At 36.9% G+C, this 72,089-nt stretch overlaps 1 pseudogene; it reads left to right on the forward strand.

The window, feature by feature from the left end:
• Window positions 1-12,459: 12,459 nt before the first annotated feature.
• On the forward strand, window positions 12,460-49,165 carry LOC143401882 (translation machinery-associated protein 16-like; annotated as a pseudogene).
• The last annotated feature ends 22,924 nt before the right edge of the window (window positions 49,166-72,089 follow it).

Genomic DNA, 72,089 nt, shown 5'->3' on the forward strand with positions numbered 1-72,089 from the left:
AGAACCCTAACAGTGGGTATATTTCTTGACTCATCCCCACTTATCCAAAATAAAAATACTTGACTAACTTTTCTATAAAATTACTTCATTGTAAGATAAAATCAGAATCCTGTGTGTTCTCCTCCATATTAGGTAATATAAATGTCACAGATATTTATTTATAAATCAATAGGAAATGTTGCCAGCATAAAACAAAAAAAGTGTGATTCAATAACAGAAGAGAGGAGAATATTGAACATTTTGGGTCTTCACTGATATGGCAGATCAATGACTGCCATTTGTACTGCTCACCTATGCCATGAGTAGGCATCGTTTTTATTTGTAATAAATTTTTTTTTCTGAATATAAGACAAGATAAAAAAGGAGGTCACTGTTCATACCCCTCTAATGACAAAAAAAAAAAAAAAACCCAAAACTTTCAGGTACAAGTAACAGAGGACCCCAATGTATGAGGAGGATTTATTGGCTCCTATAAAGCTCAGGGGTAAAGCCAATTTTTAGGTACAGCTGGACAATATTTACAGATGGAAGTTTCTATTTATAACTTGGCTAAACTCTACTCTCCTTTGTGAGTTGGACAATTTTTCAGCTGTGTTCTGTGACAACAAGGCTGGTGAAAAGATTCTGAACCAAGCCTACCTAGACATATAGTTGTTTTCTTTCTTCCTTGACCTAACTTGTGACTTTACACTATGCCTGCTCAGAGTGTGTCACTCCCAGTCTTATGTAAGTGGAATCCTGAACTGTTTCCTATGGACTAATATATTTTATTGCTTTTTGGACATCAATATGATGTTCTCTGCACACCAAATGCATGGGTCTTTAATTCCTCATGGATCTGTGGATCTTGATCTTACTTGTATAATTGAATTGAGTATCCAAGGATCATGTAAGAATACCATTGTGTGTAGGGCCCACCCCAGAGTAAATAAACTACCCCAGAATTGGTATATTTATTAGCTTCCTAATGACTCTAGTGTCCAGCTTTATTCAGTGGGTAGAGCATAGGTAGAAGGATGCCCTGATTTGTAGTACTTGCTGATTTCCATGATTAGAATACTTAGACTGTGCCAATTCAAGCTGTGTCCATGACACCACAGAATGTAGGAAGCTGGTGTCATCTGTCACTAGCATACACTATACACTGGCAGAATAATAGGTTTGGCTTATTACCTGATACTTCTATGCAGCATTTAACACTGTTGACCAATCCCTCTTTCCCAAAAATCTATTTCCTCTTGGTTTCCATGATGTAATATTTTCCTAATTCTTCTCTTATTTGTTTGGATGTTCTTTTCCCAATCCACTTTTCAGACCTATATTCTTTTAACCAAACTTTACATGTTGGATCTTCTTAATACTTGCTCCTAATCTCTATTTTATTGCTCTAAGCTCTCTCTTTACCCCTATTGTTCTTCACATAATTATTGTCTCTGAAAATCATGGCAGACCCTAATAGCCAACTGTCCTCTCCACATCTTTATATGGCTGCCTCATATGCACCTCAAATTAAATGCTATAATTGCACATCAGAAGCCTACACCTCATTCCATTCTAGCATTCTGTATCTCAGTGAGTAGTACCATCATTTACACTGTTGGACAAGCCAGAATCCAGGGAATCTCTGTTGACACCTGCTTACCCTCACACCTTGCATCTAACAATCACTACCTCCTGCTGATGCCTATCTCCTCAAATAGCTCTTGAAAACATTCATGTTCTGCCCCCTCCTCATGATCAATGCTGAAATAGACATATGAGAAGAGAGAAGCTAACTGGTCAGAGAAGGGCATATGAACTGACACTTGAAGGGTGAATAGGAAATTGCTGAAGAAGGGAAGGAAGATATTCTGAGCTAAGCAAGCAGCAAACTGATTCTTAACACAGCAGATGCCAGATGCCATTTTTGACATCTTTACGTACCTGTCCACTAGGCATCTCAAACTTAGCACAGGTAAATCAGAACCATGATTTTGCCCATCTTTCTTTATTTTGAATCAATCTTCCCTAGCTTAGGAAATGGTACAACTATCCCTTGTTGTTTAATGCAAATACCAGGCATCACCATTTATCTTTCACTTTTTCTCACCTCCACATCTAGTTCCTTGGCAAATTTTGTCTGCCCTATCTAAGCATATTTTCTGAATTTGTTCACTTATCCCTTTCTGTATTGGTATTTCCCTTATCTAAGAAATCTGCATTTTTGTTGTTGTTTTCTTAAATCCCAGCTATGCATACCTTAGTAGCCCTAAAATTCCCTTATTTTCAGTATAGCAAGCAAAGTGATCTTTATAGAAAATAATCAGCTCATCCTTTTCTCCCTTGCTTAAATTCTTCCAATGCTTCCCAGTACACATAGAATAAATTCAACTCCTTGCCTTGGCAAATACCTTTCCATGTGAACTGTTTGCTGAATATCTTTCTCACTGCATTCCCCACTGACCTCACTTCATATCTCTACCATCACTGGCTTTCTTTTTGCTTTATAAATACATTTAGATCACTACCCCCATCAGTATGTCCCCTTATCTCACATCTTAGGATATTTTCATACTTGCGTTCTTCTCCTATAATGATCTGACTTCAGATCTTCTTTTCAGGAAGGCCTCCCTGTCCATACAGACTTATGAAGCCACAAGCACACCCACTCCTGCCTCAGAATATCACATCTTTCTGTTCCATTTTCTTTATAGCACATCTCATTCATTATCTCATCAATTTATCTGTTTGCTTCTCACCCTTGTATAAGAACACCCCTTCTCCTCTCCACCTAGCCTACATGGAAGGTCTATACAAGGGCAAGGATCTTGTCTCTTATTTATCTTTATTTTCCTGGCATCTAAAACCATGCCTTCTTTGTAGTAAGTGCATACTGTTGACAAAAACTTACTCTCAAAAATGTTTTCACAGACTAGTCTGCCATGGGCAAGGATAAAGGAACTATTTATATATGTCGTGTTAAAATAACGTATATGACTGTAAACAATCAATTATATCCATTCTTTATTTGTTTCCTTACTATGCAAAATACAAATAATAATAGGGAAGAGCAGTAGGATCTGCTGTGGCCTGGAGGACCTGTGCATGCAATAGTGGGGCCCAGGACTGCAAATCAATTTTTTTTTGGAAAAGAATTACTGTGGCTTATGAATTTTTTAGCATTTCCAAGAGATGACAATAAAGACTTAATTTGTTTTTCAATTAATTTTTTGGCTCTAAGTTGTTTTCTATACTGCAAACTCGCAGCCCCTTTCTAGGCCTGGCCTCAGAGAGAGGATCAGTGGGCCTGGCTTTGTGAGGGCTATAAACGGAAATGTGAGTGTCATCAGCCAACATCTGACCATCTTCCATGTGACATTTCCATATTCTTAAGTGGGGCATTGCATGCCAATGCAGCAACTTGCATGTTGAAAGAAGAAGACAGAACCAAAGAACTCTAGTCACATTTTCTAATGTGGAAGGCACTGGGATAGGAGTTTGGAGAAGTTTGTTAACAAGGTTATACCCCAAGCCAGAATTTTCCTAGCCCCAGAAAAGCCTTCTGACACAGCATCTTCTGGCAATTGATAAAGTAGAACTCTGGTTTTCTTGGAAAACCCACTTGGAAAGTGGGCAATGGACTTTGGCTATTACCAGCCACTCAACTTTGGGAATGTCACAAAACCATATCCTCATTTCTAGAATGAAAAGTTGAACCAGGTCAGTGGCTTCCAGACGCCAGTCTGAGAGCCTGTGTCCGTCTATGAGGAAGTTTTCACTGGTCAGTGGCCAATTAAAAAAATGGAAAAGATAATGTTACATCTAACATCATTATATATTTATTACTGGAAGATTGCTAAGTGGCCTTTCTTGGAAAAGATGTTCTCTTTTTATTGTAAAAATAAACTTGGCTTTATGATATCATAATATATGGATAGTAGTTATTTTTGAAGGAAAAAAATTGTCTTGGCTTATCATAAAAAGTTCACAACCTTTGTTGGTCCACCAAAATCTGTGAATTAATTGAATTATATTATTCTCAATGTCCTTGCTAGTTTTAAAAGTTTTGACAAGAGGAGAGTTGCAAACTTAAATGTTTGAAGTGTTTGGTCAAGTACGTCAATATTGAGTAAAACGGGGGGCAAGACTCCAAGCTTTTTATATCAATCAACCTAACATTTACTAATAGCAGTGCCATTTAAAATACACTGCTCACTTCAAATAGAAATCAAGTAAAGGTATGAATGTCCAGCATGTGGCTGCTGGCCTCTGTTTTGTCAACTCTGCTTTATTATTTTCTGATAGTTTTCTTGCAGTTCTAACAGTCTAGCTTTCTGTTTTTAATCACCACCAAAATATTGTAGCACATGATTATTTTTGTAATTTTAGCCATTAGTTATTATGGCAATAAAGTCATATTTGTGATGTGGCTTATAAGTTTCATATCATTATGGAGATTAACAAACATAGTACTTATGTATTAAATGCTATTAAAATGTAGGGTTTTGCTTGGGTCAAAAATGTGGAGTAAAACCCTATTTAAAGTATATGAAAAAACATGTTGGACTTGTGTATTGATTGTGTCACAGCATGTGTTTCAACAGCAGAATTTCTACTAGGTCTCATTCTTTAAATTTTTATTGTATTGTTAATTGATGAATATGTGCTTGTGTTCCCACAAAATTAGAGAAATAAGCAGTTTGCCCGTCAGCTGCATTATAAAACCTCAAATGCAAACACTGGTGCTAATATTACAATTTTCTAAGTCAAGGAATAGCAAGTGCAGACTTTTTAGTATTTTTCCAAAATTTCTATTTTTGTGGATTTTTCAACTTTATGAACTATTGGAAAGTATCTTCCTTCTCCAATGTAACTTTAATCCATCTTCTTTACTCAGGGGAAAGAAGAGAAGCAGCTAAAAAAGAAGTCATCTCCTGGAGGTATGTAGAATGAGAAGGCACATCATCAATCTACCTAAATCTTTGTTTTGATATATGATTGTAGATGGGCTACAAAGCAGAGCTTCCAGACATGATAAGCATTCAATGCCCTTCGTGTTGATTCCCACAAAATTCTAATAAGGCAGAAAAAGAAGTGTGATAAGTTTGAGTATGAGTTATTCTTTTTATGTTTTATTATTGAATTATAGTTTTACATAATTGTGGGTTCATTTTGACATATTTCTGAATGCATGTAACATAATTTGCTTCATTTAATTCCCCAGAACTGCCCTCTTCTCTCCCTCCTCCCTCCTCCTGGATCCTCTTCCTCTACTCCACTATTCTCCCTTCTATTTTCATGAGACTTTCTCTTTTAAAAAATTCCTTCTTTCTTTCTAGCTTCTGCAATTAAGAGAAGACACTAGACCCTCAACTTTCTGTGTCTGGCTTACTTCACTTTGTATGATGTTCTCCAGTCCCATCCATTTACCAGCAAATGACATAATTTCATTCTTCTTTATGGCTGAGTAAAACTGCATTGTGTGTGTGTGTGTGTGTGTGTGTGTGTGTGTGTGTACATTTTCTTTACCAATTTACCTGTTGACAGGAACACAGCTGGTTCCATACCTTGACTATTGTGAATTGTGCTGCTATAAACATTGTTTTGCATATATCATTATAGTATGTTTATTTTAGTTCTTTGGGATAGATTTCAAAGAGTGGGATAGCTGGGTCAAATAGTGTGTTCATTCCTAGTCTCTTGAGGAATCTCCACACTACTTTCCAAAGAGGTGGTATTAATTTGCAATCCCACCAACATAAAGGTACATGAGAGTAGCTTCTTTATTTTTTTTCACATCCTCACTAGCATTTATTATTATTTGTATTCTTGATGATTGCCATTCTAGCCAGAGTGAGATGAAATCTTAGTATTAATTTGCAATTCTCTGATTTCTAAGGGTGTTGAACAAATTTTTTATTTATTTATTGTTGATCATTTTAGTTTCTTCTTTTGAGAAATATCTGTTTAGCTCTTTTTCCCATTTATTGATTGGGTTATTTGGTTTTTTTGGTGTTAAGAGTTTTAAGTTCTTTATATATTCTGGATATTACTTTTCTGCCAGAGGAGTAGCTGGTAAATATCTTGTCCCATTCTGTAAGCCCTCTTTTTATGTTCTTAATTGTTTCCCTTCCTTGTAGAAGCTTTTTAAATTGATGTCATCCCACTTATTGATTCTTAGTTTTGTGTTTCTTGAGCTTTGGAAATCTTATTAAGGAAGTTGGTACCTGTGCTAATATATTGGAGCATTGGCCTATGTCTTCTTCTAGAATTTGCAGTGTTTCTTATCTAATTCCCAGGACATTGATCGACTTTGTACAAGGTTCAAGATAAGGATCTATTTTCATTCTTCTACATATGGATAGACAGTTTTTCTCAGGATCATGTATTAAAAAGACTGTCTTTTCTCCAATATAGTTTTTGGCACCTTTGTTGAAGATCAGATGACTATATCTATGTGAATTTGTCTCTGTGTCTTTTATTCCATTGATCTCCATGTCACAATATCATGGCTGTTTTTATTACTATAACTCTGTAGTATAATTTGAGATCAGATATTGTGATGCCTTCTGTATCACTCTTCTTGTTCAGTATTGTATTGAAATTCTAGGTTTTTTTCCACATAAATTTTAGGACTGTTTTTTTCTAGTTCTGTGAAGAGTGTCATTGGTTTTTTAACAGGGATTTCATTTCATCTGAGTGCGAGGTGAAGTAACATTGGGAATCAAGAACAAGAAGCTCAGAGATAAAGGACACTATCTCTCTTGTTTAGAGGTGTGGCCCTAATTGGACAGGGGACCCTTGGAGACCCCACAGATGGCTAGTAACAGAACCAATATGAGAGCACACATCTCTCTACTATTCCAGGTTAATCAACAAACAACAGTTTTTCTTAACCATGGCTTCAAACTTTGATTTCTTTTGGTTCTTAAGTGTCCATTATTATAATATCATCCTTAAAATTCTTGGTCCTAGGCCCATCTAAAAGTGACCTCCAAGGAGAAGCTTGTGTGGTCCTGAGAGTTTCCCTCTCCCTGCCTGTGCATTGCCACAGTTTGCAGTATCCATTGAATGACATACAGAAGTGACCCCTCTTCCATAGTTTCACTTTTTACAGTTCCTGTTACAAGCAGTCAACCAGAGACTAGAAATATTAAATGGAAAATTCCAGATTAACTCACAGTTTTAAAATTGTGTGTCATTCTGAATGGTGTGATGAAATCTTTTGCCATCCTGCTCCAGCCTGGCTGGGACACAAATCATGCCTTTGTTTAGTTTTTCCATGCAGTTACTCTAACCATTCATTAGTCATTTAGTATCAGTCTCCGTTATCAGATCAATTGTTGTACTTATACTATGCTTGTATACAAGTAATCCTTATTTTTAAAAATAATGGCCCCTAAACATGAAGGTAATAATGCTAGAATTTTATTATAGTATGTTATTCAAATTTCTCTATTTTGCTATTAGTTATTGTTAATCGCTTACTGTGCTTAATTTGTAAATAAACTTTATCATAGATATACCTGTTGAGGAAAAAGCACAGTGTATATACGTGTAGATACACATACATACATACATATATGTATGTGTGTGTGTGTGTATCTATCTAGTGTGTGTGTATCTATCTATATAGATAGATAGATACACACACAAACATATATATATATATATATATATATAAACATACACACAATCTTATGACAATGATAGGCAACTTTTAGTGCATAGAGATAAACCTGGTGAGTGCAGCAAATATTCAGATTTTAGGTGTCATTCTCACAGTGAGTAATTCAATAAATCTTTCAGGGAACTCAGGAATCCGAATTTAAAAAGCATCCTAGAGCAGGGATTCTGAACTTTAATTTGAAGAGGAATCATTTAGGATTTTGTTAAAATGCAAAGTCTGACTCCACAATTCTGTAGTGGGAGTCTGGATCCTGCCATTCTCACAGGTCTTATCATTGCTGGTGATCTGAAGCCCACAGTTTGATGGCATTGATGATTCTGACCATCCAGACCTGTCCACTTCGGTTATTATCACAAATGTCACTGTCTTCCAAGATTTGTGTCACTTTCAATTCATGAACAAGTGTTGCCTTATTGGCCATAATTAAGTTCAGAATCATAATTCCCTTCATTGCTTATTCTGCCATCTAAGAGGCGGGACACTTAGCAACTATGTCAAAATTTATCAAATGCTCTTGTTCTAACCTAACATGATGTCCAGATCCTTGCAGTCCTCCTAACTTACTACTCTTATCGCTACAGTAATCTGACAGTTTTTAGTACTGTCTCGGACACTGCAATGCAGTAGGCCTGCACTCTTACTGAGCATATTTGCTACTTCTTCTTTTTTGGCTGTTTGTTTTATTAGGGTTTTTCCAGAGGAAGAGAAACAATGGGTGTGTGTGTGTGTGTGTGTGTGTGTGTGTGTGCATTTATATTTATTATATTACTTGGCTTACTTCATTATGGAGGCAAGAAGTTCCATAGTCTGCCACCTATAATCTGGAGAACTAGGAAAACCAGGGGTGTAATTCAGTCTAAATCCCAAGGCCTGAGAATGGGGGATGAGCATCAATGGTATAAATTTTGTCTTGAGTTCAAAAGCCTGAGAATTAGGACTACTAATGTCTAAAAAGGCAAGAGAAGATGGATATCTTAGCTCAAATAAGGAGAATAGTGTATTTTTTTCCTCCCTACTTTTTGTTTTTTTGGGGGGTGTCCTTGGTGGATTGGGTGGTGCTATCTATATGGGTGAAAGTACCTTCTTTTTTCAGACCACTATTCAAATGCTCATTTCTTCCAAAGACACCCTCATAGACACCTAGAAATAATGTTTTACCAGCCATCTGGGCACCTTTTAGTCCAGACAAGTGAGTTGACATGTAAATTAACCAGCTCACACTATGGTGGTCAATAATTTGACTTTTACATATGTTATAAGCTCCATAAGCTTTATTAATGTCTTCTTGTAATAATAAATTGCTTTTTAAAAACTAATAAACAAATTAATACTTATATTTATTCAAATATTTGCTGTCTGGCCCTCTTCTTTGTGTACACTCATATTTCCATCAGATATTGTTTCCTTTCCCTGAAACATTTCTGATAGTGTGGATCTGCTGCTGCATAATTCTTTCAGCTTTCATTTATCTGAAAATGTCTTTATATCACCTTCATTTCTTCCCCCTTTTTCTTCTGAATTGATTATGGATTTTTGGCAGATTAAAAAATAAAAAACAAAAGAATACCACCATGAGATGCACCACTCACTCTCCCTGATGCATCTCCATTTTTGAATGGTATCTGCATGGATACAGCTGTTATTTAAGCACAAATAAGTTCATCCTCTTCATATCTTGTGACTGGTGCTCTATTTGTTTTTCTTAAAGTCTTTTTTTTCTCTTCCTGACTCAGTTTGAATAATTTCTGTTGACTTGTTTTCAAGGTCATGATTCTTCCTTTAGAAATGTCTCATCTGCTTTTAAGACTATCCAATGTTTGTCTGTTTGCTTGTTGTTTTTGTTTTAATTTCAGATACTACATTATTCATTTCTAGAATGTTGCTTTGGTGCTTTAAAAATAGTTTTGTTTTCCCGAAATATCTCTCCTCTTTATCATTATGGCTATCGTTTCCTGTAAATTCCTTAGCATATTCAAAATAATTGTTTTAAAGTCTTCTGCTAATTCCAATGTTTTTATTAAATATGCTTTCCTTTAATATGTCTTACATTCTCCTTCTTGTTCTTGTGTCTTGTCATTTTGTACTATCCTCTGAACACTGTATAATAAATAGTGAGGGCTGAGGAGACACTTTTTATTCCATTTTACTGATTTTCCAGAATATTTAAACCTTTTCCTTTATCTGGCAGTGAGTCTGCATCAGTTCTCTCAGATTTCTCTTAGAGCAGTGTAGTTCTGAAATCGGGCTTCAGCTTTAATTAGATTAAAATCGCTTATGATTAGCCCAATCCCCAGACTACTGTGTCACCTCTGGTTTCGGTCTTATCAGGACTTAAGCAGGGAGGGGTTAGCCTTTAAGTTTCTGATATTTTTGGTTGACTTTTGGGTTCATCTCTTTCAGGGATCAAGAATGTACCTGCAAGAACCCCTGATTTCCAGTCCTTTCTTCATTGAATTTCTTTGCAAAATTCAAGGTAGGGTTAAGGATGGAAAGAGAAGGCTGTTCAAGCAGTTTGCATTTAGGTCTCTTCTGTATTATAATCCATTCTGCCAGCCCAGACTGTCTTTGTTCCTGCAATGTTTCCTCACCTATGGCAATTTCTCCATCTATCCCCTACAGACAGGCAACAGCCCTGGAGATGGAAACTTCTAGAACTCTTATCACCTATGAGGTATTTCTTTCTCTAGAGTGCTGTTAATCAAGGCTTCCTTGCATCCTTTGTTCTTCATCAGCCCAAGGGACAAGTATTTTAATTATTTTTAGAGTTTTGTTGTTATTATTAAAATGAGAACAGAGGTGTTTTGCTTTCTTCCTCATCCTCACCATTGTAAATCATCATAAAATATATACTCACCTACTTTTATTAAAAATAGGTAAACCTAGAGCACATTTAACCATAACGTAAGCAATTCATATTAGCAACGTTTTTGAATAAATGCAGATTACTATGCACTAGATGATAGCTACCATTCAATTTACCTTGATCTCTAGTTTACAATTGAAATCTTTTTAGAGGCATATTAAGTCTTCTGAACTACACTGGGTGTCTATGGTCATTGTTGATTTTGTAGGTGCTGGATGGTACTCTATTGGGGTAATTTTGGGGAATACCTTCTTAACAGTTGTCCTGGGAAAGAATCCCCTTGGGTTTTGTTCCCCCTTAACATTATTTCTTTGCACTTTCTTTTTTAAAATATTTATTTTTTAGTGTTGGACTCAATACCTTTATTTTATTTATTTTTATGTGGTGCTGATGATCGAAGCCAGGGCCTTGCACATGCTAGGTGAGCACTCTACCACTGAGCCCCAGCCCCAGCCCCAGCCCTTCTTTGCATTTTCTATATAACAGAAGCAATATTACACCTAAGACAGAACCTCACTCAACACCATCTCCCATGATCATCAGAAGGCTTTAATTTCTTCTTGACATTTGGAAAAAAAGATAAACATTTCTCTTAAGTTTTCCAGCTGGAAATGACTACTATTAATGGCATTAAAATTCATGTATAATTGCTCTCTTGGCAACTTGCTAGCAATGATTAGAGGTACTCTTAAATTTGGAACTTCCATTGTTATTTTCTGAATTTATAACCCTGTTAAAATATACATTGAATGAAATTTAAACCTATTTTTACAAAGTTAATTTAAAATAGCTTCATGACATTGCTGTTTGAATTATTCTCATCATTGTTATCTTACATTTAAATTGACTATTTATGTTAATATCATTCAATTTTCTGCATAATAGGAAAAGGAATTTAAAATGGAAATCAAACAGAGGAATATATATATTAATGACAGTCACTGCAAACAGCCAAACTTCATGAGTTCTCTCTGACCATGAGAAGGAGACTGCAACCCCTCTTCCTTTCCCTTCCGTCTGTGTTCCTTCTGATTGTTGAACAGTGCTTGCCATCATTCCCCTAGATTTTCTATAGTCCTTGCCTCATTGGTCCCAAGGAAGAGGAAAAAAGAACAATTAAGAAAGGGGACCCAAGGGGCTTTGCAGCCACATTATATTAGGAGTCGGGGCATAACTGGCAACTTTTTAAAATCTCTTTTATTTTCCTTTCTTTATTCTCTTCTATTTTCCTCACCTAAATATTTCTTTTCCCTTGTATTTTTCATACTTATTGCTTCTAAGAAACAGACATCTACGTGAGACTGATGGGGTCCTAGATAACAGCAGCTTTCTCCTCCCCTCATCTCTCTCACATTTACTTCAACCTTTGTCTTTGTTGTAACCAAACTGTCTTGCCTCTGACACTTATAGGAAGCATTGAAAGGAATTTGAGTTACTAAAAATGTAATCACGGTCACCAATTTCTAAGTAAACTATTAAATGTATGAGGAATATTGTGAATGTCTTGCTTACACCAGGCTAGGGCACATGTTGAATACATGTTATAAGAATTAGTACACAAATCAAGAAATGTCACTCCAAAATGATGATATGTACTTTTGATATGTGGCTTGCTTTGACAGAGTTTTTCTTTTTATCTGTTACGAATTTGTCATAAATTCAGATGAGAACCAGGTAGAGCAAAAATGATTATTACTCTCTATTAGCACTAGGGGTATGCCTACTGTATCTGTTAGGAATTGCATGATGCACTAAGTAGCCAGTAAAAGAAAAGTCTAGTTTAAAAATCAGTGGCTTAAATAAAACAGATGTTATTTCTCTTGCACCTAAAAGAAGCTTAGAAATAGGGAACTGATTCCTGATGTGCAAGGTTTATGGTTATTAGACACCAGGCTTCTCTTAGCTTTTTGTTTTGCCATCCTAAAGCATGACTTCCAACTGCAAGATTATCTCATTGTCCAAGAGCGCTGCTGAGGTACCAGCTATCATGTACTAGAAATAAGGGAAAGAACAGAAGAGATGCTCATGCCAGTTGAGTCAATTCCCACTAAGTTGGAAGATCCACAGAACACTTTCAATGATATCCCATTTTCAGGAACATTGGTATATACCCACACTTAGCTGCAAAGAAGGTTGGGGAAAATGCAGTTTTCTATCTGTTTGTAATGCCGTCTTCTGTTACTAAAGGAGAAGAGACAATGAGCAGTGGAGAAAAATTGTCAATCTCTGCCATTTCCACTAAAGTATAAAAATAAAAGATGATCTTTTGCATCGTTTTAGACATCAGTCGAAATTATATGACATTTTACCATATACAACACCTATGTAACTCTAGTTCTTTGTTAAAACATTTTAAGACAGATGAAACTATTAGGGAATCATCTAACAGGAGGTAGGGTATATAGAAAGCTTAACTTCTGAGTAATGGTAATTTTTAGCTATCATCATGTACATAAAAGCTATGGCTTAAAACATCTGCCCAAAAGACAAAAAGCAAGTATTGGTAAGAATGTGGAGAAAAGGGAATGCTTGTACACTGTTAGTGGGAATGTAAATTGGTGTAGCCATTGAGGAAAACAGTATAAAGTTTCCTCAAAGAATTAAAAAACAGAACTACCATATGAACCAGTATTTAATTTTTAGGCATATAAACAAAGGATATGAAATCAATGTGTTGTAGAAATGGGGTCCACATGTGCTCAGGCCAGAGTACCGGTATTAGTTGCTGAAACCAGGTTCGTTAATGTCAGGTTTGAAGTGCAGAGACTCTCTGCAGCCTTCTGGAGGTCACCAGAGTGGTGACCCTCGCCAGCTTCCCTGAACCCTTCTCCCTGAAGTACAAAAGGGAAGAAATATAGGCTGGGGGAAAAAAAATCATCCATCCATATAGTAGAAAAGCAGCTCAGATTATGAGAGGAAAAAAAAAAAAGAATTGAAGAATGAAAAGACCTTGCATTTCAATCTTACCAGTGAAAAACTGCAGTGATTTTAAAATTATCTATATCCCTCCAAATGGGACATTCAAAGAAAGATGTTCGTGAATTAACTGAAAGGCACTTAAATAGATTTAGCAGTGAGCTGGAGCAGATTGAGTTACATAACAGCATCAAGGATGGGCAGGGAAGGCAACACTATTCCAGGGAAACAGTCATCAAGCAGATGATGGAGCATGAGCCAGAGCAGTAGGAAGGCTATGGCCTTGAGATCCCAGACATTTTCAATGCAAATAATCTGAAAAATTTTAGCGAGTGGAATTTTGATCTGAAGAAATTGCCAACCATTCAAGTGAGAAAACTTTGTGCTAATGGAGGCAATTTCTAAGAAGAGCAAGAGGAAAACTGTTTTTAACTATAGACAAAGAAAAAGGGGTATTGGAACTAAAGGTGAATTAAAGACTCAGAAGAAGGAGTGACTCCAATAGCATCATTGTTTTTACTTGAGTTGAAAATGAATAACTTGAGAGCTTTAAGTTGCACTCATTAATTGTGGCAAATAACTGTCTAGATACAAGAATTTGCTATTTAACTTATTTTGTCACAGAGAACCGTTTGCAGTTTAAAAAGTTATGATTTTTATTTAAAGTTGAAGATTGCTTTTACATTAAATTGATAAAATAGAAGTTTTATTAGTCTGTTTTCAATTACTATAATGAAATACTTGAGGCTAGGTTACTTACTTTTAAAAAGGCATTCATTTAGCTTATGTTTTTGGAGGCTGAAAGTCTACAAGTAGCATACCACTGGTTCTGGCAAGGGCCCCTCTAGCTACATGTGGGGGATGGTGGTAGGAGGGAGAGACCATGTGATGGTGAGGCAGGACACCACAGAGTGGGAGGGGCCTGTAATGACCTCTCACAAGGCCCACCTCTTAAAAGTACCATCACCTCTTAACACCTACGCGCTGGGGACCAGGCTTCTAGTAGGTGAACCCTTGAAGGATACACTTAAACCATATCCAAACTGTAGCAGAAATGATCTTCCAAAGGAATCTAATCTGAATTTTGCACAGAAGAAAAGCAACATGTGTGAGAACAACAACAAAACAATGTTTTGAATTATTTTCTTCATGTGGATTTAGGATTGTGTACCCTGGCAAAGGGGGTGAATGGACAATAACATGTTTTCTAAGAGGTTCCTGTGGATATTTCTTGAGCTGTGATAAAAGAAAAATTGTGTTACACCGATTCTTCTCTTAAACATTGAATCTAATTCCTTTCCCTATAAAATAGGGGGGAGTTTCATAGGGAATTTATATTCACCAATAAATTATACATTATTGTTTATTATCTCCTGAGCCAGAGCTAAAATTTAGAAACAAATAGTCTGTCTTTAGGGTTATGTTGATCCCCATACTTAATCTGCTATCTTTTGACAAAGAGAACAAATGATTCAGATTTGTTCCTTTTGATTATATATTGGTTTCTGCTTTCTCATTGTGAAAAGTAAGGTTTTTACTAAGAGGTTAAAAATTGACATATAACAATACTGCAAGTCTCATGAAAAACATGGATGCACTAGAATTTTGTTATTCACCAAAATTGTAAAAAATGCAAGCAAACTTTAGAATGTCTTTTAAAGTATGTGATACAAGTGTACTTGAGTATTTTTAAGAAAAGGAAAACAAATATTAATGTTGTATGAGGTTAACCAGATATTAACTGTCAAGCTAACAGTTTATATAAAGTGCCTTTTACTTCTGAAAATTAAAAAAATAAGTTTATTTCATCAAAATTGTGTAAAAATATCTGCACTTCCATGTAGCATTATTCATAATAGCCAAGATATAGAAGCAACCTAATTGTCCATCAACAAATGAATGGGTGAAAAAAATGTTGAATATTATACAACCTTAAAAAAAAGAAGGAAACCTTGTCATTTGTAAAAACATGTATGAACCTATAATACATTATGTGAAATTATATAAATCAGGCACAGAAAGGAGAATACTACGTGATCTTACTTATATGTAGAATCTACAAAGTTACAGAAGGAGAAAGTAGAATGGTGATTACCTGGAGCTGGTGGGAGACAGGAGTGAGGAGTACCCAAAGTATAAAAAAGTTGCAGTTATACATGATGAAAGCCCATCTAGAGTTCTTAAAGAGCAGAGTAGTGACTATAGTTCATGATATTGTACTGTATATTGAAATCTGTTAGGGTAGTAGATCTTACATGTTCTCACCACAAACACCCCCCCACACACACACACACAGGATAGTATATGAGATAATGGATATGTTTATTAGCTTGATTTAACTATCTCACAGTCTACATAATAAAACATCACATTGTAAGTCTTAAATACATACAATTTTTAATTTGTCAATTGTACTTCAATATAGCTGGGGAGAAAACCCAAAACCAAACCAAAAATAGTCCCTTTCACTTTCTGGGAGGTCCATAAATATTTATTCCACGCCAGCTTCCTAAGTCTGGATAATGAGGGCCTATAAAATGTGCAGAGCATTAAAAAAAGCTATTCACTGAAAGAGGAATTAGATTTGTTCTCCAGAATCAAGAGTAGCTTTTATTTGAATTGGAACTGTCCAACAATGAAAAGTTTGCCTAAGGATAAACAAAATTTCCTATCAATAGAAAAGTTGAAAAAAAGAAGGTGAGCTGTTTTTTCAAAGAAATAAATGGAAAACTTTGCAAAGAAATGTGTTCATATTTCCATTGTTTAAAATATAAGACAATATGAAACATCGCATTTACCCAGCATCATTGCTTGAATAGATGTTGGCAAATCCACACACTGTACGGTCTTTAAGGTGACTGTGTAAGTATTTATTGACAGAGAAAGACATTCAGAATATAGCAGATTAAACAAATGAGTTACAGAATAAACCTTATAAGTATGATTTACATGTATCTATAAAACAGTTGTGCAGTAAAAATTAAGCTAGGTGGTGCAGGCATTTTTTCTTCTTTAAAAACATATAAACAATATAGAAATTATCTAAATATTTGGCAATTAAAATAATTTTTTTTCTTTTTAAGGAGAAAAAAAAAGCTTAATAATCATGCATCAGGGACAAGATAGAAGAGATTGGGAAGGTCAATCTGACAGACCTTTACATTTTCTTCCAACTCTAAGATCTGATGATGCCAAAATTTATGTTTGCAACCCAAGTAATCCAGGTAGCCACAAGTGATAAAGGAGAGATCCTGTGTGTGGCCCTGGTGGAGCTTGGAAGGGTTCAGTACCTGAACTCTGAGTCTGTGACAACCTGTGATCTAGTGGCTTGCCTTTCAGCATTCTACATTCACCCTAAATTCTTTGAAAAAGTAGTAGGTGGCCAACAACTGTGATATTCTAGACAACATACCTAATCTTTTGCCTTTTTTCCTTCAAACACTACAACCCTGCACCTAAAAACATACTGGCTAGAAACCAACATCTTATAATTGCTCCTGAGTTAGAGTTGAAAGGAATCCTAACAAGAGGGATGGACACCTAAAACCCCATTGACTTTCAGAGGGGTGAAATAGAAATAATCACAAGCCAAAACCCCACAAAACTTCTGGAGGTTGGACCAAAAGGGCAATTTGGGAAAATACAGTGCTCTTTCAGAACATTCAGTGGTTTGTGATGATTAAAAAAAGGTACCACTTATTTGCTCAAATGGTGAATAAGTAAACATACCCATTCTTATGCCCCTGAAAGTTGCTTCCTCAGGACAGCAGAGCAGTCTACCTGTGCACCCTCAACTCCTTTTCCTCTTGACACAAGAACAAAATGACCACCTCAGCTTAGCCTACGTACATCTCAGTTATGGGAAAATCTACGCTCTTCCATCTTAGAACCTTACCCACAATTCTGGCTAATAAGTAGATTCTTGACAGCACACAATTGTGTTTGGAAATCACCCACACCCATACACACATGCAAATAAAAAAAGTTAGAATTGGTAGCTATCTAAGAAGATATAAGGAAAAGGTAATGAGAATATTTTGGGAAGTATTACTTTAAATGTAATCTGACTAGTGTAAGAGGCTATGAAGTCAAAACACGTATATCACATAGGACTATTTTAAGATGGGTACAGTTGTTATATTATTGAAGAATTTTAATGAACAATGAACCCATTTGTTATTTATTTTCTTCCAAATGTTAATAAACAGCTCCAGTGATAATTGCTGATTTTCTATATTTATGGAAAACTGGCATTTCATAAATATCAAATTGTGATATCATCTACTTGTACACTGGTTTTCTATGAATATATAAATTCTGTAATTACCTCTAGAAGTTAGAATTAATTTTTTTTTGTTTGGGTAAATCAAGAATGAGAATGACAATTCTGTTAAAGTGGTAGAATCTTAAGCATTTCATCCATTGTTCTTTTTATGAATTTATCTAAAATGATGTCATGAAGTGGCAGAGAAAAATCTAGCATACAAAATTTTCTATTAAAGCTACCAAGATGTTCATCAAAACTAAGTCAACATGTAGAAATTTGACAGGGATGTGCATAGAGCTTTTGCAAAACACTGAAAGGTTAGGAAGACTTTCTAGGTCCCAAATAATCAATGTTTGAAGGATAACAAATGTAGAGGTTATAATAATTCAAACTAGTAAAGGATTTCTTCTTAAAAGGGAATTTTAGCTTATATTAATGCCAGAGGAAAAAAATCTCACTTGATATGTTTACTATTAAAATGTATTCTCTTGGATAGTATTGGCAGAAACTCCCCATTAATATTTATTTTTAGAACTTTAATCCATTTCATGGCTCAGTAGAGAATTAATATTTAGCAAATGTGAAATCAGCTTCTTTTTTTGTCTTATGGCTCAAATTCACCCAAGTCCTTCATACACAGGATTTATGTTTATTATGAGTTTTATAATTAGTATGTATTTTACTCCATATTGTAGTAAAATCCTTTTTTATAGGCTGTAACTTTTCTTTCAAAGTTAAGTCACATGAAAATGGAATGTTTTAGCAGCTAAGGGAAGAAGATGAGTCTTGGGCTGCGAGAAATTTGATCTATTTAAATGAGTTTGATGTTCTAAAATACAATGAGACTGGCAAATACGGAAATGGTGATCTGAAATCACAGCAATATTTTTTAAAAGACTTAAAAGGATCTAGACCCTAATTTGATCAGTATTGAAAATTCCTATCATGGTTATACCATGTGTCTCATCAAATAATAATAATAAAATGATCTTTCTCAGGCTGTTTAAGTCCAGCTGGACATTGACACCTACGCTATGAAGGATAGATGTGGTGATGTTGAGGGATTAATTACAGTGAATCAACTCTGTTAACAGAGAGACCAATTATTAACAGAGAACAAAACTTTCCAGGAAGCAACTTAAAGATTGAAACTTCCCTTAATCTGAGGAACATGCTCATGAATAATCTGTTTATAACCCAAGTCACACAACAACATTACCTCCCATAAAAATTTTAACCAGCAGGTGGGACCACAAATGTGGTCAACAACCTCTTCAGGTAGGTTTAGGCCCCCCAGACCCTCATCCCCCCACCCATTATCAGACAGCTGGCTGAAGAGGCATCCAACATGATGCCTAACACTTTACTATCTCTGTGTTATCATAGCCATAAAGTTCAAGTTCTAGGATGTGTATTGAACTCAGTTAAGAAAACTTTTGACTCTCAAAATATATGCTTAGGGCAGGTGCAGATTTGTTTTTTGTTTTTAAGTGGCTCCCTGAATCCTAATTTATGTGCTGCTACAACAGAATTTCTTCTGTTTTGCCATTTGTATAATTTCTCAAATTGCAAATGGCCTTGTAAATTCTTTTCTGTTTTAGAACTCATGTCTTTTTTTTTTTGAACTGGGGATTGAACTCAGGGGTACTTGACCACTAAGCCACATCTCCAGCCCTATTTTGTATTTTATTTAGAGACAGAGTCTCACTGAGTTGCTTAGCGCCTCCCTTTTGCTGAGGCTGTCTTTGAAGTTGAGATCCTCCTGCCTCAGCCTTGCAAGCTGCTGGGATTACAGGCATGTACCACTGTGCCTGGCAAGAACTCATGTCTTTTGTTTTCTTCTGCATATTGACTTTGATTGTTTATGAGTTTCAGAGTTACAGGAAATGGTTCTTGACGAAGATGTCCATGATGGGCAGAGGTAGCTTCTCCACTTGAAAACTCCAAAAGAAGTCCAAACTTCTAAAAATTTGTAAAAGTTTTTCACCATGATATTATCATAGGAATCTCTTCCTATAAAGAAAAATCATGGTGAATACATTTCCATAATTCTTCAAATGACCCAATTGTTATTTTAACCATCTTCTGGGAGTGTCACCACAATTCCACACAGGTGGGCTTGGTTTGGTAAGACTAAGGGAGCCTCTAATAAACATCTTCTTTGTTGACCATTGTCTTCATAGGCAGTAAATAACTGGCTCAAAGAACTGCCTCTTCCAGGCGCCAGGGTGCTCCTTGGGGGCCACCTTTTCAGGCTTCATTATTGCTAAAATATTGATTCCCTAGTTGGCATTCTGGTGTGAATCCACGAAACTTCTTGAAGGTAATGATGCCGGTTTTTTAATCCTGAAAATTTATGGGGCCGCACGTAAGTGAGATATCAACTTTTGAACCTATATTCATGTATGGATTTTTAGCTCAGCTTGCCCTTAAAACTGAATATCACTAGATAACCCAGAGTATTGACTGAATCTAAATGACAAGTTCTCAGGAAGAGGTATAAGGCTCATTTCTCTTCATTGACTGTGAATCGAAGTGGGGACCATGAGAACGCAGGACCTTGAATAACAATAACAGTAATAATAGCTGCTAACATTTACCGAGGGCTTGTTATAGGCTGGCTCTTAATACTCAAAGAACCATCGGAGTTAGGCTATATTATTATTCTGATTTTACAGATAAGAAAATAACACTCATGGAAATAGAGAAACTTGTCCAAGTTCAAAGAACTAGTCAGAGGCAGGCCAGGCATTTAAACTTAGGCAGTTAGATCCCAGGGCCCATGCTTTCAACTACTGTCTCCTTAACAGCAAACTCCTCTGTGAAATGGCCACTGTCTTGTCCAGAGGTCCTCAAAGAGCAACTCATCCACTTAAAGTAGCATTTATTTTGTGTCCTTCATACCATGACAGGAGTCTGGGCTGAGCCTCCTTCCAGAAAGCAGGGTGAGCAGGATCTTTCTCTTTGGGTCACAATGTGGGAGATAATATTTTAGTTCTACTTTCTAAAAACAAGGCAGAAAAGGATACCAGTAAGGTTTTCAGCTATCAATTCAGTTTAGCCAGGATATTATGAGTCATAGCATGGACTATATTTTCTGAATTTTCTAGCACTTTTGAGATTTTATGATTTTCCATGTTTCTGAGTTTTAGTTTGCGGATCTCCCATGATTATTGATAGAAAAACTCATTCAAATTAAAATGTCCTGTGTATTGTTATTTGGAGGCATCAGGAAACTAGGGCTCTGGGGACATAGGGTTTTATTTTTCAGTTCGTCTTGCTGAAAGATGAACCCCAAATCTTCCTCTTTAGCAGTTTTAAAGAAGAGACTATATATGACAATAAGTGAAAAGATTTTAAAAAATTGCTTTGTTTGAAAAAAGCAAGATGCAGGAATGATATATGCAATATGAAACCATCTTTGCAAATATAAGTCTATCAAATAACACTATATGGCATTTGTGGATTCATATATGTATAGTAGAAACAACAACAAAAATGGAAAGATATGCAAAAAACTCACAATAATATTTTTTTCTTAGAAGGTACAAAGGGGACTTTAATTATCATTGAAATATTTGATTTATTCTAGTAGAAGGAATAGAAAAATATTTTGGATGGTGGAACTTTTCAGAAACTTAAAAGCTTATCAAAGCAAAATACCTTTTTTTGGTGGGGGGGCATTACTGGGGATTGAATTCAGGTGCACTTGACCACTGAGCCATATTCCCAGCCTATTTTGTATTTTATTTAGAGACAAGGTCTCACTGAGTTGCTTAGTGCCTTGCTGGTGCTGTGGCTGGCTTTGAACATGGGATCCTCCTGCTTCAGCCTCCCCAGACACTGGGATTACAGGTGTGTGCCACTGTGCCGGCAAAGCAAAATAACTTTTAAGAACAAAAGGAAACAAAAAATAGAGGAAAAGAAAGGTAACAAAGTCACTGAAAACTTCAAAAGAAAGATAGGACATGGAGCCCTGGTCTGGGTCTGATGATTGGTCCTTTTAATTATATGGAGCTGACTCTAATCTGGACTTACATAGCTATGAAAACTCTAAGGTGTATGCCAGATTACTTTAGACGTTAAAAAGGTAGGACTGTTGTTTGCATAGGGTATGGGGATTATTTTTCACAGAGAAGAACATTTTTTGAAGGAGGAGTTAGTTCACATTTAAATACAGGTTTACTAACAATTCAACTCTTACTTTTGAATAGAAAAGCCAAAAACAGTGGTGCATAAATCTTTAATTTTGATATGCAAATAATCGTTTTTCCTTTGATTCTTTGTAGCCTCTTTTCTTCAGCAAATGATAAACAGTCTATTCTCCAGAGATTTACTGTGTGATGTATGACAGGAAGTTCCCTGAGAGCAGGTAGACTCAACCAATGCCATTAGTTGTCCTGAGTTTCTTTTGCTTTAGTGGATTTTATAGCATTCCTATTCTGTTCTATATTCATGCAAAATGCTTTGCCCTTTCATTTAAATCCCAATGAAAGAGCCAGCAGAATCTTAGGAAAGGTCAGGCTGGAAAAGCTAGATATGGCATCAGAGAACCGTGTGAACAAACAAACAATACGGAATATTACATTTTCATAGCGGTAACTAATTCAATAGCATGTGGTGGGAAGTTAACCGGGCTTTTTTAAAATCAGTTTTTCGGTATCTTTTAAAAACTAAATTTGTATATATTTGCATAAATTTATATATAAGTAAGTTTATATATACATAAATTTATATATATATATAAAATTATATATGTAAAATATGTTTATGCATTTTATATATTTTTTTTTCTTTTCCCCCCAAAACCTCAAACAAAACAAAGCAAAACAAAGAATTTCAAGGTTAGACACACATGGCAGAGCATTTCTTAATCTGCAGAAGGTTGTGTATACACGGGGCTGTTTAGAAAGGAGTCATCTCAAGACATAAACTATGACTTTCACTCTGAGTATAATAATTCAGGTAAGATACCTTTAAAACCTTCAAAGTTTTTCAAGAAACCAGCAGGCAACATCTTCTAGGTTTTTGATGCCAGTGAGGCAGAGAATTCAGTTGTAATCTTGACAAGGAGTGCATTATAATGAGTTCCTACCACTCCCTCCCAAACTGGTCATCTTGTGATCATTGATGATCCCAGCTCTAGAATTGGACCTGGGCATGAACATCACACAGGATCCAAAGTTCCAAAGGTAATCCAGTTTTGCAACTGGAAGCTGTATACATTCCACAGGGCAGGGATTTTCTGAAAGGACTTCTGAGTAGCTTGATTCCATAGCTGTCACAATGATTGCAAATGAAGTGAGTGTACACACATGCGAGGAGTGAATGGAAATTGGAAGGGAAGGTTTGATTGTAAGCAAGAGATGCAAAGTGTGCAACCACCCTGGATGCATTAGTCTGCAAATAGTTTCTCATCTGCAGTCATGGTACAGTGCCTTCCTACACCAATAGCCAGGAGGATCTAATGGTTGTAGTCATTCCTAATCAAGAAGTACTGATAAGGTCATCCATCCATGCTTTCTGAAAAATCCCTAATTACTCCAATACTATTCCCAATTTTCCAAGACCAATCTTTGATTTCCTAGATAAATTCCTTTTCACACAACTTCTAAAGTTCCTTTGAGATTATTAAGAGGTACCTCCCTTGGACCAATCAGGAATCAAGGGCCCTTTAAGCCTCACACTGTCCATGGTCCCACTGTACAATGGAGAGCAATACTGTTTGAAATCTCAGGCATTTCTACGATATGAATTTTAATCTGAGGTATAAAAGAATAGGTATTGGTTTACCCATTCTACAGAGGAGATCTCTAAGGCTCAATGATTAAATTTTTTTTTTCCCTGAGTCAGAACACAGTGTTTGGCTCCTGTCTTTTTGCTCCTTTTATGGGATTAAGAAGCCACCTATTGAAATAAGCCCCTCATCAGGAGACACATGTGAGGGTTTGTGCCTAGCAGCACATCAGTGGTGTCTAACTATCACAATGTAATGCTTTTTACCTTTCCAAGGAAGTTCCATTACATTGGTTTGTAAAATGACTTAAAACTATAGCCTTACGTATATTACTTAAAAATTACCAAGAAAGAATTGCTAGAAAAAGAAATTCATACTAACAAAGAGCAAATATGGTGTGAAAGCATGTCCCCACCCCCAGAAATTTATCCTTCAAGAGAGAAAATAGAAAGAATAAAAGTATAATAACATGGGATAACTAAGTAACCATTTAAGAAAATATAAAGCTACTCCTGAAACACAACATAATTTAGAGGGAGCAAAGATTTACATGTGAAAAAGAACCATAAAATACTACATTAAAATATAGAAGAATAATTTTATAGCCATGGGTAGAGGAGGTTCTTTCTATGCATGACAAATAACCCAAAAGAAAATACTGATGGAGTAAGGATCTCTGATAATCACTGTTTCTCTGATTTCATTGTCACCAAATAATCTCCTTGTGATTCCTGTTTCTATATAATCTATTGAGCATGTACTTTTCATTGTGGTAAACATTTTAGGTGAATTTCTTCATTTAATTCTCACAGTCACCTTATGGAAAATACTCTATCACCAACAGCACTGATCTGGACACTGTTACTTGAAGAGTTTAATTGATCAGGATCCTGCAGTCAGTTGAGCAGCAGATGAGGTGAAAACCAGGCAGATCCAAGACTAGGTCTCTTGCTCTTCTGCTCTAGGTCAATTTTCCTATAGAATAATGTGTGAAAAAACTATGCTGAACACCTACCGGATCCATTGCAAAGGTAGCTTTCTCGTGACAAATTAAGAAACTAGCATTTCCTTTATTGTTTCCTTAAGCTTAGTCAACATGAGCTCAACTCCTAAGCTCCACCAACACTGAGTGTACAGAACTAATGCTCTGAGCTTGTACAGGTGGGCTCAGCACTCAGTATAGAGAGATCCAGGACTCTGTGGCCTTGAGTCATGATTTTTGCCTCTCTTTTTGACAACTTTACATCACCTTTTCCATTTTTTAAAAACACTATTCACTACTTTATTTTAAAAAATAGACTATATTATATAGAGTCTATATATAAGATATATATATATACATATATATTATATAGACTATATTTTAGAATAATTTTAGTTTCATAGCAAAATCGGATTTCCCATATGCCCCTAGATCTCACATGTGCATAGCCTCCCATACCAGTGACACCCCAGCATAATGGGACATATATTGAACCTACATTTACACATCATTGTCACTTGAAGTTTGTAGTTTACATTAGAGTTCACTCTTGGTGTTGCACATTCATGAGTTTGGAAAAATACAAAAAGACACAGACACACCATAATACTCACATACAAAAGAGTTTCACTCCCCTAAAAATTCTTTGTGCTCTGCCCACTCTTACCTCCATCTCTTCTAACCCCTGGCACTTCTGATCTTTGTATTCTCTCCACAGTTTTATCTTTTACAGAATATTATATCATTGGAATCATATAAGATTGACTTCTTTCACTTAATAATATGCATTTAAGTTTACTTCTATCTTTTCATCGCATTATGGCTTGTTTTTTGTTTTGTTTTGTTGTTGTTGTTGTTTTGGAGTTTTGCTCTTTTGTGTGTGTGTGTGTGTGTGTGTGTGTGTGTGTGTGTGTGTTAAATAGTATCCTGTTTCCTGGTTATACTATTGTTTATTTAGCCATCCACCTGCTGAAGGACATCTTGGTTGCGTCCTAGTTTGGGCCATTGCTAATAAAGCTTCTATAAACATCCATTTGCATGTTTTTATGACAAAGCTTTCCATTAATTAATATTTTTAAAGGTGAAAATACATTGCAGAGAAAACATAACATGGATAACAGAGGATGAGGTTGCTAGTCTGATGTATAACAGCCTTTTCAGTGAAATAAATTTCTGGTTTCAGAAGGGGTGTAAGCTCAACTGAGTGGTCCTTGGGCTTATTTTATTGTTGTGTTACACAGAGCACACGCAAAAAGTCAACTATGAACACAGAGAACAATGAACATGAGTTTAAAATTTAAGTTTGATGGGCCTCCAAAGGAGCCACTCAGAGACAGGTATGTTCTAAAGCCCCTGCTTTTGGTGACTCCACTCTGTCATCCTGAGTCAGTTGAGAGCTTTAGGTGACACATTATATTCTGACAATTTGCTACACATGGCATCATGGTTGTTTGCCACAGCTTTCCTAAATCAACAAATATAGCACTGGCAAATATTCCTGGCAGGGGAATTGTTTTCAGTAAATTCTAGAGGGCAGCTGCTGAGGGGCAAGATGGAAGCCAAAACCAGAGTGCTCCCATTGACCTTAGAAAAGGGTTGATTTCCAAGCCCTGATGCTATGACCATGAGGATGAGTTGCTGCACAGATAGTGAACAGATTAATTTGGTGAGAGAAGGGATCATTTCTACCTCATCAATATGCCCAGGGCTAGCTGTCAAAATAACTCTGAGTATATTGAAATACCTTGCTAGGAAGCTCCTAAAATGTCTTGAAACAAAAACCAAGTGAACCTGTTATTTTACTAAAGATGTAACAATTGCAACTAGGTGTTAGTGTGTGTGTTATAAACATGGTTTGTGTTCTCTATAGTTTTTTTCTAGAAAATTTAACTTTCTGAAAGAATAGTCTGTATGCTCTGTCTTCTTCATTAGCCACTCACTTCCTAACCTTTAAAATCTGGCTTCTGCCCTACTGTTCTATTGACAGTATCCTCTTGAGTTACCTTCTAAATGTCATATTCCACCTCTTTTTTTTTCCTGCTGTTCTCCTTGACTGCTCAGCGTCATTTGATAATGTTTAACACTCCTTTTTTGAGTGTCTCTTGCTTCAGTTTGCATGATGTGATACCCTGCTATTTCAGGCCCTCAGTTACACCTCAGTTTCTTCCACGAATTTCTTTTCCATTTCAGAGATCTTAACTGTGGCTGTCCAACCAGGTTCTATGCTTGGTCCTCTTTTATCTCTGTATATTCTACCTCTCTACTTTCATCATCTCCAGTGGCTACGGCAACACAACAGTGAAGGTGGCTTGTGTCTGGGTCTCCAGCCTCCTAAAGTCCTGCCACATCCTCCAGTACCAATGCTGGCCAGACCCCTTTGCTTGGACAGGCCTCCTGTCCTGTTATTGGTGTCCTACTTTAGTTTTACTTTTTCCCTATCAAGTTAAATGTCCTATTCACATATCAAAATATCAACATTTTTCCTCCCTAATCACCTGCTCTACACTTGATTCTTTTGTTTTTCCTTTTTCTTTTTGGTACAAAGGATGGAACTCAGCATTGCTCTACCACTGACTTATATCTCCACCCCTTTATATTTTTTATTTTGATACAAGTTCTCACTAAGTTTCCCAGGCAGGCCTCAAACTATGATCTTCTTGTCTCAGCCTTCTGCAGAGCTGGCATGACAGACATGTGCCACTGCATCCAGTGGCTCCCTTGTTTTTACCAGTGGTGCTACTTAAGCAGCTTGTACTATAATCAGGAGAACCAAAGGCCTAGTTTACCTTTTCAAATATCATATGAGCAGATGAAATAGCCAAATAAATATGGAAGCTATGATATAAAGCCTGGGTACTATCAGCTTGCATTATAGATTTAGGGAAGAAAAAAATTTGCTTATTTTATTTCTGTTATTGTATAAGTACTAGGTCAATCCTAATCTAATCTTCAGGCATTAAACTATCCTCTACAAAGTCTCCACAATTCCAAGGAAGATCCCAGAAATTTTGATTGATATGCAGGTTCTTAAGGCCTGTTTTCTGTTTGTGGTTTGTTTTTAGTAGTAAAACTTTCCCCCATATTTTTATTGGTGTATTTTCCCCATATTTTTTATGGTGTATGTATAGAATAGTGGAATTCATTGTTACATATTTGTACATGTACACAATATAACAATATAATTTGATCAGTATCTTTCCCTGGGGTATTTATTTAAACATAGTCTTTATTTGAGAATTCTTGTACCAGGTTTCATACACAGATTTTTCCATCAGTTCTTTTAGTTCTTATATTATTATGTAATTTAATTCCATTTATCAAAGTCCTGGAAAGACCAATTTGATACATTGAGAAAAAGGAAGGGCTGGTGATGGTGATCAATAGTAGATGAGATAGTGAGAACTGTTCATCTTTAGCCTGGAGTGAAATAAGGTCAGGTGAGAGCAGGTGTCTGTCACTATCTGGGACCCCAGATGAGGAGCAAAGAGGGAAGGCTGCTCAGAGAAAGTCCTGGGGAAAGTAGCTGACTGGCCACTTCAGCCACAGCCCTGTGGGAGATTTCTACCTCATCAATATGCCCAGGGCTAGCTGTCAAAATAGCTCTGAGCATATTGATAAAAAAGAAAGTTTGGGGCATATCCAAGGGTTTAGATAAAGAAGACAAGCACAGAAATAACCATGTTTCATTAAAACTAAGACAGAAAAAAAAACTGTTAATTAAATTGAGGTATCCTATAAATTTTAAGACACATCTAAATTTGAGATGTTAAATTGTTTAAAAAAAATGAAAGTCTAAGAAATGATGAAATGTGATTAAAGTCATCCATCATGGGAAAGGAAAAAAAAAAGATACACTAAAGAGAAATTTCTTTTTTAACTTCCCTGCCACTTCAGGTGGGCAGCTAAGATGAAACCGTGCTGTAAAAATCTATAATTCATGAAAGGTGACATTCTTTGATTGACACCATGAGTTAACGGATCCTTTCTTCACCTATGATTTTTTTAGGTAACTTCTAATCTTAAAACATAAGATAAATTGTGGGTTTTTTTTCCTTCTAAGGAGCACAAATGGAGGTATATCTGAATATAGCTTTGTTCTTTGGTATTTGAAGGAACTTAGGTTTCTTAAAAAATTAAGAGAGTTCAGTAGGAGGCCTTTTATAAAATGCAGTCCATATACTAACCATGAGCAGTGTGCTTCTGATCTCCAGCTGTGACTCAATAAGATACTGCTCCATCAGCAGGCAAACCCGAGAAGGGTGCTCTCCACACACCTCCTGACAAACCAGGAGCCACACCATATGGTGATTTCCACGGATTTGACTGATTTCAAGCCAAGATGATAGTAATTTCCCACTGGGCTGGGTTAGAGTGGGGAGGACTGCCACAGATCAGGTGAACACGTAAGCACTCAATAGACAAAGACTGCTTCTAAATTAAAAATACACAGGAGTTTTCAGAGCTGTTTTCCTGACTGATGTGTCTGCACCTGATTTCCATGGTCCTTGATTACAGCAGCTTTCAGAAAAATCCTTCCAAATACTTCCGGTGCTAAGTTGCAAATTATCTGCTTGACTCCTGGCATTGGTGGTCTGAGCTGAGAATGAGCATGGAGGAGATCAAAGGCTCAACTCTGTCTGCATGCTCTCAGGTCTAGCACAGCCCAGGGGTCTCATTTTTTAAACATTCCTGGGCCAAACACTAGATTCTTTAAAAGGAAAATTGGGGAGCTCTCCAGCAAGAGTTTGACGAGGAGATTAGTTGATAACTTACATGTATTCTTCCTATTGCCAGCAAAAATTGGGAGACCATTGCTGAGACAGGCACATCTTCCATCATGGACCCAGTCTCCTCCTTCACGAAGGAGAAGGGAGCAGCAAATAAGATGATGATTTGTTTTGATAACATCAAAGAAAGTGAAGAACAAGGTTACTCCTTTTCTCCTAAGTGACGCACATCATAAAATTATAGACTTGTACTTTTTTTTTGTTTTGGTGCTGCAAACCCAGGAGAGATGCTTTTTCATTGAAAAGGTAATTCCTGATACTTGATATCAGATATCAGATTTAGAAATTTCGTTTGATGGCATTTTGCTGAGCTATGGCTTCTAGAGTCACATAAATATATTTTCCCCCAAAATTCTGTGGGATAAAAATGACAATTACAGCACAACATTTTATTCCATTTTTATACAAGTGTCCTTAATGTCTCTGATATGTACATCGCCATATTTATGTGTAGGAGTTGGAAATATAAATGAAACTGAATTCTTAAGAAGCTGCATTGATCAAATTTTCATACACTAAACCAGTAGTGATAAAGCAATATAGAAACTGCAGAGACTTTCAACCTTCTCCTGTTTACTAATAAAAGCAGCATTTTTATGCAATCAAGCTTTTGTGTTCTGAGGTGAATATAATATAATGATTGCATTTGCATTTTCAAGTATTGATCATGTTAGCATCTTTAGCAACACACCTGTGAAATTTATACTTTGGAAAAATTGCTTTGCAACGTGAGGAGACTCTACTGTGGTTTAGTTGTCTTAGGGTAGGCATCTAGATTTGTGGATTAGAACACAGGCTTTGGGATCAGACAGAACTGGGTTTCTATTCCAGGTTTGTGTAAACTGGACATGTAAATTAACCTTTCTTTTTTTTTTTTAAAGAGAAAGAGAGAGAGAGAGAGAGAGAGAGAGAGAGAGAGAGAGAGAATTTTTTAATATTTATTTTTTAGTTTTCGGGGGACACAACATCTTTGTTTGTATGTGGTGCTGAGGATCAAACCCGAGCCACTCGCATGCCAGGCAAGCGCGCTACTGCTTGAGCCACATCCCCAGCCCCAATTAACCTTTCTTAATCTCAGTGTTTTTCATCCATGGAATGGAATTGATAGCAATACCTAGTTATAGGACCATTTGGTGATTAAATGACATAAGGCATAAAAAGCATTTGTTACAGAAATATGTACTCAGTAGGATATGCCGTTTGTTTAAAATATTGATATTGCTGATGGGATTGTTATAACATGTCTAGTGAAGAAGTCATTTACTGGTTGTCTCTGATTTGTGAATTGGAAACTATGAACACAAAACCAAGAAGTGTAATGGTTCACAGTGTGGGAAAGAAGACATACCCAAACCTGGGGAGGAAGTTTCTTGCTTATGCAGACTTAGATTTATTTGCTTGGTGCCATCAGAGCAAAATGTTTTTATTTTTATTTATTTAATTTTATTTTTATAAAGGAAAAAGCGTGGAAAGAGGATGCAACACAAACAAGAGGGTCACAGGGTTCTCAGTCTTGGTATCCATCTCAGGACCCTGTACACCAAAGTCACCCAGGAGCTTGTTATCATCTATGATAATGTCTTTATTAATGAGAAAAATAGATATTTTCTCTTTCCTTATTTGCTAAATTGTTACTCTTCAGAAAAGATGGTCTTGTTTGAAGGACCAAGGTAGCTGTTCATTTTGATTCCTACTTTATTGAATATAAAAAGAATATATGAATATAAGAGAAGTAGGTAATTGAAACTGTATTTCAAGGGTTCTTAATCCTGGGAATGTCACAGACTACTTGGGAAATTTGATGAAGTTTCAGTGCTTCTCCACAGAAAAAAGGTGTAAACAGATAACTAAAAATATAATTTTATGTATAAGTATGGGAATCCCAAATTCTGCTAAAGCATTCCCAAAGGATTTTGGATCAAGAGCTCATGATGTGGTTATTTCCAAACCATTTCTTTAGTGTCCTATTTTAAATACTATCACTTCAGATCCTCAGGATTGTGGGGGGGGAAATGTGTTAACATTGTGAATACATTTTTTTTCTTGGCTAAAATTGGTCTAGACTTGCTTAAGGGGATAGGTATGTGGGATTTTGCCAGCAAAGGTGAAAATGTATTCTGACTGGTGCAAAGTGTCAGGTGGACTCGATAATCAGACTCTTTGGACCTCATTTCCCTCCACACTTCTTGCTCACTCAGCTGCAGACATCCAGGTCTCATTGAAAATTCGCTCCTACTGCCTGACCTTTGCCCTTGCTGTGCCCTCTGCCCAGAAAGTCCATTCACCATGCAACTCCCGTACTTAATTCCAGCCCTTGCTCCTTTATCACCTTCTCAGAGAGAAATTCTCTGGCCATCTTCTCTAAAAAAGAGTACCCACTCTCCACACTCTTTATTCTTTTCTTTTTCCACTGAAATTATCACTAAAAGATATGGTTAAATATATATTTATTCATTTATTTATATCCTACTGCAGTGTTCCTCTTAACCAGTCTACAAGCAGCCAAAGTTCACTTTTCCTGAGTAGTCTGCAAAACTTCTTGTTTCATTTTCATATTTCACAGAATGCTTATTCACCCTCCCACTATAACTACACCATAATACTTTTTCCACTGGGAAAAATTTACTCATACATCAAGGTTTAACTGAACTATCGCCTTCTTCTCAACTTTCTTGAATTCTTTCCCAGCCATCACTACAGCAGAAATCAATTGAAAATTTGTCTTCTTCCATGCTTTCATAAATATTAAAATGAAATCTAGGTTTTTGCATGGTTGCTGCCTGCCCTTCCAGGCTATGAGCTTCCTGAAGGCAGGAAGTGAGCCTTCTTTGTCTCTATAGCTCCTGTGACTTGCAAGCACATGCCCATTGCATGCCATAGAGAGAAGGTAAGCTTGGTCAGAACTGGATACCTGACAGTTTCTTCAGGCAGAAATATGGAGGGAAAACCCTCTACATAGGGAGAACAGCACTGGCAAGACACTGGTTGTGGAAGAAATAAGTGTGAGCTCATGGCTTGGAAAGGAGAGCTCATTCAGGGTGGTCTCAGATGAAATGGTTGGACAGATAAGTGGGATTCATATCATCAGGAGCCTACATACCACCCTAAGGATTTTGAACTTTATTCTGAAAGTTGTGAGAGGGAAAAGGGTAATGAGGAGAACCACAGCTGATTGGGTTTCAGAAAGGTCAATCTCAGAGTAATGTTGAGCTAATTGTATTCTTTGTATGATGGGTTGCATGGAACTTAAAAAATACGAAGTAGCCATAAGATTGAAAAAAGATTAAGTTATAACTGTTGCTTTGGTTTGAATTAGGATAAGTATATTCTAGATGTCCCATACCTTAAAGATTTGGTCCAGTTTGATGCTATTGGAAGATGTTGTGTATCTCTAGGCAGCAGGATCTTGGAGAAGGTCCTGAGGTTGTTGGCAGCGTGCCCTCAAAGGGAATTGTGGGATGTTGATCTCCCGGCTAGTGAAGCAAGAGGTTTTGCTCTATTACATACTTTCTGCCATTGCCATCTGGCATTCCAACCAGAAATCCAAAGCAATGGGGCCACCTGATCATGAACTGGGACCTCCAAAACCATGAGCTCAACTACTCAGGTATTTTGTTATAGTAACATAAAGATGACTAATACAATTGTCAAGAAAAGGCATAAGGAGAATTCATCATATATAAGCTCTACTATGGTTCCTCACCTGCTACTATTTGCAAGTTGATGGTAAATATCAAAGGAGTGGGAAAAACTCCTAATTCAAACACTACCTTCATCTCCCCTCTTTTCATGGATCTTTCAGGGTGGCAGTAAAGCCTCTTTCCAAAATGTGATCCTCGTGTGTGCCTAGATCTCCTCACCTAGGCAGCCCTTAGAAGACTGAGGTCATCACATGAGAGGTCTCTGCCCTCAGGACTCATCCTCAGCCACATTCACGGGCCCAGGGAGCCTTACTCTGCCAAACTGAGGTTACAGTCTTCCCAGCTGGCACTCATGTTCAGATACATGCAGATGATTCATAAATAATAGATCTTTGTGGGATTTGTGTAAGTCCCAAATCCATCTACTTCTCTAAAACTCTTTTCAAACTGCATACCTGACTTCCATCTCAGTCCTCCCATAACACTTTCAGAAGCAGAAATGCAGCAACTTGCAAGGACCCACTATTTTTCTGATAATATTAAAGCTCAGGGAACAATATCTCATAGAATTTCCACAGCAAACCTCTAGGTAGCACTTTAGAATGCCTTTGGGTTCCATATTTTAATTTTATTACAATGGATTTCCTGAAACTTACTTTATGTTTACTAAATAGAGAAACTCTTTGTTGTTGCTAGCCCATGCTGATGTAGCATTTTTGAAATCTTGAGAATCCAAATGCTATGGGAAACTTGGGATTCATTTCTCCTCCTTGGGGAAAATCTGCATCATAGCTCTTGCCCAGACAGCATGCTCGAACCCTTTATGACTACCACAGTTGCATCTCTTCATCATATGCAGCCTGGAAGTGGGTAGGAGAAAGGGAGGGCAGACTGGAGAAAGGGAGGTGGGGGGACAGCAGAAAGATACAGTATCTCAGACATGAAAATATTGGTTTTATGCTGTTGTCCCCATTAAGAAGCCATGTTATCCATGGGGAGAAAAAAAAGCTGTCAAACTCTTTAAAGCAAAATTATTTCCCCATACAATACTGGGTGACTGTGCATGGATTTGAGAAAGTTTGGGGTTTTTTTTTCTTAATTTATTTTTTAAGATTGGTATAATGTATAAAGAAATCTAGAGATCAATTAAATTAAGTGACAGCCAACATAGTTATCAAATTGGACAGGTTCCTTGTTTTCTTGGCGCTTTTTTATTTTCCTCTGGCAGTGGTCCATGCAGTACCCTGTATTTCAAAGCATAAAGCACTGTATTGGGTTCCTGTTATTCACCACTTGTATTCTTTCAGCCTGGCTGGTCTCTTTGTGCAGTTATTTCTTCAGTGACCTTTACCCTTTCTTTTTCCTCTTCTTAGTGGGACTTGCCAGGTTCACACAGTGCGGCCTGACAGCAATCAGCATCAGGTCTGGACCACATGCTTCTCACTACTTAGCAGGACCAGGGCTTTCTTGTAGGAGGCCTTTGGCAGGGGTCCTACAAGATCCACTCACTACATTCATATATACATCCTAGAAATGCCCTTTTGGAGAAACATTGATCAGCAAGGAGGGTCCCAGGCTTAAATACTACCTTCTTTCTTCTTTTCACATCGTTTCTGAGATACACAGGGGTCCCTCAGCCCACCTCAAGAGCCCAGCAGCAGCTTCCCAGAGCAAGAGGCAGCTCAATGACATGTCATTGTGTGTGTTCTCCCTCTTTTCCTGTTTTTCTGCTCAGTCCTTTTGCTCTTGCTCCCTGGATCACACTTGCCCATAAGTAGGATGACCCTAAGTCTTGGCTTTCCCAGGGTGGTGTCTATTAACTGTTGTTGTGACATATTACTAATAGCTTCTCCTCTTACTCTCCAAATTGTCCCTACTGGATGTTCAGTTATATGATTTATGTGATCAGCTGCTCTATATTTGAACTTCATACAATTTTAGGCAAGTGAAATCTACATAGGTATAAAGAATTCAGATTGTGACTGATTAGAAAGATGTGCAATGGAGAGAAGGTATCGAGTTGAGCCAGACAGGCACTACAGCACCATGATAACACACTTGGAATGAAGCAGTGAACAATGCAAAGATACCTACCAGGTGCTTATGGGATAGCAGGTAGAAACATGCGATAAATAAATAACTACATTATATAGAATGTTTAAAGGCATTGGGGATGAGAAAGACAGAGGGAAAAAAGAAATTGAAAAATAAAGGGGAGTTGATTGCAATTTCAGATAGGAAGGTCAGAGTATGTGTCATTGAGAAGTTGACATTTGAGCAATGACTAGAAAGAGGTGAGAGAGTTATCATTAGAACGAGGCAGAGGGACCATTTTAGGCAGAGGGAACAGCCAATAATGTAAAGACCCTTAGGATATGTTCCAGAAATAAGTACAATGCCAGAATGGCTGGTCCTGAAGGTGTGAGGATCACGAGTGCACTAGAGGTTCAAGAGACAATGTGGAAGTGTGAATTCCTGAGCAATTAATTCTAGAATCGGAGCACTTAGATTCGAATCCTGATCCTATTAATTGTTGTAACACCTGTGCCAGTTATCAAATACCTTTAAATACCTCTAAGGTTTAGTTTTCTCATCTGTAAAATGAGGACATAAAGCCTGAAGCTTTATTGTAGAGATTAACTGAAATAATTCATAGAAGTTTCTTAGGCCAGTACCAAGCACATAGTAAATAAACTGTTGATGTCCCTATAAAACTTATTCAAGTAGGTTTCTTTCTCTATTTATATGACAGATATGAATGCTATATATTTTAAACCATAAGTATAATTCCTTCTTATATTTGCATATTTAGGGTAAAAAAAAAAAGACCGACCTTAAGGTTCAATTTTTAAATCCTTCCATCAACAGAATATGTAATTAAGATGATTAGTTTTTAAATATACGTGCAATTAGCTCAGCATGGCTTCTGCTAGACTGATGTTAAATCATATGATGATAACTATCTTTTGCTTGTCTTTCCTCCTTTGACCATATTTGTGAAAATTCATTTAGAGAAAAGAGACTTTATTTTTTGAATTTTATCTGGGCCATACCACCTGTTCCTCCAAGCCTTGTGAGGGCCTCTGTAGATGTATCAGAGGGAAATCCAGAATAAATCACTTTGCCAAATTTCTCTTGTGTCATTCAAGAAAATACCAAATACAAGCTCAACTGGAATGTTTTAAAGTAAAGACTAATGCCAGGGCTGGGCACTAGAAGCTGGGATTTCAGGCCCTCTTTCTACCTAGGGATTGGATTTCTGGAAGACTCAAAATCTTTCCTTTTTACCCCAACAGGACACTCAGTCTGTGAACACCTGAGCAAATAATCTGCACATCTTTCCCATACTCTACTTCCTCTATTCTAGGGCTCTTGATGTGAAGATAATCAGAAATTTCTGGCATATCTTCATCCCCACCAACATCTTGGTGACTAGGAATAGCAGATTTGGGATTACATTGTGAAGCTAAATATTGTTTTCAGAAATTTTCAGTCTCTTATTGAGGTGTAGGAGAATCCTACCTACATTCTACAATTGACTAAGGCAAATCAAAGAAATAAAAAGTAGCCACTATTTCAATGTTGGCTAGTTGTGGGAGTTTTGTTTGTTTGTTTGTTTGTTTGTTTTCTTTTTTAACTCCACTGGAAGAGATAGAATAGGAAAATAAAAATAAATGAAGTTTGCATGAAAAATAAAAGAGAAAGAAGAAAGGAAAACCTTCATGAATCTTGGACAATAGGGGTAAAAGGAAAAGCATTTGTATCCTGTGTGGAAGTCCCCATGAGAAATGAAGGACAGAACATTTCACCAGCACATTCCCAGGAGGCCACCCCCTCACCTTTCCCTGAACCGTAGAAAGCTAGACTCTGGGGAATAATTCACATCGTTGCCCTTCCTTATGGAGCTAGTGACTCAGAGATGTTGTTTGCAATGAAGAATTATAAAGTATGTTTTTGCTCAGTTTCTTGTATGCAGATGCAAGTGAGCCTTATATGGCACCAACAGTATTGTCAGTGACCCAACAATGTCCACTACCTCGCCTGTGGCCCCCCAGTCAGAAAATAAAATAAGTCACTTTGTGTACATTTGAACAAATCACTTTGCCACTTTTCTCTGTGATATGCAATGCTCGTTAAGTATTTAAGATTTCTGTCATAAAGTCAAATAGTCATCTTTCCAGGTGGTTTTAAAACTCCTTTAAACTAATGTCACAAGGAAGCTTCTAATGAGTTTATGATCAAGGTTTATTATTCCTTAAGACAAAGCTGTACTGACATGATGTTCCTTCTCTTTGAATTGGTAATCTTCAAATATATTTGGCCTCTCAATTTCCATCATTCTTTGGAATATTTACTGCCTGACCCACAGAAAACTAGAAATAAGGGAAATCCTCCCAAGAACAGATTCCAAGAATCCAGAGAAATGTGGGGAATGGGATTTTCCAACTTCCATTCTAACCAATGGCTATGCAAGCCTCCATTTAATCAACTAATCAGGATATTTTTGCTTCAGTGGAAAGAGTTATAATCAGATCAGGCACTGGTCATGCCACAGGTCACTAGCCTTGTCCAGAGTTCTTGGTCACTCTTTTTAAACTTGGGTTGCAGAGATCACAACTTTATTATCCCTTTCCAATGACAGGTACTGAATTGTGGCTTCTTCTGTGCCCTATGCTAGGGAGAATACATACCAATCACTAAGATAGGAGAGAAATCAAGCTATTCATTGAACACATTATTTCCAGTCTTAGTATTATCTCATTATATATAAAGTAGCTAACAGTTTTTGAAAGGCTTATTTTCCGGGGGTGCTGTGCTATGTGTTTAACAGAACCACCACTCATTCCTATAGAAAGTATTTATTGAACAGCAACATGTGATAGACATAAGGGATTTGGGATATTTAAGAACCAATATTCCTGGCCCCGAGGTATTCTTCACACCACCCACTAATCTTATTCAGATGACTAAAAGCTTTTCCTAAAAATAATATTTTACCATATCATATGTTATAGTTAGTGGTGAAATGCATTTCCTCACATCATAATGGTAAGAACTGTAATTATTGTAATTGTTTCATATATATATATATATATATATATATATATATATATATATATACACACACATGTGTAGCTATACATATATTTCTATATGTGTTTATGTGTGTTAGAGACATGTCAAAGTCATCATATAAAATCTATCTATACAGAATATTATTTCCTAAAAATAATATTTGTGAAGTTCTGTAATATTTTTGAGGCTTCCCAGTAGATATTGCCCCATGAACACTATTCAGTACTCCTGACACCAGCCTCTGTTAGTTCACTGATCCCTGCTGTCTGGTAGAGAACGGCATTCTTCTCTTCTCTAATTTTCAAGTCACATTGATTGGGTTAAAATTTATTGGAGGTACTTATTGTTCTGGTCAGTCTTTAAAATCCAAAGAGATGAAAAAATAATCTAATCCAATTAAAAGAATGTTTTCCTTCTACTATGAGAAATCAGCATTTTTTCTTTGTTCCGGTTTTCCAGGCAATTTTACAATAAATTCCAGCCATGTGCTGGTTTATGAGTCTCTTGGTCCTTAATTGATTTAAATTGTCAGGTAATTTATGCTTAGAAATTTTCCTCTTTAGGCAAAGGGTTAATAAGGATCCATCCTTTCTGTCTCAATCTTATCACAATTCCTTCCATTAGTGATAAAATTAGAAGATACAGAAAAAATAGCACAATGTTATTTCTTACCAAAACTGTATCTATCCATCCATCTACTATATATAGGTAAATACATATATTTAATCCCCCCCAATTCCTCAATTTTTGGTTTTTATCATTTGAATCTATTCTTGTATAGACTTACTACCTAACTGGTATTTCAACTCTATTTTTTCCCTCTGTGTTCGATGACATCACCTTCTCCCCACTCTGGGTAGAAGTACCAAAATAGGAAATTTTTTTTTTTTTTAATATTTATTTTTTAGTACTTGGCGGACACATCTTTGTTTGTATGTGGTGCTGAGGATCGAACCCGGGCCGCACGCATGCCAGGCGAGCGCGCTACCACTTGAGCCACATCCCCAGCCCCAAGGAAATGGTTTTTAAGATGAATTTTTAAGGTAAGCTTTGCTCACTTTGTCTTTTGTGTGTTTTAGTCAACTTTTTCACTGCTGTGGCCAAAGAACCTGACAAGAACAATTAGAGGAGAAGAAGTTTCCATTTGGGAGCTCACAGTTTCAGAGGTCTTAGTCCATAGATGCCCAGTTCCACTCCTCTGGGCTCAAGTGGACATCATGGTAGAAGAGTGTGGTAGAGGAAAGCGGCTGGGAAAATGATGTTTTAGTCAGCTTCTTCACTGCTGTGACAAAAAGGACCAAACATAACAATTGCAGGAAGGAGAAGTTTATTTCGAGGCTCATGGTTTCAGAGGTCTCAATCCATAGATGGCAGACTACATTCCTCAGGGCTCAAGGTGAGGCTCCACATATGGCAGAAGAGTGTGGCAGAGGGAAGTAGCTCACATGACCATAAGAAAGCAGAGAGAAATCTCTACTTGCCAGATACAAATATATACCCCAAAGCTACGCCCCTTAATGCCTTACCTCCTCCAGCCACATCCCACCTGAATTTAGTTACCACTCAGTTAATCCCATCAAAGAATTGGGCTAAGACATGAAGAAGAATAAGACTTTTGGGCTGGGGATGCAGCTTTGCCTGGCATGTGCAAAGCCCTGGGTTCAATCTCTACTACCGCAAGATTCTCCCATGTCAGTGAATACAGCTGATTCTTACTGTAAATCCAAGAGCTCCTGTAGTGTATGGCATCATTGTAAAAAAAATAATAATAATAACTTCATGGGCTGTGGCTGGGACTCAGTGGTAGAGTGCCTGCCTCACATGTGTGAGGCACTGGGTTTGATCCTCAGTACCACAAGAAAATAAATAAATATATATATATATATTGGGAAAAAATACAATTAAAAAGTTGACTTCACGAATATCAGTGTTTTCAGAACAGTTTGTTTACATTTTATGATTAATACTCACCACTTAGAAAACTGTAATATAAATACTATTTTACTATTATCTTTTAGAGAGTGCATTTGGGAGCCAGAGAACTTGAGTAATTTACTCAAAATCTCTCAGCTTAGTCAGGAGAAAGCTTAGATCTAAATCCAGGATTCTGATGACAACCCCACAGGCAACACTATCTTTACATACGTAGCTGTAAAAATGTATGTGGATGATCTCTCTTTATTTTGTTGTTGTTTAAAAGAAGGATGACTGAAATGGTAATGTGTTTGTTGTTAGTTATCTTTTTAAATACTAATATGACAACTAGGAAGAAAATACAAGACCTATTCTTTGTAAGAATAAAATAATTGCACTAGGTTGTGTATTTGACTTAGATTTGTGTTATTCTAACTCTGTGATATGACTGTGCTCTTTAGGACTCTTTAATACAAGGAAAAATTTCAAACTGGAGTAAGAGTCATAAAGTATCTAAGAAAACACATATTTCACATCAGTACTAAGTTGTGATTTGCATGACAATTTCATCTAATTGTTCAAAAATAGCATTTAACATGAGAAAGCAGAACTTCAGATTTTCTTTTCTTTTTTTTTTTTTTTTTTGAAAAGTGTACTTGTCCCCAGTTTGCAGCAGGACTCTCCAACATTCCTTAGGCCTTAATTAAATAAGAGCAGGAGAGAGCATCGGACTTGGGTTCAGGATAAATATCCCTGGCTTGAACAGGAGATGTTGCTTTAATGACTTGGAATATGTCCAGAAAGCTCAGACTGGCTAGCAGGCAAATCTGACAGCTACTGGATCTTGCAGCAATAACATTCTAACCAATTAAAAACTGAGCTAGAAATAATGGTTTGTCACTGAGTGGTGTTTCAGAAACCAATTGGTCCAGATTAACCAGAGGATTAACTTTTCTAACTGAATTTAAAGGTCACGGGAAGCTGACTTTAATGAAAGAGAAAAGCATTCAATTAGAAGGAGGAAACTTACATATAGAAATTAGGTTAATAGATCTTGCTATGTTATTTATAGGCAACTAATAAAATTGCTGTCTTATGTCATGACTGGAGTTCATAGCCAAGGATAAATATGTTCATTATTTAAAAAATTTAAATGAGCAATAACCTGCTTCCAAGAGATTCCTCTAACAGAAAGGGCTTAGATGGTTGCTAACACCTACAACTGTATTCATGTTTAAGAACAATTCTAAGCAGGTAAATCCAGCCTAATTTTGAGTGATCCTTAACTCTGATGAAATCAATGTCAAGTTAATGATTTGACCTCTGACCTGTGGAAACAACTGAGATCAGTTCTCCAGGTGGCATTTGCATGACCAGTGGCCCATTCTTATCAGGGTGAATTTATCATTCTTAACAGTGAAGTAGGTTTTGATGTGAAGAGTAACTGTGTCAGAGATATGTGAAAGATTTGCAGAGTATGACACCTCAATTGGTTAAAGGACACTTTCTAATCTCTCTATGTGATATATATCAACTGCTCCCATCAGGCACCATTTGATCCTAACCAAGCCAACCACAGATTTTACTGGATCTATCAACAGACACCCAGAGCACAATTTCCTGAAGACTTCAACTTGGCTGTTGGTGCTATGTTCCTTCTATCTAGGATGTTTTTTCCAAATGGTACTGAGCACTCAATAGAAGCTCTTATTGGATGGAAAACAGATTTCATGCATATATCCATGGGTAGTTCTTCATTGATTTGCAGTAGTATGACAGACTGTTCAAATGTTTTCGTATCAGGGAGAAATTACTGCTTCCAAAGTACCCCTTCCCTCATACCCTGTGTTCCCCTCCTTGCTGCCTTGGCCTCTCCCTCTTTATCTAGCAGATAAATGATTAATGTATGATCTAGAAGGAGATTTCTAGGACTCTGAACCACCAGTGTCCATTCTTTGGGGTGCATTGTTGCATGGTGTGAATAGTGCTCCAATTTACATCTGTGTCATGCCTTTTGAACTTTACTCCACACATGGATATAGTTTTCTCCTTATTGATCTAGTCCAGAGAGGTTGCCATATTGACTCCTGTTTATTGGACCCATGTCAGTAAGCCACTTGCAGCTATTAGTGATGTAGTAGGTTAACATTTTGGGCCTATATACACTAAGCCTGTGAGATATATATATATACACACACACACACACACACACACACACACACACACACACATATATATATACATATATATATATATATATATATATATATTCATATTCCAAGATGAAATTTAGAGGTTAAAGTTACCTGGCTTATTATACCATTACTGATTTTTCTTCATACAAAATATATCTTGCTGACTGAATTATTTGGATTATCAAGAAAGGGTACTGAATTAACCAGACAGTTGGCCATCTCACTTTTTTAAGGGACAACCTTATTATTAGCATTATATAGCAAGAAACACAAGCATTTGAAACATTCTTAACATCAGGAAGATTCTTTTGCATTTGTTCATTTTTCTAAGCTATTGATTTAAATTTTCTTTCCTTTCAGTCAATTTTACTCAAACCATAAGAAATAACTATGATCAAATTAATTGACTAATTTCCATATATTAAATCCATAATTTAAAAAAACCCTTATTCTTCTAGTAAAACTTCATCTCAAACTATTAAGTTATCCCCCATGTTTGCCCATGAGGCTGAGCAGTAGTCTTTGTTTCACTAGTGGGACTCAACTGAGGTACAGAGGATAGGTTTTGCCAAGAAAAAAAAATGCATTCAACACACAGTGATTAAATTCCTGTTATGAACCACACACTCTTTCTGTTTGTGCCAGTTCAGCAATGAGCACACAAAGTTCTTTCTTTCCTTCTTAGATCTTAAAATCATCCTGAAGTAGTACACTGTTTACTGTAAAAAAAAAATTTATATTTCTTAAATGTTTAAGAATCCTTAAAAAAAAGATCCTGCTAAATTATTTTTATTCATTCTTATTTTTTATTCATTCTGGTGACCACACTCTCCCATTCTATATTATATCCTGGCTGGCAATGAGTGAACCTGAAGAGAAGGGGGAAAAAATCTCAGAAAAATAGTTCTAGTTGTATCATTTGTTTATTTATACTACAAATTATAGATGCAATCCTGGAATGATGCTAATGAACTATTTCCTCACACGTTTCTCAAAAAGAACACCATTGCTTTGGTAAGATGCTTGGGAGGATGCATCCCTCAGGGGGCCCACCCTGCACTGTGCTGAGCCAGCCTCATCCTGGCCCCCCTGGATAGAAAACAGCTCCCTGCATATATCTATTTGTGCAAGTTCTACCCTACAGTCATTTGTAGACCAACGTCTTTCATGTATCCTTTCTCCTCCACATAGGATATGAAGGAAAGGAAATTGAGGATGTTATGGCTTAGCTCACTCAGGAGCTATAGCAAAATATCATAGGTTGGATGACTTAGAAACAACAGAAATTGATTTCTCCCTGCTCTGGCTGGGAAGTCCAAGATCAAGGTGCTGGTACATGCTGATTGGCGAGTGCCCTCTTCCTCAGAGTCAGCACCTTCTTGCTGTGTCCTCACGTGGTGGTAAGGACTGGGCAGCTTTCTGGGGCTTCTTTTGTAAGGGATCTGCCCTCATGATTCCATCAGCTCCCCAAACCACTGCCTCCTAATGCCATCATCTTGGTTGGGTGGTGGACAAACATTCAAAGTGTAGCAGTAGTCCTATGCAGATCGACTCTTCCTTCCAAGTTCTGCTCAAGCATTGCTTACTCAAGAGCCCTTCTCAGATTCCCTGGGATGTACCTCATCTTTCTTTTCCAACTCCTGTGGCTTGTTATTTAGTATTTCCTACATAGCCCATCTTCAGTTTGGGTTCTTTGTGTATGTGTTCGACTCTTTCTCTAAAGTGTGAGTTTCTAGAGGACATAGGCTGTTATTTCATCTTTTTTTTTTTTTTAAATTTCCCAGAGTAACTAACACAGTGAATTACACTCAGTAGTCACTTAATAAATGCTTACTTGAAGAGAAGGAAAAGGAAAAAGTTCGGTTAGCTGAACCATATTCATGTTTTCAATATACTGTATCAGATATAAAGATTGTCAAATACATCTGTTTCAAGATTTTATAGAACATTGCTTCAACTCATAGGTGCTCTGTATATTAGAGTGCAGAAGTAACTTACATATGAGGCACCCTGTCTAAAGTATATGGAGTTTACAGAATTGCCCATGCTTTGTGGGACCCCCCAAATGAGGGAAATAAAGCCCATCAAACTTTTTTTTGAAAGCCACAGGAGAGGAATAAAATACAAAAAGGTAATCATGCAGTAGCAGCAGCAACCAGACTCCCTAAGTTGTGTCAAACTGCCTGACTAGTTAGAGAGCCCTGTTCAGGGCGGCTCCCCCGCCTGAGTCTCTAACTCTTCCTCTCTCCCTTTGCTGCCTTGGGAAGCTTGCTCTCATTAAAAGGGATGGGAAACTAGCCACATCATTATATTCACTTAAGGCAGAGTTTAGCTGGTCAGTTTTTGCCACTGTCAGTAATAGCTGCCACTTTGGGATTTTTTGCCCTTATTGGCATCGTGGTTTGGGTTGGGATTTTTATTTGTCTTACTTTGAAATTTACATGTCTTCAGAACAACTAAAATTCACAAGAACAAACTAATTAATGGATTCCATTTTTGACAGCTACAAGAAGACGGATGAGAAAGTAACATGCTTCTGGCAGCATGTTATCAATTGGGAGGCAACAGTGCATTCCCTCTATGTGGAACAGTGAGCTGGAACCGACACTGACAGATGACACGGCCCTCTGACAGTGACGCCTGTATGAGCTGACAGCTCCACTTGCAGTCAGTCAAGTCCACACTTTGCAGTGGAATTTTAACGGGCTTGATTTGCAGAATATGCTTTGCCTACTTCTCAGCTTGTAGTAGAAGTGAATAAAAATTTCAAAGCATTCCACATTAAAAGTGAATTCTAGGATCTGTTGCCCAACCTTCTTTCTCCCCCAAAGCTAATCATAATAAATAGTAAATAAAGCATAATCCTGGGAGGGGGGAACTGTAGGACATCTGGGAAGAGAAAATGTTTCCCTTAACATTAGGTTTTCTATAAAGGAAGGTAATTTCTGCATTAGGCAAAATCCCTCAGGAAGGATGAGATACCAAATTTCCCAATGTAATTACAGTTTAAACAAAAAAAAAAAATGCATTTTTGTAAGTGTGTGTGTGTGTGTGTGTGTAAGTGCGTGCGTGCACGTGTGATCATAAAAGGATATAAAGCATGTAATCACGGTTTTTAATTACAGCATTAATGTTCTAAAATATTATTATATCCACAAAAATCTTCTAAATATTAGAAAATATTTTTCTTTAAAAAAATTAGTCTTGCTCATAGCCAGGTTCTGGTCATACTTTTTATTTTACCTTTTTGCAATCCATTCTCTTTGAACAAGATGTGTGCATGAAACTGATTTCCTATGTGACTTTTGTAAAGTTACTATTCTATGTTTCAATTCCTTCACCAATAAAATGCAGCTAATCACCCTGTCACCACCAACATCCCTCACAGGCTCAGAGCAAGAAATAAGGGCAACAGGGGTTGCAAACTAGTGACTGGAAGGCCAAATTGGACTGGCAGAAGTGTTGTGAATTTTTGCATTTGAATGCCCCTAGGCTGGGCAGGCACCCTCCAGTTTATATAGCCTCTGCTCCCTGTCTAACACTGTGTCTCTTTGCACATTTATGTAACTTGCCTGGACCCTGAAGGCAATTGAGTTTGTGACTGTAGAATCATCAACCAATGTATTCTCAATAACTCCTCACAGAAGCACATAATAATTGTAGCATTGTTTTCAAAAGGAGCCCCATAAATGGGATGAATAAATACAATTTATGGCAGATAAAGGCAAATACGAATGAAATAGACAATTACAAAGAATAGCTAAAGTATAAAGTTAATATTGACATAACACAAATTCTGTTGCAAGGGTGATAAATTAGCATTGAGCCACACACACTGCAACCACCTTCAGTAGTTCTTCCCCTTCTTCCCTACCACCTGATTTTCAATAAACACATGGTAGAGACCTGAGAATAGCAATCATATCTCAGGCAAAGTGATCCACTTGGTTATCTACCCAATTAAGATACTAACCCAAATGCCATGGTTTAAATTTTTGTCTCCTACAAATCTCATATTGAAATCTAATTTCCATTATAATAATATTAAGAAGTGGGACCTTTAAGAGCTGATTAGGCTATGAGGGCTAATGAGTAGGTTAGTGCTATTAAAGAAAGGTGAATTTTACTATAATTTGTCCTTTCTCACTCTCTCCTCCTCCAGGATGTTGCAGCAAGAAAGTCCTTGCTGGACGCTGACACCTGGATGTTGGACTCCAGAAGTGTAAGCCAATACATTTCTGTTCATCATAGATTACCCAGTTCTAGATATTTTGGTATAGCAGCACAAAATAAACTAAGACAAGATGTATCTGCTTTGTGTTACTACAATGACATGCCTGAGATAGCTAACTTTATAAAGAGAAAGTGCTTATATATCTCATTGGGAGGGTCAGGACATGTTGCCTGAATGGACTTAGTTCTAGTGAAGACTTCACAATGGAAAGCAAATGGCAACAATGGATATGCATATGGAAGCCAATGGTCACATCCTGAGTCAGAAAGAAGAGAGGATGGGTAGGAAAACTCAGGGCTTCATAACAACCCTCCCATAAGAACTGTCAAGGAGTCCCTTAAGAACTGTGTTCCAGGGGACACCCTCAATGAATTGAGGACCTCCCACTGGGCCCCACTCTTGGAAGCCTTATCAGCTCCCAATAGTGATACCCTGTGGACCAAGCCTTCCAACACAGTGGATACTTGGGGACACTTAAACCACTCTTCAAGCCATTGCAGACATCAGCCTTCATGTATGATTGAAGAAAGTGAGAAGGAAGGCAGATGTACAGATGAGTTTTTGAAATGTCTTGAAAAAGGAATGATTCATTGATTGGTGGAAGAAAAGAAGAAGTCATTTTAAGCATAGAGAATAGTTTATGCAAGGGTTCAGAGATGAGAAAGACTTACGTTATCACTGCTAGAATGGAGCCCAGAAATTTCATAATGAGGAAAAGATAAGGCTGAGTTCCCTGGATTACCCATATATACAAAGTATTACAGCACGCCAATTTGTAAGGAAACACATTTCACAGACTGCATACAAAAGCCAAGTAAAATATAATGACCTTCCATTTGTTTTATGGTAATTGGACATTTATTTCATAAAGTAAGTGCTGCTATTTTACCATGACCCATGATAAAAAGGAAAACTTCTCAGTTTACATTTCACCCATCATAACCTTGAATATTAAAATAAACTTACATGCTCCATTAACTAGAAAATAATTCCCTTCCATGCTCTGAATTTGCCTAGGGTGTGGTTCACAGTGAGGACAAGTTCAGTTGATATGCTTGAAGAATTCTAATTAAGAAACAAGGTAATTTCAAAGGTATGATATTTAATGTATTACTAGCATCTTTTTGGTGTAATGATTTTATTCTATCTTTTAATTTCTTAAAACTCCATATATTTTTTGAAGGTTAACTTTGTGAGTTCTAAATCAGTTAAATCTTTTTGGCCAACCTTTCATTCCCTAGATGAAAATTATCATAAATTGATAAAGGATATTTAATTAGTGTCTAGTATGCTTAGACTAATGTTCCAATGGGTATTTGTTGGATATCTATGCGCTAGGTTCCTTGGTGGAAGTCAAAACAATTATTGGACACAATCTTTTCCCACTGAAGCAGTTGATAATATAAAATAGGTGATTTTAGAAAATAAATTTCTTTAGCTAATTAATGCTTATTACCAGTTTTATTTCTTGAGTCTCAGAATAATCAGTTTTCATTTGCAAAGACTTTGTTCAATTTTATGGAAGGAAAACACACAATGGTTATAACCCATAAGGGTTTTAGGTAAGATGGACAAATTGCAAAAAATTATAAGAAAATTTCTAACTATATATGAAAAAAATGAGGGAACAAAATTCAAATAGATAAAGTTAGGGAACAAGGGAATATCCAAGTCAGATGGCATTTCTACAAGTTCAAGGCAGCCAGAACTCTTGTCAGATCTCTCACTGCCACTTATGTGCCCTACAGACCATTGCATTCACTTAGTAGAACTGAAAGCCTGTTTGTAGGAGAGCCACAGTGTGAACATTGTATGGGACTGAGAATGTTGAGTCAATCAGTAAATAGACAGTGAGCTGGGTTACCCTGCTAACTAGACTAGACTCCTGTCTTGCTTTTCTTTTTTTTTTTTTTTAGTACCAGGGATTGAACTCAAGGGCGTTCAACCACTGAGCCTCATCCCAGCCCTATTTTATATTTTATTTAGAAACAGGGTCTCACTGAATTGCTTGGCACCTCGTTTTTGCTAAGGCTGGCTTTGAACTCTTGATCTTCCTGCCTCAGCTTCCTAAGGTGCTGCAATTGCAGGCATGTGCCACTGTGCCCAGCCTGCCCTGCTTTTTTTTTTTAATAAGATAGCAAATGCTCTGTTGGGACATCACCCTGAGCAGAAGGGATTCAAGACAGAATTACGATATCAGTTCCTGCATGGAATGAGCTCCATGATCAAACACTTGTCTTAAAATTAATTAACAACTCTTTTTGATTATTTCTGTAAACCCAAATCAAGTGATCTGAATTATGAATTTCCAAAGAAATTATTGTGTGAAATTATGTTGGCCAGCACATTCTTCTTCATAAGTTGGGATAAAACTGAAAAATGGGACAAGAACTTTTATCTGATGTTAAATGACAGTTCTTTAATAAGAATTTCTTCATAACATATAGAAAGAAGTAATTAACTGCAGATACTCATTGGTTTTAAAAACCTATAACCTCATTTATTCTTTTTTCTTTTCTTTTGTAAACATAATTTTAGACTCAGTTGCCTCAGTGTTTTGCCTTCCCATTTTGTACTCCACAGAAAGGATCTTATAGGAACTAGGAACACCAAGACAACATTGACTCAATGTACCCACCATCTCTTTGCTGACATGGTTCCTTTCTGTTTGCTCAGGCTGCAGATTTCCTCCTCTCCCCCCCCCCTTTTTTTTCAGTATTCATTTAAAAAGAATGTTTTGGCTCTGTGCTGCATGGAGCTCAATGCCACAGAAGCAGTGGACAGCATTGGTGTGGTCTCTGGCCGCTGGAGCTTACAGCCAATAGAGGCAACTGCACAGACCGTTACAGTGAAAAATGGGACCTACCATAATGGGAACACTTAGGAAGGGAACCCAGCTCAAAGGCCTGGAAGACTTCCAGGAGGATATGGCACTTAAGCAGACATGAAAGGGATGAAAAGGAATTGGGCAGTGAGAAGTGGAATGTATTCTGGCAGATGGTGCCGTATATGCCAAGGCCCACAGGTAAATGAATAAGGAGGGAACGGTGGTGATAAGACAGATGCTGGAAAGGTAGGTGGAGGCTGGAGCAGATGGGACCTTAGAGACCATGCTAAGTTAAAAGCAACGAAGGCATCACTCCAGAAATTTCTATTTTAAGCCTTATATGTTATGTATTTTCCTCTTGTTGACATAGACAAGGAAGGGAAAGAAGAACATAATTCCTGTCATGGCAAATCCCATATTGTTCTCTTCACACTTCTCTCTCACATGTTTTTGTGTTTTTGTTCATGTGTGTTCTAGCTGAAAAGAATTTTCCATCTCCCCCAAACTCTCTCACCCAAAATGGTCTTTTAAATACCTTCCAAGACCTGTCTTGTTTAGCCTTACAGTCCTTCTTTCAAAAGGTTGTCTTCACTATTTTACAAATAGGGAGGGTGGGGAGCAGATATCCTACTATTGCCAGAAGTTGGAGGATATAACAGTGGGCAAAACATACACTGCTTGCTTGATGGGAATTTCCATATTTACTACAGTTTCCTTTAAAAAAAATTCCACTAAATCAGTAAATAATAGGTATTTTCCCCAGTGTTTTGGGAGTAAAAGTTAGGAAGCACAAAACAACTTTTTTTTCCCTGTAAAGAACACTTCAGAGAATACTGATCTGGATTGAAATGAATTATTGGCTCATGTTTCAGCCCTGTTGACATGATGATAAATAAATATTTAGGCAAGTTATAAACTGATGTGTGAAGGCCACAGCAGCATCTTAACTTCCCCATCCCCTCTCCCTGCTCCACTCAGAAATGTTTTTGCGAACATGTTTCAAACTGCTGTAGTGTTCTGTCACACCAAAGGCAGGTTTCCAGGAAATAGGAATGTGGCAACAGCGTCTCTGCTACCACAGAGATGAATGTCGTCTGGTTATTTATATCTGATATCATGTGATTCTATGGCAAGCCTGAAGGTTCTGGAGAGAAGGGAAAAGTTGGGCCCTTTCACCAAGGAAAACTCCTAAGAGGGGATCAAAACACATGACTACACACAGAAGAGACATGAAGGTGGAGAAAACATGTATGCCATTTTTCACAGAACGTGTTGAAGAGCCATATTAATTAACACTCTATGACTAAATTTATGTCCCACCGTTATATGTATTGCAGGCTGATATCATGGGAGGTTGACCCTATGATTATGATAATTAGCAGTGAGTATTTAGTAGATGACACACAGAGATACAAAAGAACTAAATGCAATGAGGATAGAGTATTGCTTTATTTTAACTCCATTATCTGATAGGGAGGATCTGTTGATACCTGGGTTGGAGGAACTGACCCCCTTGGAAAATGCTTAGGGTAAGGTACTCTGTGCTATGGTTTCTGTCATGCCATTTCGGGACTTTCTCACATTGGCCAAAACTTGAGAGAGTTGAAAAGGATTTTTCTGGAATGAGGCTGCAGACGTTGTAATATGACTATTCTTTCACTTAGGAGCGCTTGGAATTGCATTTCTATCTACTGGAGGCTCATCTGATCAATAAAAAATCTGGGAAAAATTTTATAGAGTTGAAAGTGCATTTGGGGCAATGTTCTAATACCTGACTGTCTATCAGAGTCCCTGGGGATGAGAGTTGGGATTTAAAGCCATGCATTCTTGGCCCAGTACCAGACCTACTTACTGATTCAGAATCCTCCAAGTACCATCCTCCTAATTTTTTAAGTTTCCTGGGCTAAGCTTTATGTGATCCATATTTGGAATGTGTTTGGGAAAGACAAAATGGCAAACCCAGACTGACTATGTTATTTAACTTAAAACAGTTCACCTACTGAGTTTTGGTTCAACAATGAGAATTTAAATATCTAAAGTACTATTCAGGAGCCATCAATAAACATGATTGAAAAATATTTTTTAATGTAGTTTAATAAATACATGTATTAGGGAACTGGGAGTATAAGTCAGTGTGGTAGAACACTTGCCTAGCAAGCATGAGGCCATGGGTTCAATCCCTAGCACCATAAAAATTAAATTAAATTAATTAACTGTATTAATCCTTTCACAAGTGTTTTTCTATTAATGGGTATTATAACCCTAGGAAGTTGATACAATTTTTACGCCATTTTACAGATGGAGACACTGAGGTTTCAGCATCTTAAATATCTTGACTGGGCCATGTCAGGATTTCAGTCCAGGTCAGTACAACTGAAGAACCTAAGCTCCTGCCCTCTCTGCTCACTGAATTTCTCTGTGCATTTAATGAATAAAAATGAACCTTAGAAGAAAACACCTTTTAACACTGTCCAGTAAAATTGTTTAAACAATTGTTAGCTTTCTGGGTAAATGCTTTAAGTGGGACACTTGCCTAAAGATTTTTAAAGTCAAATTAGTGAGTAAGCAAGCAATGTGTAAGCTCTGTTAAAAAGTAAGAATCCAAATTTATATGTATTACTGAATTAAATATTTATGAGTAAACAATTATTGGTTTACGTAGGTAGATGTGAACATAGCCAAATATAGATGTCTATTTTTTTCTCAATCAAACTTTTCCTAGAATTTCTATTTTGGTGTATTTACATCAATGCTATGGTGTTTATGCACTTTAAGGTTGGAAGATTTTAAGGTATCTTCTAAATTTGTATGTGTCCAATACAAGCAAATAACATTTGTAAAACTGAAAGAATTGATCTCATGGTAGAAGAGAGAAGAATGGTAGTCACTGGACACTGGAAAGATAGTGGGGAGGGGGACAGAGAGAGAATAGATAAGGGACACTAAACTACAATTAGATAGGAGGGATTAGTTCTGATGTTCTATAGCACAGTGGAGTATCCCTAGTATACAAAAATCCGAGACATATTTCAAAATAACTAGAAGAGTCCAGAGATTCCACTCATAAAATGATAATGTTTGAGGAGATAGAAATGCTGATTACTCTGATTTGATCTTTACACATTACATACATGTATCAAATTATCATACTTTGCTCCATAAATATGTACAATATTGTATCAACTTAAAACTTAACAATTTAAAGCAAATAACAAATGACAAACTTTACTGAATTATAGTTAATAATATCTATGATTATAAGGGCCCCTCATTACTTGATTGTTCTCTCAAGAACTGTTTTCAGTAGAAAGCTGTATAAAATTAATGTTCTGGCCTGGGTTGTGGCTAAGCAGTAGAGTGCTTGCCTAGCACATGCAAGTCCCTGGGTTCAATCCTGAGCACCGCATAAAAATAAATAAATAAAATAAAGGTATTGTGTCCAAGTACAACTAAAATAAGTAAATAAATGTTTAAAATTAATGTTTTAATATAAGATGTATTTACTTATATACTGTTTACTCACCATTTTGTTTTAATCAGAAAAAAGAGTGCTAAAGATAAGAAAACATTTACAAAAAACCTATTGAAAACTAATAATGTATGTTGGGATCTGAGAATTTCCTTAACTTGTTTTCCCCACTTTAATACAGTACAACTCCAAACAAGTTACTTAGCTTCTGTATTTCAGCATTCTTATCACTAGAGGAGACAAGGAATGGTACCCTCCTCTTAGTGTGATGAAATGAAATAATAAATGTAAAACTGTTTTAATAGAACTTGGTGCATAGTCCACACCCCATACTATTGTCTTTTGTTATTAATTCAATTCAGCAAACACTGAATGCCAATCACAACAACAATGCTGACCATTTTGTGACGAACTTGTGTGTCCAACACTAAGCCATACACATTACATATAATATCTCACTAAGTCTTCACAATCACCTATGGAGGCAGTACACTTTTTATCCCATTTTACAGAAGAGAAGACAGGCTTAGAGAGGTGACACAGCTAGAAGAGGCTGACATCAGTGTTCTACCAGTAGCACTAGAAGCCTTGGTGAGCTGAAGAGCCTGGATCTCTTGACCCATGGGAAGCCTACAGCCTAGATGAGAAGATAGTTATTTGTCAAGCCATTTATTTTAGTCCATTTTCTGTTGCTATAACAGAATACTACAGAACTGGCTAATTTATAAAGAAAAGAAATTAATTATCACAGTTTAGAGGAAGTCCAATATCAAAATGCCAGAATCCTGGGGGGACCTCCCTGCTGCATCACGCATAGCAGAAGTTGAAGGGCAAGAGAATGATAGAGTAAGTGGAGACTGTCAAGAAAGGGGAGCATACTAGCATTCATCCATGAGGGCTTTCATTTCATCACTTCCTAAAGGTCTCACCTCTTAACACTATTGCATTGGGGATTACATTTTCAACATATCAACACTGGTGGACACATTCATACCATACCACCATTACAAAAATAGTTATGGTCGGTTGCTTCCCTGAGGAATTGGTTTTGAACTGATGATAGATCCAAAAGGAGTTAGCTCGGTAAGGATGGGTGGCGGTCCCTGGGAGGACAGTCCAGTCCAAAAGACAGCATGAGGGAAGTCCCTGAATGGGAGGGAACATGGTCCCTTCCTGGAAATGCTATGTTGGCTCGATGCAACAGAACATCAAAGTGAGCAGAACACTTTTTAATCAAATGGCAACCCCACAATCTAGGAAGATATACCAAAGAAGAATTTCTGAATAAGTGGGAAAGAGACTCTTCCAAATAACAATTCTACAAGAGAAATTCACAAATCCAACAAGAGGCAGGTGCTTTGTGTGAGGTATTCGCAAGTGAATTTGCTTATAAAGGGTCATGCCTCTACCCAAAGGTCAGCAGATCATGGATGTGAGCCAAATGTGACCATCCACTTTTATTTTATAGCCCGTAGCTAAGAATAGTTTGCATGCTTTTTAATGGTTGGAAATAATTCTAAAGGGAAATAAAACTTTACAACACAGGGAAATCATACACAATTTACATTTCAGGGTTCAAAAGTAATTTTTGTTTTTTTGGTGCATCATAGCTATATCCATTTCTTACTGACTGGCCACTTGCATGCCACACAAGCAGAGCTGAGAAGTTGTGATGGAGGCTGGATGGCTCAAAGGCTAAAGTAAGCCCTGCTGTAACCTATCAGCCTTGCTTGGAGCTGTATAGATGCAAAAAGGAAGTCAGAAAAGCATTACAAATGCCCCAATGTCTACAGACTATAAGGCAACAAGTCTTTCCATTTTAAATCCTGAGCTTTGAACCACTGAATACACAGTGAGGGAAAACTCAATGTTACTAGTGTATAATCTCCTACACAAGGAGAAGACTAGCCCAGCACCATTTAGTGTAGTTTTGTGATACAAGGCACAGTTGATGGCTGTCTTATTCATCCTCGCATACCTAGTGCCTAGAACAGATTAATAGTTTGTGTTCCATAAACATTTATTGAATGATCACTGCCATTTTGAACAGGTATGGCAGGGTCAGGATAACGAATGATAGAGATTTGGGCTAGAATTAGAATAACAGCACCCCACCACCACCTTAGCTTGCTGAAAACCTCACTGATTCCCCAGAGAGGAAAGGCCATGATTCTACTTATTAATCAGTTGCAGTTTGGAATTGATAGAGTAGAAGTATAACCTTCCCTCCCACCCAAAATACAGTCTTTAACTGCATTCTGCTAGATCCTCCTTTCTTGTGAATCCTAATAATGTCTTCAATAGTCTCTTTTAATTAAAAAGAAAAGTCACTTCTAATTGGAAACATAAGTCTCAGATCCAATTTAATGTTCATCTCTTTTTCCCTCTCCAGCACTGGCCTGGCTTTGATAAGGAGGCTTGGCTTCTCTGACTTCTCCCTTCACATGAGTGGGCCCAGGGTGGAAGACAGTAGGAAGGCAAGAGAATCTCTTGTTTATCTACATGTTGCCAAGGTCTTCTCATGCTCTCTCTGCTTATCTGGCTTAGAGTGGTGACGATGGGCCATGGGATCTCTGGGGGACAAGTATCCACTGAGTGCCTCTCATCTCACAAAGGTGTTTTAGGTCCTCTGTAAGGAGGGTTCTTGCGTTCTGTAGGGAAATTGCACCTCCCTCCTGCACAGTGCCTTGACCTTGGAGACCCATCTGGCTCATCTTCCAATACCCTCACTTTCATCTCTAAAAATGCATTCCACTATTTATTGACATTGGTGTTCTCTTATTCCAGATGTAATCTCCACTCCCTTCTGTTGTGTCTTTTTGATCATTGGATAACCCAGCCATTTGCACCACACCAAGTGTGGGAGCGAGGCCACTGGTCTTTAGTCCTCTGTCTTCACCCTCACGTCCCCCTTTTTGTTTTCTACCTAGAAAGGAACCAGGGTAGTTCATTTCACATGTATGTGTCCAACTAGAGAATCAAAGTCATCTCTTCTTATATTCAACCTCAGTCTCCTTAAGCAATTCTCTTAAAACCCTCTTCCTAACTTGGCAAAGGAGTTGAGGATTGTCAGGAAAAAGGAAAGGAAAAAAAAATACCCACATAGCACTCCCCACTGAGCTGATGATTTATGACTTCAGTGATTCTTTTCAATCCTCTCTCCTCTGTAGTAGTAGAAGCAGTTTGGCTAGCGTTTAATATGCTCTGATGAGGAATTTTTTAGAATCACTTTCTGATCTCTTATAATATGGACTTAATTTGTCCCCTCTTATTCATGGGATACATTACATGTTCCCCAACGAATACCTGAAACTGTGGATAATACTGAATCCTGTGAAAACTATTTTTTTCTGTACATGCAGACATATAATTTACAAATTGTGTACAATAAGATTAACTTTAATACTTAATAATAAAATAGAACAATTATAATAATTTTACAGTAGTAAAAGCTCTATGAATGTAGTCTCTCTCTCTCCTTCTCTCAAAATATCTTAATGTATTTTCACCTTTTCCCTTAAAGGAAACATTTTGTGGCTTCTCTTTTGGCCTATCTGAATTGCCAGCATCACTACATTTATGCTTTGGGGCAACAATTTAGTAAAATAAAGGTCACTTGAACACAAGCATTTCAATACTATAACAATCCATCTTACAACTTAGCTTCCACGTGACTCATAGGAAGGAAGCATAGCCAGCACAGACACACTGGACAAAGGGAGAATCCATATCCCAAGAGTGACAGAGTGGGACAGTGCAGGATTTCATCATGAAATCCCTAATCAGAATGGCATGTAGTTTAAAGTGAATTGTTTATTTCTGGAATTTTCCAATTATTATTTTTTTGGACTGCAGTTGATAATGGATAACTGAAACTGTGAGAAGCAAGTTTCTTATAGTAGCACCTCCCCCTAGCCCCCGAAAAGGGGGTTGCTACTATAATTGATTTGGTTTTAGTTTCAGTGTTGGGTCCTAGATGACAATTCCAGAGGAATAAAAATTCTAATATCTTAATATATCCTACACATTTATTGAAGTTCACACTATTTACTAATGTATGCTACCACCTGACATCTTGCATAGAGGGTACATATTTCTCAAACCTAAATTTCTTGAACATGGTGTTCCCTTATGAGTCCATCAAGTCAGCCATTCTGTATGTTCTGTATGTTCACATACTATTTCTGCTGATATTTTTGTGTGCTTACTGATACCAAATGTATTTTGTGGGGTAATGAACACACACACACACACACACACACACACACAAGTGGCTACCTCCTTAGAGTTTATACTCTAGTGAATGCTCTCTTAAGTGGGTAGATCATTGCAGATAAGAACCTGAGAGGAGTTAGGTCTCACTGGATGCCTTGGGCTGGTCCAGATTATTGTTCTTTTTCTGTTTGTCTCTCTTTCTCATTTCTCAACCTATTAGGTCTCTTTCTTTCTGAAACTGTCCTTTTCCTGTTGATGCATTCCACCATGCTTAATTTTAAACCTTGTACCCCGATTCCAGAACCACTGGGCTCCTCCTAGATGAGCCATATCTCCTTGCAATGTATGTTTATCACCTTTTTGCTCCCACAGTCCATGGCTATGCTTTCATTGTAGTATTTACCACACTTGAGGGCAGGGACTAGGTCATGTCTCTTTGTAACTCTCTCCCCCTCACAGACACACACATACCACTACCTCCACCTCCATCACCACCACCACCACCACCCATGCCACAACTGCCAACACTAGCATCTTTGTGCCTTGGACAAAGTAGGAATTCAACAGAAATTGTTTGAGCTGAATTGTTTATCCATTAGCAATTAACCTTTCACAATTGGTTGCAGTATTTTAATAACTCTGCCTATTCAGGCAACATAAGCACTTCTCCATTTTCAAAAAAGCTGGCAACAGGGACAATTTATCATAGATAATTCTGCAGGAAGTAACTGGCTCTCACTGCCTGCCTCCCTGTTAGCTGTGACTATTGTAAGAATAACCAGAAGCCTTCAAATTCCATGTCCTTTCATGATCTGTGAACTCCCAGAAAGATAGATGCATAATGGGGAGGTCTGTTTCAAAAAACTTTGCAGTGTTAGCCAGCCTTTGAAACCTTATTTATTGTGTTTCATAATACGTCAATTTAGGACTCATGTTTGGTCAACTCTTCTCAAAAATGTTAGAACTGCAATCTAAGCTTCCTTTGTTGGTTTGAATTTTCCATAGAAGAATTTCTCCTATAATGAAAATAACCAAAAGGGCTTTCATTCATGAAAATATTTGAGGCATCCAAAAGCCTAGTACATGTAGGAGTACTTTTGTACTGGTCTTTTTGAAGAGATTTTCTTTTAACTCTTTTTAAACTGTATTAAAAATGTTATGACAGATCTCTTAACAATTTCCTCTTCACAAAGACCACAAAATAGATAATAATTTTATAAAAAGATATTTTCACTGGGAGTGGACTAAAGTGAAGGGTAGATCAAGGTTAGTCTCAGTCAAAGAAAACATTTTGAATGGCATATTTTCTATGGCAATTGCTGATTAACCAAAGAAACAAATAGGGAGCTTTATATGGTATTTATGTGAACTATACTTTCCCTAATTTCCTCCCTTGTTATTTTGAAATTAAGTCAAAGATTTGGTCACTGAGTTAAAGAATTGCAAGAATAATCCCTTGAACAATTAGCCACTCAATTTCTAGTAAGATGATCTTTCAGATCTCAGAAGAAAAAAGAGTCAAATTATCATTACAGAGGAAAATGTAAAAGGATATTACATTGGGGGTAGGAAGGGATGGAATGATAGCCATTAATTTGGAGTAAAATTATGTTACTTACTTCTATTCAAAATTAAACAATAGTAAATTATGGGGCTGGGCTGGTGGCTCAATGGTAGAGTGCTTGCCTAGCATGTGAGGCACTGGGTTAGATTCTCAGCACTGCATATAAATAAATAAAAAATAAAGGTCCATTGACAACTAAAAAAAATTTAAAAAAAGAAGATAGTAAATTATTTTGCCATAAATCTATTCAATCTTCTAACAAATACTTACTTTGTATCTCTTCTTTTATGAATAGAAAGATATTTTTTAAACCCAGGTAATAAAATTAAATTTATTTGTTTTGAATATCTTATATTATCAGCATATGATCTATGTTAAAGCATTCCTTGATGTTCTATTTTAAGAATTTCTATGGGATATTTTTAAAGCTAATTAAAACTAAAATTCCAAATTCCATAAAATCTATAAAAAATCCCCTGTTTCTACAGTTTTCTAAGAATCATGAAAGGCAAAGCAGTGAGATTGTACTAATGATGTCAAAACTTTAGTATTGGTGATTGCATTAAGTATATCCGATATGTGCATGTCATAAAAATGTGTATTGTAAAACAAAGTATTTAATATATTGGGAAATTTTAGTTTTAATAATACAATTGCTTATAGTTCTAATAATATATGTTAAGAAGGAGATTCTTTCCTTTCTGTCCCTATAGAATAAATCCAAAACAAATGAATATGAATAATTCAGTAGTTTAGTAATTAAAAATACAAATTAAAATAGCAATGAATGTTTTTATCTTTAAATTGCAGTTACTAAATCAATAGTCTTGAAAGTTCTTGAAAATAGGCAACCTGAACTGACCATAAGTAGAAATAGAAATTAATACAGACTTTCTAGAGGATATTTAATTAAATATATCAAAAGCTTTACAAATATCATAGTTTCCGACCTGTAATTTCTACTTTGAGGAATGAATACTACACAAAAAGATAAATATCCAAGGAAATTTATCATAGTATTATTTATAATAGCCAAAAATCACAACCATTTCAATACCCAATAATAGGGACTTGTTAAAGAATTTGGGTCATATCCATATTTTGCCATATTTTAAAGTCTTTGAAATTACACTGTAGTAGCCTAACTATGGAACCAGCCTAGGTGCTATCAATGGATGAATGGATAAAATAATGTGATATATATACACAATGGAGTTTTATTCAGCCATAAAGAAAAATGAAATGTCATTTGCAGGAAAATGGATGAAACTAGAGACCATTATGTTAAATGAAATAAGTCAAACTCAGAAGGTTAAGGGTCCTGTGTTCTCTCTCATAGGTGGAAGCTGGGGAAATGGAAAAGAAAGTTGGGGGTGAATCTCATGAAAATCAAAGGGGGATCAGGAAAAGAACCAAGGGGTGGAAGGTAGGGAGGGAGGGGGGAAGTTCTGGGGAGTGATATTGGCCAAATCATATTGTTATATTGTGGGCATAGATGAATACATAACAAGAAACCCATCATTTTGTGAAACTGCAATGCACCAATTAAAAATGTGGACAGAAGAAGAAAAAGAAGAAGAGGAAGAGGAAGAAGATGAAGAGAAAGAAGAAGAAGAAGGAGGAGGAGGAGGAGAAGAAGGAGGAGGAGGAGGAGGTGGAGAACAGCAACAACAACATTGTAGAATAGTGAATGCATGAAAAACATTTAAAATGTTGGGTGAAAAAAATAACCCAAATGATATAGATGTGTTTAATGTATATGTATTAATTTGCTTGAGCTATCATAACAAAATACCATAGATTAGATGGCTTCAACAATATAATTTATTTCTCACAATTCTGGGGGCCGAGGAGTCCAAGGTCTAGGTGCCCACTGGTTTGCTTCCTGGAAAGGGCTCTCCTCCTGCTCACAGATGGCTGTCCTCTCACTGTATTCTCATCCCTCATGGATGGGATAGTAGGGAGAGCTGTCTGATGTCTCTTCTTATAAAGACCTTAAGACTTCACTTAATGTTAATTACTTCCTAAAAGCCCTAGTTCCAAATACACTCACATTGGGAATACAAACATTCAGACCATAACAACATACATTTTATGAAATATATACAATGTGTATTTTACATACATAGAAAAGAGACCTGAAGGGTATACATGATATACATCAAAATATTAAAAGTGAATATGTTTAGGTTGTAGAATTAGGGATAGTTTATATTTCTCCTTTCTTTGTGCAATCCTGTCATTTTAGAATTTTCTATTAAGAATGTGTGTGACTTAAGAATGTGTGCACATCAGAAAAATGCTATAGTTTATGCACATTTGGCTCTTTGTGTCTGTGGGTTCCACATCCATGGATTCAACCCACTGTAGATTGAAAATACTCAGGAAAATATTACAACTGTACTAAATATATACAGATCATTTTTCCTTTGTCATTCACTAAAAACACAGTAGAACAACTGTTTACATTTTTATTATATTCTATTTCTATTGCAAATAATCTAAAGATTATTCAAAGTGTATGGGAGGATGTATGTATGTCATATACAAATATTATGCCATTTTATAGAAGGGACTTGAGCATCCACAGATTTTGGTATCACTGGGGGTCCTGGAACCATCCACCCCAGCCTACAAGGTATGACTGTATTTTAAATCTCATCACAGTTAAACCAATCCTCACAGAGGAGTCTATGTGCTGAGCAGGCGGTCCATTGCCAGGCAGGCCCTGGAATCACTTTGGGCAGTAGTATATGTGCAGCACAGTAGGAAACAGAGAAACTTGCTGAACTTCCAAAGGAACTCATAAGAGATAACACAAAGACAAAGCTTTCATGGGATTTCAAGAAATAGCGACTTTTCTGGGAGAGCCTTATTATAAGTGGGGTTTCCAAAGAATATAAAAGGCAAATAGGAATAACTAATGCTGGAGGGGCACTTTTAACTTTTCCAAAGCACTCTCCCATTTATTAATTCATTTGATCTTTATAACAACTATGCAGGCAGGGTGGCTATTAGCATTTCTATTTTAACCATGAAGACATAAAGGCAGAGAGCGATTAAGAGACAAACCGCAATCTCACAATTAACTGAGTAGGACCCAGGTCTGGTTCTCAATCCAGTTCCTACCTTGCCCATACACCCTCACTCACAGAACTTTTTCCTACAGCACAGCCTCATGGAAACTCTAGGATATTTTCAGCTCTTATTAAAAGAAAAATGCCCCTTAGATTTCTTGTGAAAAGGATGAAGCTGGGTAGGGCTGTAAGAAATAATATAATTCAAAAGGCAAACTTAGCCAGCTTTCTCCCAGACAGAAGGTTTTGCAGCTGGAAGGTGTTATGTGGTTATTTCTGGGCTTAAGAAGGTGTGACTTCATTTGACTGTATACTGTTGTTCATTTGCCCTGAGACCCAGACAGGCAAAAACTCTTTGAGAAGTATAGCAAATACTACCATGGCAAAGCACTTGGGGACAACGTGTGTTTAATCCTGGGCTGAGTGACTAGTTATGTAATGTAAAATTACATGATCCTAACCTCTATCTTAATTAAGAAAGAATTTCCTATTTAGGGACATTACTTTATATACTAGATGACTTCACAGTTCTACCCAAATGCATTGTAAGAATTTAATTTAAATAATTTTTGTTTTAAACTCTCAAATATGGCAGTTTGGGAGATAGTTTACAACTCTATTTTTAATGAACTGATTTAACTATAGATATTATAACTGCAAATAAAACACATTTACAAAAAGCTGTTGTCTTTAGAATTGTAAATCTGGCAAGGTTTTTAGCAGTAGAATCTTAGATAAATAAAAAAGTTGCATCTTTTTAAACCGTGGGTGCTAATTGGGCTTTTCTTATCATCGTGAAGAGTAAAAGCAGATGTTGATCTGAAACAATGCCTTATCGTGCACAGTGGTCCTAAAAGATGGCATTTTCTTTGATGCCCTTATTTGTTCTGATTCATTATCAACCCAATTTACCTGCTGGTCACATACTTATTCTGACTTGGAAATACCAACCAATGATAATTCAGGAGATAGTTATTACTAGAAAGGAGGTATCCAACAAGAATGTCACAAACATGTTTTGCCAGTGGACTGTAGCCCCGTCAAGGTGAGATAAACTAATCGGTTCACCTTGACGTGCTAAATTAAGTAGTGTGAAGAAATCAGAAGACAATGGTGAATAAAATGAGCTGAGTGAATAACTTGCTATTTCCTTGCATAAATAAATTTCTAGTGATGATTAAAGCTTAGTGAATAAGTTCAGGGGTGGGGGTGGGAAAGGCAATTATTCCACATAACAGGAGAAAGCATCTGTAATTATTTCATGATAACTATTTGGAGTCAAACAGAAGTTGTCCTAAGGATTGTGGTTGTATATTTACCCAGAATTTTTCATTCTAAGTAAAATGTTGGGCTCAAACCCATCTCTTTCAAAATGAAAAATAAGTATAAACACAATCATTTAAGAAAAGTTCAAATACAAAAAAAAATGCAAATGCTGAAACCTATAGGGTTTGAGGCATACAGTGGAAGCATTCATAAAGGGTAGCTGGGCCTGGTGTATGTATGCCTGTGGTCCTAGAGATTTGTGAGGCTGAGGCAGGAGGATCACAGTTTTAAGGCTAGCTTAGCAATGTAATGAGACCTATCTCAAAATAAAAAAAAATTTAAAAAAAAAGGAATGGGAATGTAGCTTAGTAACAAAGCACCCTTGTGTTCAATCCCCAGTGACTCCCCCATAAAAAGTCTGTTTTCATCTTCTTCTCTCACCTCACTATACTCTTTTGCTCCCTGACGTAGTTCATTCCACTTCAAGTACAACATTTATTGGGCCTAAGTTCCAAGCCCTGTGCCGACAGGCACTGCAGATACAGTTGAAGCATTTTTTACACTCAGGGAACTCAACATAGGCATGTGGCTCTGTTAGGTACATTCCTTACTATTGTTAAATTTAGCCCAACTGGAAGGCTTCCACATCAAAGTGGATAAGAAAAAGCAATCTCAAAGCAGCTAATATAGGCTACTTTACTGGGTAAATGTTCATGGATGATAGTGCTTTCTAGGAATTGTACAACTAGCCTCATCCTCAAATGCATGTGTGCATGTGTGTGCATAGTCATTCATGTTTATGCAAAGGTGTGTGCAAGCATAATATCAAATACGTTTGGCCTTTGCCCCTGGTGCTTTGCCCCTGGTGCTTACCTAAACCCCTGCAATTTCCTAAGGAGCAGGAATTTTTTTTTATTATTTATAATGATCCCCTTTGATAACTTCTGGGTTTGTTAATGAAGTAACTTAGGGTGGGTCTCCTAGATAGACTTAGGATGGGGTCAGCAGCCAGAAAGACCAATTGATTAGAGGATTAGTGACTGGGACAGGAGCAGGAAATCAAGCTCTATTAAAAATGCTTAGATTATAAGATTTGATGAGTTTCTGGGTTGCTGCTGTTGTATGGAGGTGCCAGGAGGGTGGTATGCACAGAGAGGATGTGAGAGCCCCTCCATCTCTTCATCTGGTGTTCATCTCTATCCTTAAAAAAAAAAAAAAAGGAACTCAAGAAAGCATTTCCCTGAGTTCTCTGAGTAAATTAATTGAGCCCAAGGAAGTGGTATAGGTACCCCAGTTAGCAAGCTTGGTCACAGCTACATGTGGTCCAGAGTTTTGGGTTAACATTTGAAGTGGGAACATTTTATGGGATTGAGCTGTTGACCTGGGAGATTTGACTATCTTCACATAGACAGCCTCATAACTGAATTGGACAAGAGTACAACCTGCCAATGCCTCTGGAAAATCTGCCAGAGAATTGCACACGTTTCCATGTGTGTTCACGTATGTGCACCTCGTATAGTCAATACAGCATTAATAGGACTTAACAATCCTACTTTTACATTATTATTTATCTATTTTAAAAGTTGGTGATAAGTGTATATTACATTTGTAATCTAATAGTAGAACTTCCCCAATTTTTTTTTTTTGGACTTTTGTTGTTCCCCTTTTGTGTGCTGTTAAATCTTGCTTTTCATTATGCCAACATTTTGGTTGCAACTTTTCTTGCTAAACTTACTTTAACTCTTTGGTTAAGTCTTAAAAGAAAAAAACTCTAAGAAATATTTTACCAACATAGTGTAGGGCACATGACTGGACCTTTCTAACTTTCCTTACGGAACGACAAGCCCACAGTGTCATACAGTGCAATTTCCTATTAATAGTGGGCAAAGCAGGGTCAAATGACAAACAGTAGCTCTTGGCTGCAGTTTCCCAGACTGTGAGCTGAGTTTCACACATGAAGTAGAATCATGTTATGCTATTAAACCTATAAAGAAGCACTGGACCTGCGTATACACAGGGAAGGTGGTCTTCCTGGAGAAGGTGCTGTCTAAGCTTAGGAGTGAAGGATGTATAGGAGCTAGCCAGGCAAAATAGGTAGAGGGGAGGAAACAGATTTCAAATAGAGAGACCAGCAAGGGAGTTATACATGTGAGGAGCTTACATTTGCTTGTTAGAGCTGCCAGAATAAAATGCCAGTCTGGACAGTCTGACCAACAGAAATCTTTCTCCTCACTGCACCGAAGAGTTAATGTCCCAGCTTGAGGGTTCAGCAGTATTGATGTCCTCAGAGGCCTCTCCTCCAGGCTTACAGATGGCTGTCCTCTTGCTGCCTCTACACGTTTTTTTTTTTTTTAATTTCCCCCTGTGCATACATATCCCCAAAGTCTCTTTTAGTATCTAAATTTTCTCTACTTTAAGGATACCAATCAGATTGAATTAAGACCCACCCAAAATCATCATTTAAACATAATAATTTCTTTAAAGACTATCTCCAAATATAGTCACATTCTCAAGTATTGGGGGTTCAATATATGCATTTAAGGAGGGAAGTAAGCAATTTAGCCCATAATAGAGTTTAAAGCAAAATTTATTTTTATCAGGGCATTGAATAAAGACCAAATATTTGCCTAATTCTTATAACCAAACCACAACATCAAATACATCAGTATTTTGAGACAACTCAAGAGACTGCATTAACTGGTTCAAAAGGAACTACAGGTCTCTCTTCTTTCCCTTCCAAATGGCACTGAAAATAACGCTTTGCCCACATGAGTTGAAGATATTGGCTAAAAGCATCTCAGCAACTTGATAGTGGCAGTCCTTGGAATATTATTAAATAACAAAGTCCCTGTTTTTTAAAGCACAATGTGTATTCAGGTCTCTGGGGAAGAACTGACAACATTATCATCTATGATTCTTATCCAAGCACCTGAAGTGACATTATCACTGAAAGAACTGTTGACCAAGAGTCACTTTTGTCACTTGATAATACAATGTGTTACTTTTATTAACACGAAAGTACGTGTATGTTTAGGGCATGTACCTGTGTAAATTTGTAATGGAAAAAGTTACTCACAAATAAGGTTTGGGCCTTTGAGGCACATCTGATGGTCTCAATAAGAGAATGACCTCTGTCTGAGCTGTCAAGAGACTTGGATTCAAGTACAAGTTCTGAAGCTTACTTGATCCTGATATTGCTTCTGGCCCTAACATTCTGTGATTCTTTACCCCTCGTCCATCAAGTCATGTCTGAAAGGGATCACAGCTAAAGAGTTAAGGCTGCACTTACTCTTTGTCAACATCTCCGATCGTAAAAGATGAGTTGATGTCAGGGGCTGTCCTCATGTGCCCCTAGACCTGAGATCGTGAGAATGGCACTATTAATGGTAGGACGCCTGCTTTTCTTTTCTGGGCCTCTGGGCACTAGGCAGTGAAATCATGCAAAGCTTGGAAGGCTCTTGCCTGCATGATTTATGGCTACAGCCATTTTTTTATTCCCTCACTTTCATAAGCACCAAATTCCGTTAGAAAACTTGGGGGGGAAATCTGCCAATCCTGGGCTATTTTGGGGTTTCTTCATCATCTCTTGACCTTTGATTTGACAAGGCAAATAACAAAATGAAAAATGGGCTCTGTAGTCTTGACCATGATTACCAACCAGAACAGGCAGCATCAGGACGGGAAACAAAAAAACCACACCATTCAGAGCAAAAGCTTCTGAGTTAGTGGCAAAGGAGAAACTTGAGATTTTGGACACAACGTCCCAATAAAGCAAATTATTTTAAGTATGACAAGTTATGTTTCCAATTTGCATCTATCTTTGTGAGATAGAAATGGAAGCTTAAGAAATTGCATGCCATTTTAAGTGGCCGTCTGTATCAGGCACATCTTGAAGGGTAATTTTGACATCCTTAACTTCTATGAGAGTGTGGCTCTAGGGTCTATGCAATCTAGTTGATATTATTAATATCTTTAAGATAATCTGCAGAGTTAACATTTTAAAATTGTGCTTACCGATGGTCATGATTTTCCTATATCGTGTTGTAATCTTGTATGAACATCAAGGTATTTCAGTATTGTTGACAGTTTTCCATTCTTGCTATATATAACGTGTCTAAATTTGAAAGTGAAAGCAAAGTAATGAGGAAATTTGCAAAGCACAGAAATATATTCCACTCATTCCCTTCCTGAATTTTTCCTTGCAGGTAAGGAAGAAGGTGCAATGTGCAAGTTAATCTATTTAAATGAAACCATAGCTTTTTAAGATTTGAGAGAAAATATTTTTCAGACATTTACATGCATAAACAATTGCTCTATGAAAGCTAAACTTAGTCATACAATCTACCTAGATCTTTAGAACATGCGCATATATTAAACCATTTCAAAATTAATAAAACTCTCTAAATTATGCATGGCGCAGAGGGTGAAAAAAGTTGATAACAGGAACTGCTGCCTGCCTGGTGCTATGAATTTGGTAATGCACTGAGAGCAACCCTATGGCTATGCACGAGAGTAGATCATAATAAGGTATAATTGTTGCTTGCTCATTTGTTTGAACTCCAAAACTATATCAAATAACACTTAATTATACACATAGAATGCCATTACAGCAAAGAACTTGCACTTGAATAGTTCAGCATAAGTGAGGACATTTAATATTATTTGGCTCTAAAAGGTGCAAAAAAGATACAAAGTAGCAGCTGCTAATTAATTTGGAGTTCTAGGTTTGCAACCTCAAAAAGAAAATCTAAAGAATATTTCCCAGAGTTTGAATATGTAAAGTTTTAACTGCTCCATCTGGTACATGCCCTCTGATTACCCAGAATGTTGGCTGGCAGTTTGAGGGACTCATTTGATAGCTAGCCAAGTTTAAAGGTCTATTGGAGGTAAAACAATGCCCACCCTTTAACAAGAGCACTATTGTTCCTTAACAATGAAGCTCTCTGGCTTATTTGAATGTCAACAATTCAGAAAAGTTGATGTTTGGAGCCATCAAATAAAATGTTTTTGTGAAACAGTTTATTATTTCAGTGGTAATTATTTGAATCATTCATGGTAAAGGATGTTTGCTAATGAGAGCTTGGCTGCTGTAAATTCCAGAGAGACTGAATGCTCTTTGTGCTGACAAAAAGACCCAAATCACTGGAGAGCGACTGACTGGACAAATCATTCATCTATGCAAATGCCAGCCGAAATGGTCAGATGCATTTATTACCCTCCTCATTATAGTAAACAAGGCAGGAATCGTGACTGGCAGTTATCAACTTGCCCTGAAGTATGATTTGTTCTCCTACCACTATTTAAATGAGAGGAAAAAAGGCATGCCACCAGGGACTTTGTTGGTTTATAAAAGAGTAAATGTCACATAGCCCAGTGCTTAAAGACTTTTGATTGACAAATGTTTTATTTGACATATCAAACAATGATGGTTTTCATATCAAATAGTCCATATTTGTTAGCAAAAATCTTAACCCCTTGAAGTTTGGCCAATGCTTTTAGCTCACTTCTGCCAATGCTTAGAAACTAGAACACAGATGGCAAGTTACATTAAAGGCAATACCAAATATCTCTACACATAATGTGCAAAGACCTAAAAATACTCTGCATTGGGTGACAGAAATGACACAGTGTTTTATCACAACACATATAGTGTAAAATGTTCTTCTGAACTGATAATGCAAATTAAAGTGATGTTGACCTACTTGCACTTACTAAGTATTCTTCTGCTGTTTAGTGCAAGATAAGCTAAACATTAAAGAATTTATACAGCATATGTCACAGTGAAATCTAAATTGTCTGGTGTAACTCTTCATAAATGTCACAACAGTGTCACAACATGCTCTGGGTTTCAGGGCTTACAGTTAAAGCCACAGTACCCTTACATAACCCCTTGTTCTCATGTGCTGAAAACTTTTCCTTCTGATTTCTTATGACTTAAGTTTTCTGTGCTTCGTTTCAGTCTGATTAATATTTACAAGTATACTGGACTGGGGATGTGGCTAAGTGGTGGAATGCTTGCCTAGTATATGTGAAGCCATGGGTTCAACCCCCATCTCTGCAGAAAAAGCAGTTACAAGTATACTTCAAAATACAGAAGCATGGCAGGCAGATATGTAAGTGTACAGAATTTGTAATCAAGGTTGAGACTTAAGCAGTGTTATAACACAGCTTGCCTTGGAGACTTTCAGGGTAATGTGTCCCTGACATCTTTTTTCTATGTGTTAGGCAGACACTACTTCTGGAGTCTAGTTTTTCTTCTTCTTAGAACTGAGATGGAACTGTTCATTTGAAGAGCCAAAAGTAACTGCAATCACTAGAAGTGATTTTTCATCAAAAACAGTGGTTTGTTTTCCTAGCTTAGCATGCAACATGAGTTTTTCATAGAAACTAAGGGTTTTATCAGTCCATTATATTTCATTCAGTTAAGCTGACATACTTTTAGGTTTGGATGTTATTATCCAACATATAGAGATAAATTTATTCATTTTCATTGATATAGTTGAGCACTTGAATATGCATTTTATCAGAAGGAATAATAACACTCCCTCATGCATATGATTATAAGCATTTGGTGGTTCTTAAGTAAAATCCTATCCGCTTGGATCTAGACTTTCTCTGAAGAAACATTTCCATTTTTGTGATAAGTTACAATCACAAGAGGATGTGAATCTTAGGAGAGAACACTCATTTCCAATGCTTCTATTGACTTCCACTTGGAGAGACATCCATTCAGAAATTCTTGGCCTACATCTTCTCAGCACCCAGTAGCTTCTTTGACAGATGCACTTGGACAAAGACTGAACCCCTTTTTATGTGCATCTGCCTGGAGTATACATCAGCTCGGATCTGTCCCCAGAATGAGAAGTGTAGGTCTCCACCTCCTCTTGAGTCTGAGTGAACAAATCTGTCTCCCTGACTCTGGGTGTTGCATTGGGAAAAGCCATTGTTGCTAAATATGAACGCCACAGTTTTCAGTAGTTCCATCAGAAATTTGGTCACTACCCACTTGACTCCTTTGTCTCTCAGTAGGTTCAAAACTTGCATGAGCAGGGAAAGTATATTAGAATTAACATGCAATGGGAATTTTTTCATTAATACGATTTTGAGAACACATTTCTTCTGTGTAAGATGGTACAAATGCATTAAGAAAGTCGGGGCTCAGCTGGCTCTGGTAAGTTTAGAAATTTCAGGGTTAAACAAAAAATAATCAGGACCATGGGAAGCATTAATGGAGAATAAACTTTATTGGGCAGTACTTGGACAAGTATACATGACAGAAAAGTCTCTTCCCACAAAGAAAAAGGAAAAAAAAAAAAAGCCCTTCCAGAAACACCAGCATGAGGCCATCATTCATAACAGGAAAAATGCAACAGAAATCCCAGGAGAGAAGAAGAGGTATTGGGGGTGGGGCTGGCTTTTGTGTCTAGATGATGTTGCTCAGCAGCAAGGTGGGAGTTTCTGGGTCAGAGAACTCTGAAAGGCAATAATGTTTTGGTATCTTTTAGCTACAGGCTTTGTCTTATCTATGATAAGCAGACGTTGGGTGCACTTTCATGGAGTATGTAAAGTAGGCAGGCTATAAATTAAAACTATGTTTATTTGGATTATATTTAAAGCAATTAGTCTTGTGAAAATTTAAGTTTGGTATGGATAGGCTTTAGGTTAATAGTTCCAGCCTTCTGCAAAGAGTAAATAAGAGGGGCAATTTTAGGTAATTACACAGGAACTATCTCTGGCTCATTTATATAACACTGGTCCAGTCCACTTTCATTTTTTTCTTTTTTTCTGAATTTTAATGTGTATTTTGACATTTACTTTCTATTTTCAATGTTAAATTTGCATACATATCACATCATATCACATATTGGATTCATCGATGTGCCCCCATATATACAAAACATATATACTCACACTTTACCCTGTGACAGATCCTATATATTTATATGTGTTTTCACTCATATTTTCACAAGTACATTCTTATGAATATTCATATTTCCCCATATTAATCTTAATTCCCTAACCCTAACCCAATTCAGTACAAAATTGGATATTATCCCTTTTAAAAAAATTTATTTATTTATTCTAATTTGTTATACATGACAGCAGAATGCATTTCAATTCATAGTACACATATAGAGCACAATTTTTCATGTCTCTGGTTGTACACAAAGTAGAGTCACACCATTCATGTCTTCATACATGTACTCAGGGTAATGATGTCCATCTCATTCCACCATCTTTCCTACCTTCTTGCCCCCTCCCTTCATCTCCCTCCCGTTTTCCCTATATAAAGTTCCTCCATTCCTCCCATGCTCCCTCCCATACCCATTATGGATCAGCATCCTGATATCAGAGAAAACATTTGGCATTTGGTTTTGGGGGATCAGCTTACTTCACTTACATAATGTTCTCCAACTCCATCCATTTACCTCAATGCCATGATTTTATTCTCTTTTAATGCTGAGTAATATGCCATTGTGTGTGTATGTATATGTATGTGTATATCACAGTTTCTTTATCCACATGCACATCAAATAGAACACTAATCTCTAGGATATATAAAAAACTCAAAAATCTTAACACCAAGAAAACAAATAACCCAATCAATAAATGGGCCAAGGAACTGAACAGATACTTCCCAGAAGATGATATATAATCAATCAACAAATGTATGAAAAAATGTCCAATATCTCTAGCAATTAGAGAATGCAAATCAAAACTACTCTAAGATTTCATCTCACTTCTGTCAGAATGGCAGCTATTAAGAATAAAAACAACAATAAGTGTTGGAGAGGATGTAGGGAGGAAGGCACACTCAAACATTGCTAGTGGCACTGCAAATTGGTACAATAAATCTGGAGATTTTTTGGAAAACTGGGAATGGAACCACTATTTGACTCAGCTATCCCACTCCTCAGTTTATACCCAAAGGACTTAGAGACAGCATACTGTGGTGATGCAGCCACATCAATGTTTATAGCAGCACAATTCACAGTAGCTATAAATATATACCACAGGTATATGTGGCCATTTACCACATCTAGGTTGTGGAATCAACCTAGATGCCCTTCACTTTCATTTCTTTTACCAGTAAAACACACACACACACACACACACACACACACACACACAAATTTCTTTTCTTTTACAGGTTAACACACACACAAACACATGCCCACACAAACTAATACATCAGGCTCTGGTCTCTAAAACTCTGAAATTTCTCTGGGGCAGGAGTTTTAATTTAGATAAGAGAGCATATCAAAGGCCCAAAGTGAAAGTAGTTTTCTGATCAAAAGAAAACTTGTAGTCTGCTTAGGCTGAAAAGTATATTTCCTAATAGACAACTTCCCAAGATCATTGCCCTTCAGAACAGTGACCTCTTTTTTG

The sequence above is a fragment of the Callospermophilus lateralis genome, chromosome 6 (genome assembly GCF_048772815.1).
Source record: "Callospermophilus lateralis isolate mCalLat2 chromosome 6, mCalLat2.hap1, whole genome shotgun sequence".
In the NCBI taxonomy this organism is placed as follows: Eukaryota; Metazoa; Chordata; class Mammalia; order Rodentia; family Sciuridae; genus Callospermophilus; species Callospermophilus lateralis.